Source organism: Tinamus guttatus, unplaced genomic scaffold (assembly GCF_059628265.1).
Source record: "Tinamus guttatus ecotype Peru unplaced genomic scaffold, ASM5962826v1 Tinamus_guttatus_pri_ptg000004l, whole genome shotgun sequence".
Lineage (NCBI taxonomy): Eukaryota > Metazoa > Chordata > Aves > Tinamiformes > Tinamidae > Tinamus > Tinamus guttatus.
Window position 1 is genome coordinate 1,124,844 of NW_028288538.1, and position 68,032 is coordinate 1,192,875.

Genomic DNA, 68,032 nt, shown 5'->3' on the forward strand with positions numbered 1-68,032 from the left:
CTCCCCAAAACACCCCTAGCTCTTCCTGACCACCCTCCTCACCTCGCACGCGCGACGCCCGGCGCCGCTCGTCCCAGCGCGCGATCCCGCGCGGGCGCCCCGCGATGGGAATGTCCGCGCGGAGCCGCTTCCCGCGGGCCCGTTTCATCCCGCGGTGAGTCACATCCGCGCCTCCGCCTGGCCCCTCCGCGCTCCCCCAGGCCCCGCATCATCTGCCGAGCAGCAGCCCCGGCTCCTTCCTGCTCGCTGATAAGAACCAGGAGCGCGGGCAGAGCCGCAGCCAGCCCAGCACAGCCAGCAGCCGCCTCGTTGCAACCCTGCGAGGCTTCCTGCAGGCCCCAGGGGAAAAAAAGATCCGTTTCCAACAGTTTCTGCAAGGCTGCGGGGCCGCAAACACCTTAGCGCGCTCCAGGATGGGTGATGCGGAATGGGCTCGCAGGAAGGAGATGCTCCAGGAGAGGTTTCCGGCGCTGGGGCGGCTCGTCCACGCGAGCCGTGGGCTCTTCTCGCGTCTCCATCCTATTTATAACCCAACTCAATTCTCTGCTCGTGCGCGTTTCCCTCCCGTGTGGGTGCTCGGGGGTGATGCCACCCGCTCGTGGCACCCAGTGACACCTCTGCCCCCACGCGGGAGCTTTTCCTGCCGCTCTGACCTGCCTGTGTGGGGATGTTGCACTGGAATTGGGCTACTGGGCATGATTTGTCCTGTTTTTATCTAAAGATGAAGGTTGTTTGCAAGGTTTGCAAGCCCTGTCCCTCGCTGGTGAGCTTAGCACTGCCATCTGGGTGGCCCCACGCTTGCTCCGTGCTGCAAAGGATGCCCGGGTCCCGCAGGGTTTGTCCCGCACGGTGCAAAGAGGGGCCAAAACCCTCTCGTGGCCAGAGCGGGTCGGCCACCAAGGGCCGTGACGTGGCCAGTTCAGGCCCTGCTCCTGGGCTGCCTTCAGCTGGCGCAGGGCTGTGGATGCTGCAGGAAATGGTTAAACAGGGAGCCTGGAGCTCTCTGCTGCTTCAGTGGGTGCGTAATCTGTGCTCATAGCTTTAGTTCATGCGTTATCTCTATCTGGGCAATAAACAGAGGAGTCTCCCACCTTACTACAAAGGCTGTTTCCTTGCAGCCTCAAGGCCTTTTCTCAATTTAGCGCTGAATAAATCTGCACCTGGAACCTGTTAGCAAGCACTACAAGCTACACATCCTGGGTTATACCTCATGCTTTAATATTGGTGGGTTTGCAGGTTTCTAACCTTTTCTAATCTCTGGGCAGTGCTTCTTTCCTTCATCCTCCCTTGCAGTCCCTGGAAGAGCTGGAAGCACTTTTTTTTCTTTCTTTCTTTCTTGCACAAATACAGATGCTTCTGTGCAGGTAGCAGGGCTCACACAGCATCACAGCATGGTACAAGATCCATCAGAAATAAATAACAAGTGCAGGAGGTGAAGGCTGCTCAGCAAAAAGATCCCAACAGGGGCTGCACGAGCTGCTTGCTGAGGACGGAGCCAGGAGAAGCGCCTCATCCCCAGCACCGTCCCCAGCAGGTCCAGCCCTGGAGCTCGCCTTGCTGCTCCCTAGGCCAGAGCTGCGACACCTCCAGCTGCGACGGGGCTCGTGTCCCCACCACGTCACTGCTGCACATCCATTAACTCGGCCCTGCGCTCCATGACCCTGCATGGCACACGTGCCACCCCGGCCGAGGGCTGTGCTTGGCCTCCAAACGGGACCGCGCTGGGGAAGCGGAGCCCCTCGACCTGCTCCGTGCGCGCTGCTGCCGTTGGGCTCGCGCCCCGCGCTGCCTGGCGAAGCGAACGCGCTCCGCGCTCCCACACGGATGCGATCACGGCACACGGTGCTGCATCCCACCACCAGCCCTGCATCCCACCACGCAGTGCTGCATCCCACCACGCAGTGCTGCATCCCACCACGCTGCCAGGATGCAGCGGCCCTGCAGCCTCCTGCCCTGGCACTCGCGGGGAGCATCGCTGCTTCCCCCCAGTGCACAAGGCTAAAGCATCCGCTCCTCTGCACGGCTGCAAACTGGGGGCAAATGAGCTGGGCTCCGGTGTGTGGTCCCCATGTGTCCCTGCAAGGCCTCCCCGGGCCCGGGAAGGAACCGAGCTCCATGGGACGTGGTGCTTGCTCCGGCCCGGCCTGGTCCCACGGCAGGAGGACACAGAGGGAGATGCTGAGTGGGGCCTCGGCGCTCCCGGCCGCCCCTCCAAGGGTTAAAAATGCAGCAGAGCCGGGAGCTGCCGAGGAGCCGCTCGGGGATGCGGGAAGAGACCGGGAGGAGCAGGGGGCAGGAGGCCGGTCCCGCCGCGGCCCCGCTGAGCCCCGACACGCTCGCGACACGTCGCGGGGCGCGGGCCGAGGCCGGCGGCAGCTCCTTACCTTGGTGACAGTCATGCAGGAGCGCGGGGAGCAGCGAGCGAGCCCTCCGGGAAGCGGCACTTGGGGGGGAGGGAGGGGATTCAAAAATCACAGTAAAATAAAGGCAACCCCCGCAGGAGCCCCCGGGGCCGGTACCGGAGCCGGTGCCGGAGCGGAGCCCGCGGGCCGCAGGCGGGCAGGGCCCGGCAGCAGGGGAGGGAGGAGGCGGGCGGGGACGGGAAGGGACGGGAAGGAGGGAGGGAGGCGGCGGGGGGAGAAGCGCCGCGCGGCTCCGAGCAGAAAAGGCTTTTTTTTTTCTTTCTTTCTTTTTTTTTCCTTTTTTTTTTTAACCCGTTGCGAGCCGATCCGCCCATTTCCGGGGACACCTGCTGCGCTCCCCCCTCGCCATCCCCGCGCTGCTCCAGCGCGGAGCCCTCGGGATAATCCCGGCTCGGAGGGACCGCGGCCGCGACCGCGGCACCGGGGCCGCTTCCTACCGCCGGTGCCGGCTCCGGTGTCGGCTCCGGTGCCGGCTCCGCAGCGCTCCCCTCCACCACCGGCTGCAGCAGCAAGTGCCGCTCTCCGCGCTGCGCCCGAGCCGGCTGCCCACGCGGGAGGAAATTCGGTGCTTTGCCCATTTTTTTCTTTTTCTTTTTTTTTCCTTCTCTCCCAGCTCTCCAACACAAGTGCCAGGGCTGCCGCAGGTTCCCCGCGTCGGGAACAGAGTGGCGGCACCAGCTGCTCTTCCTGCAGCTGTGCTTTGGATGCCAGCAAAAGTTTCCCAGGATTTTTAGCTAAGCCTCTATTAAAAAAAAAATCAATGAAACATCATATTGAACCTAAAAGGGGACTTTTTTCTCCTCTGTTAGTGTAGGTTGTGGCAAGTGATTTTGTTTTTAACCCAGGGAGATTTGGGGAGAAGTGAGCTGCCAACTCAGGCAAGCGCAACAGCTCGTGACTTGGGCACCATCAGGCCTGGACCAACACACTCAGTTCTGCCTGTTGTGATCAAATTGCACAGAAAAGCCCCAAAGGGGAGACCGTGGCACATGTGCCCCATGTCATGGGCCCTTGCATGCCTTTTCTAGGGAGGGTCTTGCACCTGCTGAGAAACAGAGGTTTTTTGTTGCTTTTTTTGAAGCTTCCCACACCGGAGCTGAGCGGCAAAGTTCACAAGTAGCGTTTTATTGCCTCCTGGGTACGGACAGGTGAAGGCGGCACGATACAAGTGCACGAAATTATCCATCCGTTAGACTTTACGCAAAATGAGTTTATTGCTGCTGCATTGAAAACACAGGAGGCCAAGCACCGAAAACGTTTCCCATTCCCCTTGAAGCCGAGTGCTCCGTCAGTAAACAAGGGATTTCCTCTTTGCAAGGGGATTACGCAGCCAGGAGTCTGAGGAAAGATTACTATGGGAATCATCGAAGGAGCAGGGGCTTAAGGTTCAGGTCCAGAAGCCATTTTATTGAGCATCAGACCAAACTTATATATTATCCGAGTATGTGAGCATACACTGTCCCCGTGCTGTCCACGCGCTTCCTCCAGCCAATTCCTTGGCTCTATTGCTATCTGGGTCCAATCCTGCTAACGGACAACAGGGAACCAACCAGAGATCGGTGCTCCCGGCCTGTGTTTTAAGTTTCTCTATCTGCTAATCTGTTTATTCCTAACTTTCACAGTTTCTCACTCCTATCTTTCCCCGTTCCCACAGCCTCCCACAGTTTCTCATGATTTCTCAGTTTCTCACAGATTACCACATTTTATTCCCATGCATTTTTCCTTTCCATGTGATATTGGTGCATCTGACAGCAAGCACATGCCCAGAGAGCTGCTGGATGTGGCTCTGCAACGCACTCAGTGGCTGGATCCGAGCTGGGAGGAAGGCTAATGAGTTTAATGCAGTTAATTGCATTAGGCAGCAGAGCGGGCTGCCCCGGGCTCCTGCATTGGCTAACGGTGACCCCGTTCCTGCAAACACCCCATTTTGCCCCATTTTGCTGCCGATGGCCCGGCACGGAGGATGCACTCAGAACTAGAAAGCACTTGTGACCCAAACCCTGCAGTGCCAAATGAGGAGAAAAGAGCCTTTTGTACCATTTTGCAGGAACTGTGGTGTATTTTATTGACCCAGTGGTGGAAACTCTGGGAACAGGAGGTCTTGGGGCAGGAACAGGGTGAGCTCCATGTCCGATCCCACTGGGAACGCGGGTGCCCAGAGCATTCCCAGCCACTGTGCCTCTTGCGTGATCAGCAGGAGCTGCTGGAGCTAATTAGCACCAATTAATTGATTGCAGCAATCCGGCGCATTGCCACCGGCCGTAGCAGCTGGAGATGGTTGGGCGCAGCGGAAAAGGCTTCCGGAGAACCACTGGCATCAGTGCAAAAGCAAGGATCCCCGCAGCTTTATCCTGCAGGAGCATCAGGAAAAGGGCCCAGACTCCTCACGGATGCAGCTCCAACCCCCTTGCAAGGGCTCTGGTGGACCGGGAAGGATCTGACCCTGCTTTGGTTTGGGCGGCAGCTCAGACTTTCCGGCATTCGGCTGCCTGGGGCTCCCTCTCACGGCTCTTCCCGGCCCTGCTCCTCATCAGGAAAGGTTTCCGCCTGGCACGGAGCAGCATCCTCCTCCTAATGCTGATTAATGGTGAAAGGGGCTGCAGCCGGGATCCTGGCGCGCTCCCCAGGGATGCTGCGGAGCCGGCGCTTGTCCGGAGCATCTGAGCAGCCCTGGCATTATCCACGTGCCAAGAGCTGGGCACAGAGGTGCCAATTCGGAGGGCAGGAATTGCAGGGCCTGGGAAGGAGCTCCTCCTTGGGAAGAGACACCCGTCCCCGTTCCCCAGATCCGTGCTCTTCTCTGCAGGACTCATGGCCCTAAAATGACAAGTGCGTGGTCCTGTGTGGGCAGAACCTGTTTGATTATCCTATTATTAATCCTGTGTGATTATTTGACTTCTAGGAAAAGACCCAGGGCCCTGGTTCCTTGCCCTGCTGAGAGCCCCTCGGCATCTCCGAGATGAGATTTGTTACCAGCTGAGCTAGCAAAGTGGCTGCAAATGAATTCTTTGTTTGTATGGGCTAAAATTGCATTAAAATAAATAATCTAGATTTTTTTTTGTGGCAAATATTTCCAGATTATCCACTGGCTTGCTGCCTGCTGGAGTTAATGTTGGTATTTCATACAGGATAGCTTACAGAGCAGCCGAGGCTGGAATTTCACCTGCATTGGTGCAAGTTCAGCCGCGATGACAGCTCGTGGATGGCAGGGCAGCCAGTGCCTGAGCAGCAGGTTAGGAGGACAGATTTTTGCAAATGTGCCCAGTCTGTTTCTGCCTCAGGATGAGTTTTCCCAAGTGGGCTTCCCCACTGGGAGCCCCCATGCACTTTTGCTGCTGCTTTCCCTGCATTTCAGCATCCCCCCCGGCCGCTCTGATTTGTGAAGCTGGGCTAAGTAGGGTGGAAAACACCCAGAGGGGTTTTCACTGCGCTTTTTCCATGGGCTTTCAGGCAGGGGGGATGCCCAGTTGCCCATTCCCGACATTCCCATCAGGGCCATTCCCTGCTCCCAGGAGCATCATGGCCTGATGGAGAGTTTGATGTCAATGGGGTGCAGATTTAAGCAAAGCCACCTCTCCCTCTGGGGAAAAGCACCCGCTGGGGCTGGAAGCGCTGGGATGCAGCATTGGAGCAGGAAGCAGCCGGGCTCGGAGGAGACAGCGCTGGATAAGAAGGTTTCCTATAGCTCACGTGTTGTTTGGCAGCGACATCTGAGCTGCATTTTAAAGGAAACCTGAACCGCGCGGCCCGGTTCAAGGGGTGGCCAGGAGCCGCACGGGGCGCGATGCCACCCAGGCCGCGCTGCAGCCCATCCGCGCGGCCTCAGGCCTGCTGCAGGGCGCAGCTGCCCCGGCAGCCCCGGCCGGCGGATCCGGAGGGGAGCGCTGCAGAGCGAACCGGAGCGGCTCCAGCGCCGGCAGCGCTCCCGCCGCTCCATCCCGGGGATCCGGGATCCCGGGAGCTGGGCCGGGAGCGGCGCAGCGGGTCGGGGGCTGAGCGCGGCGGGCAGCACCGGGCTGCGTTTTGGGGCCGCACGGCAGCGTTTTGGGGCCATACGGCTGCGTTTTGGGGCCGCACGGCAGCGTTTCGGGCCGCGCTTGCCCTCTAGTGCCCGGCCGCGGCGGGACGCGCTGGCGCTCGCTCCGGGGATGCTCCGGGCCACCGGGGTTTGTCCCGGCTCTGTCCCCCAGCGGGGCAGGACTGTCCCTCGCTTTGTTAACGCGGCTGGCGCTGCCTCTGCACGTGTTTAAAGATGGGAACTGTCTCGTTTCGTGCCCCAGGTGGGATCCCCGGGAGGAGGAGGAAACGCGCCGGGAAGAGCAAAGGTAGAAGCGATCCTGAGAGTGGCTTGTCCTCCCTGCAGGACAAGGTGGCCAAGGGCAGGAATCGGGCTATTGCTTTCAGCAGCCACCTGCAGTCGGGATGAGGGTCTGGAGCAGAGCACGGATGGGAACGGGTGGGAGATTCTGATGTCAGACGCCAGTTCCACACTCAGGGAATGGGATGCAGACAAGGCTCTTGGCCCTGCTGGGGCTGGCAGAGGGGATGGGATGGCATGGAAGAGCATGAGGTGGGATTGGGATGGGGAGGGGAGGTCATGGGATGGGATGGGACACAAGGCAGACGGGATGGGATGGGATACAGGGCAGATGGGATTGGATAGGATGGGACATGGGATAGGAAGGGACAGGACACACAGTGGATGGGACACAGGGGCAGTAAGGGATGGGACAGGATAAGATTGGACACATGGCAAATGGATGGGATAGGATGGGACATGGGATGGGAGGGGACAGGACACAGGGTGGATGGGACACAGGGCAGATGGGGATGGCACACAGGGTAGGAGGGAATGGGATGGGACTGGACAGGATGGGACAAGCCCAGGAGGGGACAGGATGGGACACAAGGCAGAGGGGACACCTGCCCATGGGGCTGGCCCAGGGCAGGGGCAGCGAAGCCTCGTGCAGCGACTACCAGCCCAGGCTCCCACCGGAGCCGCGCTGGGAGCACCGCTCCGTGCCAGAGCCGGCCCTGCAGTCACAAGGCCACAACCCTTTCCAAAGCTTTTTGCAAATATTTGGGAGCAAAACAAATAAAAGCAAACACAGCTTGGCTGGGAAAGCCACCGGGGGTCAAACAGGAGCTGCAGCAGCTGTTCCAATTTCCAGCAGCTTCACACTGAGGGGTTTTAAATGACAAGTGGGGAATTTGGGGCAGGAGGTGCCAGAGCAGGTGACTGCCCAAAACTCAGCAGTACGATGCCCTGCAGGTGCAACCTGCCTGCTCTCACCTCTGATTAATGGGATTTTAATTGCAAAAGAGACCCAGGTGAAAGGGGGCTGGGACCAACCACCACTTGCTGCAGAGAAGTTGCTGCTTGGGCTGGTGCTGATAACAGACCCAGGGCAGGGGCAGGATTTAGAGCCCCTCTAAAGGGGTGTTAGGAGCTACCATCTCATGGGTTATAATGTTCACTGAGAGGAAGAGCTCTTCTCCTGTGGATATAGCAGTAACACATCATACCTAGGAGCAAAGGAGATTGGATGCACAGGGTAAGTTGGTTTTCTTTGGTTGTTGTTCTTTTTTCCAAATGTGGTAAACTATGGGGAAAAAATGCTGAAGGAGTAATTTTACCCTTGAAAGGTCTCTTTGTGGTTGTTATAGCAGGATTTTGGGCTGGAGATCCTGGAATATTGACATGCCTGGAGCATCAGCAGGGGTTTCCTGATGGGAAGCAGCTCAGGGCAGGGGCTGGTGGCCTTGAAGGCAGCATGAGGCTTCATCGCTGCTTCCCAACAGGAGTCCATCAGGTTTTCTAGGAGTTTCCCAAACAGTGGCTTTATTTTTCTAAAGTGCTAAATACAGATCCCTGCCAAGCCGAGGATGGGGAACCGCATGGCAAAAGGCAGGGTCGGTGGTTCTGCAAGAACTGGCTTTCCTAGCAATTCCAGATCTTTTCCAAGAAAAGAAAGGGGTGGGGGGAAATAAGAGAATGTGCTGGCATGGAGATTTATAGCAGACGCTTAGGTCGCATTAATCCAGCACCTCTGCTGGCTACTCTTTACTTAAAAATCCAAATGCCAAATCCCTCCTCAGCAAAAGCTGAAAACTCTGTGCTAATTCCAGGCTGGAATCTGGGATGCTGGGTGAGGAGAGACCTCTTCGGTGGGAATGGGATGCTGTGCCTAGGAAAGGTGGGCACAGGATGCTGCCTGCTTTTAGCTCGCCATCCTTGCCACTTCATGTGTTAAAACTAAGAGCTGCTTGAAACTACTATAGGAAACCTGCAGGTGTTTCAAACTACTTTTTTTTTTTTTTTTTTTTTTTTAAAAAAAGGGGGAGTTTGGATGATCCCAAAGGGATGCAAAGCCACTTGCGTGTAGGATTGGGAGCACCAAGTGAATGTGGCAGGACAGGGGACTTGCACTTTATCCACCACAGGAGCACAAATGGGATAATGTTCCTAGCAGGAAGGGGCTGGAGCATGGCCTGCCAGCCAGAGCTCTCTCCAGATGGCTGGAATATGTTAAACTGATTTTAAAGAAGCCTTTTTTAAATAATTATTTTTATTTGAATGGGGGTTGTCTGGGAAGCACCAGCCCTGAATGCCCTTGGACCCAGGTGCACAGGGAGACGTGGATCCCGTTATGGGCTGCTGCTCCGTGTTTTTGCTGCTCCAAGGATGCATTTTGCAAAGGTCCAGAGGCTCCTTTGCTTATGGCAAAGTGCACTTCCTTAGCATGGGAAAAGTGCTGCGGGAAGCGGGTTGGGATCACTCGGGATTGGGCAGGATGGAGCGTCCAAGGAGGATGGACAGGTCCAAGTGATCCAATCTTTGTCCTGCTGCCAGGTCTGACCTTATCCTGACCCATTTTGGGGCAGTTTGAATTTCCCATCTCTGAGGAGCCGGGGTTCAGCGGTGCCTCGTCCTCCTCCAGGCTGGCACAAGAATTATGGCATCACTCTCTTTGAGAGAGAAGAAAACCCATGTTTTGGCCTCAACGTAGGGAATCACATCAGGGTGTTCTACCTTGCCATCCAGCTCTGCCAAGCAAACCTGGACACATCCAGGACCCTCCTGCCAGCTGGGTGCCCCCTCCTTACCATAGTGGGGAGAAAGCACCTCCAAAACGCTTCTATTTTCCCTTTGCTTTTCCCCCCTTTTCTTTATTTTCTTTGGTTTTTTTAATCTCTTCCTCTTTTCCCCATCCAAAACACTTTCACTTCAGAGTAGCTGCATAAGAGACTTTTTTTTTTTTTTTTCCCTTCAATGGGAAGATTTCCCAGGGGAAACTTTGTGTCCTTAGTGGAGGGGTGTTTAATTTTTCCTTGGCAAATGGAAAGTGCAGGCGATGGGGAGCGATGACTCCCACAGCAGAGCTTGCTGGCGACAGAGCCACTTGGAGGCTCCGGTGCTCCGAACGAGGCTGCAAACCTCCTGGCTTTGGAATAGCAAGGTGTCCATCCCATAGAGCACAAACTCACAAAATTTGGCTTCTTTCCATGCCCTGATTGCAGAGAACTGCTGCTTGGGCAAGCACTAGCCATCTGCACTAGCCGGGTGATATCCTGCTTGAAAGTTGGTGCAAATGATGCTGCTTTTTGTGGAAAAAAGAGCCCTTAGGTTCCTTGGATTCTTGTGCAGCGGCTCTTGGCTATGCTGGGAACGTGGAGTCTGGCCTGGGAGCGGAGCAGGAATCTGCTCCCCACAAGCTGCTCTGTCCCAGGGTCTGCTCCTAATCCCCGGTTTCACCATCTGGGTGGCGGGGATGTTTGCTGCCTCAAAGGAAGAAATAAGCAGAGAAAGACTAAATAATAATAATAAAAAAATGCTGCCTTAAGTAAACAAGAGAATTCCTCGATAGCGAGCGCACGGCTGAGGCTACCGCTCTGCAGACGTGGCCTCAGAAAGGCTGTTTGCACCAGGTTGTCCTGGGGGTGGGAGGCAGCATGAGCCCCTGTTGTGAGCTGTGGCCTCTCAGTATGCAAAATGCCTGAAATGCACCCAAAACGCCTGCTAATCCCCATGCCAGACAGGATGGGGACCTGCAGCCGAGAGCGATTCCTGCGTGGCTGCAAAATCCCCACATTGGCACTGACTGCCAGGGAGAGAGGAGCCAGGGGTCCCTCTGTGTGGGGAACGGCCCTAAAATGGGAATTTCCCCCCCCACAGAATCCTATGGAATCATATAAATCTCTGGAGCCCTGTGCCGCTGGCGGAGAGGAGCATTTTGGCTGGGGCCGGTAAATAAAGCTTGGACTAATTGAGTGCTGGGAGCTAAGGGCCAAGGCACTTCCAAACACAGCGCGGCTGCCAAATCACTATTTTCCGGAGGCTAAATTACTTTCCCCTTTCAAAAAACCAAATCAGACTCTCCTGTACCACTTTACCAGGGGAATTGCTCCTCCTTCAGTGTGTATTTTCCCCCTGTATTTTGCCCCTGGAATGGGTCAGTGATGGTGGATGCAGGGGTACACCTTCCCTATCCGTGCCCGAGACAAGGAAGCTGGTCCAGCTTTTCCCAGTGTCCTAGGTGCCCGGCATCGCTTTGGGAATGAGGAGCAGACCTGACCCTCCACCCTGAGACCTTCCTTGGTTATTTCTGGGCATTTTTGTTTGCAATCTGCTTCCCTGCGACGTCCCCGCTTTGACTCGTTTGGGTTTTAATACTCCCCGCGCCGGTCTTGTGCTGTTTAAAGATGCAACATTTCCTGGCTTGGTGTAAAAGTGATAATCTCTGGAAAAAGGATAGTTGTGGGTTGACATCAGCTGTTGTTTTGGACAACCGACTCTCCAGAGCTATTAGTTCACCGGGCTGCGCGGAGCCAGGCGCGACGCTCCGGCCGTCCCGCGCGCGGCTCCCAGCTGCTCCCTGCAAATCTCGCTGCTTTTTGCTCGAATTAGGGTTAAGCCAAGCTCAGGGCTGAGCCCAGGCTCTTCCCAAGCTGAAGATGGTTGCAGCAGGAGCTTTCCACAGCGTGGCCCAGCCGGAGCTGGCAGGGATGCAGCGAGGCTCCTGGATTGCCTTTAGCAAGCACGTGCCTGGGGCGAGCTTTGGAGCAGGGAATCTCGTGAGGACAAATCCACCTCCACGCACAGCCACTGGGGCAGCTTGCGCAGGCCCTTCATCTGCTTATATTCCTGAATTCGGGATTTTGTTTTCATTCCTTGCCTCTGTTTACATTCCTTGTATCCTAGGTTAATTCTTCCAAAACTCGAGCAGGAACAGCATCCAGTGCATTACACCCTTGGAAAGGTCAGGCACGAGGAAGCATCTGTGGGAGGAGACGGAGATGGGGAGGGGGGAAACAGGCACACGTGGGAAAATGTGCAGGGAGCTCCTGGGCCAGCCAGGAGGGGACCTGGGGTCAGGCCGGCGGCGTGAGCTCGTGTCCGTGCTCGGAGCCGTTGGGATGAGAGCCGGAGCCAGGAGCTGGCTCGGAAGCGCAGATGGGAGTTTAGAAAGTTGCTTTAGGGCCGATGTTTTTAAGAGGTGACTAAAAAGCTGCTTCTGCAGCAGGACCCGGTGCCGTGTGGGAGCCTTGTCCCTGGCTCTGTCCCCAAGTGTTATCATGGCACTTGAGGTGACAAGGGGCACAAGTGTCCTTCCTGCAGGATTATTTCAGCAGCGACACTTTTGGAGTGAAAAACGCTATTTTAACTTGCTGCTGCAGCACACTTCGGGGTTGGAGCCTGGCCCTTTGCAGCCCTGTATCCGTGTGCGGTCCCGGAGGAGCAGCTGGGGTTGTCCCAGCACCGGGATGCCGGCAGGGAAAGCCACACAAACCCCAGGAAAGGTCCTTCCAGCCCTATCGCTGCCCTTCCAGCTCCACAATAAGGAAAAGCAGCCCTGCTCCGTCTCTCCGCCAGCCCGGCAAAGCTCATGGCAAATCTTTTCCGAGGGCCCTTCCAGACATCTGAGCTCGGAGTGGGGATTGCTGGCTGTTTCCAGCCTGGCTGGTTTCTCCAGGAGCCGTTTGCAGCTCAGCAGCTCAGCTTTCCTCCAGCAGCTTTTGGGAAGGGGGCAAAACACTATTCTTTATTTTTTGTTTTCCCATCTATTACTTCCAAGAGGGAAAACATCCAATAGCTGCAAATCCTAAATCCCAGTGCAGATCCTCGGACCCTCAGGATAGATCCTTTGGGATCTCAGTGCCTCCTTTGTGGAGACCACTCCAGCCTGGGGCTCCTTTCCAGGGATCTTCACTGGTGGCTGTGTGGAGAAGAGGGAGCAAAACACATCCAGCCTCATGGCACCTCCTTAGCCATCAGCTCCCTTGGGATTTGCATCCCTCTTGGCTGCAATTTGTGTTTCCCAGACCTTGGTGGATGCAGGTCCCATGGGAGATGCTCCCGGGCACCCGTGCACAAAGCGCCTGGGATTAAAGGGGTCACGAAAGCACCTTTAGGGTCACGTTTGGCATCCATAAATAACACAAGGCTTTATGTTTTTCTTTGGAAAAAGCAGGGAGAGAGGTGCCAATGTGACCTCAAGTGAGGTCTGGAGGTGCTGGAGGCCTTGGGATGCAGCTCCTGCGTGAGCAGCCGCAGCATCCCGGCCCCGCTATTCCCATGGGAAGCAGCCTTGTGCTGGCACCCCATGGGATGGGGTCATGGGTGACCGCTCCAGCATTCCCAGCAGCCTAAGGCTGTCCGGAGGTCACTGGCCCCAAAATCCCGGCTGGTGGGAATGGCCAAAACCCATCCGGGGAAAACCATTGGGCTTTTCTTATGGCCACTTTGCTGCTCGCTATCCGATGGGGAACAGCTATCCCATGGGGAATACCATCCCGCAGGGCCCTTCCCGAAAGGGTGCCGGGGCCGAGCCCGTCCCCGCGCCATCCCCTCGGGCTGTACCTCCTCCGAACGCTCGTCCCTCCCACTCCCTCCCCGCCGCCGGCTTCTGCCAGGGAGCCGGGAAGGGCCGGAGCGGCGCGAGGGCTGCTCGGAGCGCGCGCTCCCCGTCCGGCTCGCCGCCTCCGGCGGATGCGCGGGGCCCATGGACGCCCGCCGCGGGCTCGCCGTCGCCTGGGCGCTCTGCCTGCTGCCAGGTAAGCGGCGATGTGTCCCCGCCGTCCCCTTCGCCTTGGGGAAGAGCCGTGGGAAGCAGCAGCCGGTGACGGGATTTGGGGGGCACGCTCGGTGCGGGGTTATAACCGGCTACGCGGAGGGTCCCCGTCGGTGCTCGTTGCTGCTTGGCTCGTGTTTGACATCCTCCTGCACGCTGCAAAGCGAGAAAAGCCCTTCTCCGGCAGAGCTCCGTGGCCACCGTAAGCATTTCTAAACATCCCCATGCGGGAGCACGCCAGCTTTTTTGGGATATTCCCCCTCCCCTTTCCCCACGGCACGGCCGCCGGATGAAGCCGGGCGAGCGGCGGCAGAGCTGCTGCCTCGGCTTAATGGGGACCATGTGTGGGAGCGCGGGGCGAGCGCGGGGGCCTCCCTGCTTACGTGGGCAGCTCGGGGGGACGTGGCAAATCCGCCTCCGCCCGGGCGCGCTCCGAGGGAAATCCCTCGCCGGCTCCCGGGCCATCCCCGGAGCGGCCGTCCCGGCCGGGCAGCATCGAGGGCTGCGGGCGCTGGTTGCCACGGCCGTTATTTCATCGTGTTCCTTAATGTCGTTAAATGTGGCCCCCACAGCCTATAAGCAGGAAAGTGGCTTATCCCTGCCCTAGGGGACCGAAATCCGGGATTTCGGAAGCACAAGGAGCTCCTGGAGCCGAGGCTCTGCGGCTGCCGGTTGCACATTTTGCGGTAGCCAGGAATGCTGCGGGACAGGGGCTGGCGATGACTGATTCCATATCCACCTCTGGCATTCCCGGGTTTCCAATGCAGCTGTGTCAGGGAGCAGAAAGCAGCGCGTTTCCCAATGCCCTGAGCCAAGTGCCCCAACCTGGAGAGGGGCTTGGTGCTTCCAGCACTTCCCGCGTGCCGGGGTCGGGAATGCCGGAGCAGGAGGGAAGCAGCAGCTCGTGTGCCCTGATCTGCTCCCTCCCAGCCGGCTCTGCCCCAGTACCCTCCACAGAGCTCAAAGGCTTTCGAGTTACGCCAAATATTTCAGCCCTGCAAAAGAGCAAAAATGTGCATCGCAGATGGGCTTCCGAGGAGCATCCGATGCCACCGGAGCCCGTGGGTTGTCAGCCTGTGCCTGGAGGTCTCAGTGCCAGCCCTGGCCCTGCATTTGCTCTTCCTCTCTCGAGCAATTCTATCCCAAGCCAGGGAAGTGCCCCTGGCCAGCAAAGCAGCTCGGTTTTGCAGAATAGTTATTGCACACAGCGATGCAATAACCCGGGCGCTGCTTTTCCAAAGCATCCTGAGGGATGCAGGGGGGACAGACACATTTGCAGCACCCCTGCAGCCCTGCAAAGGCCAAGGGCTGCAAGCTCCAGACCCCAGCACACCCCACTCCGGCAGGTCCCAACACCCAGGCTCTTGCAGAAAATAGTTATTTTTATTCCTTTGGCAGGAAAGGTAGCTTTTATTCCCAGTATTGTTTCCCAAATGTGTCCTTTTTTATTATTATTTTTCCCTTTCAATATTTGACCTGACAAGGATCAAAAGTTTGGACTGGGCAAAAACTCCAGTTCGGAATGGAGGTATTTGAGGCTTCCTGCTTTGGCAGCCTTGGGAGCAAAGCATGTGGCTTTGGGTCACTTATTTGTGACAGTGATGTCACCCCCGACAAGAAAACGGGACCAGGCTCTTTGCATTGCTAAATCTCCCTGCCAGCCTTTCAAAGGGCCCTGATTAATTTAATGTTTTTTAAATACTCCCAGATTTTTCCCCTCTGCCTCAAATGCACCCACATCTGCCTGCTTTCCCAAATGCCTCCCTCTCGTACGCGCATTCCCTGGATTTTGCCATCCATTGTTTCAAGCTTGCTTCCAGCTCGCTCCGTTTTTCCAGGCGCTCCGAGGTGGAGTGGGAGCCGGGAGCTGGAGCAAGCGCCCGGGGGAGCTTTCCCAGGAAAAGACTTCTTGGATGCAAAGCCTGGGATGTGCCACTGAGCGCAATTTGAGTCCCAAATCCCTTCTTTTCCCCCTGGACACTGCACTTCCAAAGCAATGCCGTTCCCTTGGGCATTCCCTTGCAGCCGGACTGTCAGTACCAGGAGTGATTTTTCCGGGAGATGAAGCTTGCAGGTTTGTGTCTTAGCTAGGAGTTGTGGGAAACACTGAAGCCATGTGTCAAAAAGAAATACATGACGTGTTATTTTTTACAGAATACATTAAAAAATCAAAGACAGTTCTCATGAACTCAGTTTTTAATATGTTACATAAGGTCAGCCTACCACAAAATAGTCTGGATCTGATCCCATGCATCTCTCTCTTTTTCCCTCCTTTTTCCTGCTTCCAGAATTTCTTTCCACAGGCTCCCACAGGTCCTCGCCTCGCTTGCCCTGCGCTCCTGCTTTAGGATGGCCACGTTGCGGGTTTGTGCTCTGCAAAAGCTCCCATCTCTTTCCAGCACTATAAAAACAATCCCCGTCCTGAACTTTTTGCCTGGGAAGCGGCATTCCCGGCTTCTCCTGATGACAACTCAGTTTTATACCCCTATAAATACCAAACGCGGTGCTTTGACGTGTCCTTTTCCTCTTCCAACCTCCTTCCATAACGCTGCCAGGATCTTTTATTTATACGGGAGCGAGATATCCCACAGCCACGGGCGAGGGGGAAGCCGGGATATCCCGGCTACTGCCTCCTGTTCCCTCTGCTTGGTGGAGTCTCCTGCACCTTCCCTGGCACTTGGGCTGTGCATGGCTAAATTTAAGGAGAAAACGATATCGTAAAAAGGAAGTGATGCTGCAGGGAGCACGTGGAGGGTTTGGATGCAGTGCTTCCCATATGGATGGGCTTCCCATACGGACGTGCATCGGGGTATTTTGGGGCATCCCAGCCCTGTGGGGTGTCTCTGAGCCCCTGTGGCTTTTCCATTCCGGAGGCTGGGAGAGCGGCCTCGGTGCAGCTCCGTTCCCAGAGGGAGCATGTGGCCGGAGGAGCTCGGATAAGGAAAACGCGGACCGTGAGCAGCGGTGCAGCAAGAAAGCTGCTCTCAGAGGGGTTTGCAGTGGGTGTTGGACTCCTCTGGGCAAAATATCTGCAATTTTGCAGCCCGGCGAGGCAAAATCAGCGGTGACTTTGCAGCCCCAGGCTCCTGTTCTCTCCAGCCTAGAGGGAAAAAAGTATTTATTTTTCCAGGAAACACCAGTGTACTGTTTGCCACGGTGTTGGCTTTGTGGTCACTCATGGGCTGCAGGAGGACGACGAGTCCCTTTCAGTGTCATCCCCTTGGTGCCCTGCCTGATGTGTCCCCGTTTTCCTCCTCTCTGCAGGGTTCAGTGATGCCTTCAATATTGACACCAAGAGGCCCAAAATCATCGCGGGCTCCAAGGACGCCTATTTCGGCTACACGGTGCAGCAGCACGACATCGGGGGCAAGAAGTGGTAAGTGACCTCCGTGCCCAGCTCCGAGCGGGACCTACGGCAACCCGGGCGAGATGCCGGGGGCTCCTCCTGCTCTCCCTGTGTGCCTATGGAAAACGGGTTTCACCAGGTGGGAAAAATCCCCTGCTTGTTGGAAAGCCCCATCCGCGCGTGCAGCCGGACCCGGGCAGGTGCCGGCAGCTTCGGTTTCACGCCGGCAGGTTCACAGCTCCCCAGGGTTGCGCCGGCTCCAAAACTCAGTGGAAATCCATTGGATTTTTGGGTCAAGGCCATTGCATTTTATGCAGTTTCCACCGGGAGCGGTGGTCTGCAGAAGCGATCAAATCTGCCTGTGTTTCAGCAATGCAAGGCCAAGCCTGGCTGGGTTTCGCTGGGGTTTTGGGTTTCACGGCAGACGTCCCGCTCCTCGTCAGGGACTGTGCACAGCTGGGAAAGGAGCTAAGTGGCCACTTGGCACTTGTCAGAGGAGACATTAACGTGCTCCTTGCAGAGCCTGGAGCATCGAGGGCAGCCCCAAAGCAAGCGAAATTCCCCCAAACACAGAGCAGCCTGGCCTGGGCTCCCCAGCCAGGCTAGAACAGCAAGCAGACGCTTACTGATACAGATAGATGTTTTGGAAATTCAAAACAAGGCTTGGATTTAGCCTCGGGTTCCCCAGCTCTCGTCCCGGCTGCCACGAGCATCCTGAGTCCCTGTTTCCCTTCTCTTTAACGCGTATTGGACCCTGGTTCCTGGTGCCGCGGCACACGGCGAGCGTCGCTGCTGGCTCCGTGCCCACGTGCTGCAAACCCACGAGCGTTACAAGGTTTTTCCGACTTGTACCATGTACTGAGCTGATTACGGAGGAGCCGCTGGTTGCGGTGAGGGCAGGGGGGTCATTAAATCAGTGATGGTAACGCTGCGCCCGCGAGCAGAGGACGTGGTTTGGGATTCGGCACCAGCAGCGATGCCGAGGGGATGTTTGCCGGCATTCCTGCAGGACCGGGTGTTGGGATGATGCTCCGCGCTCCTGGGGGGTCCCGTGTTTCATGGGAAGGCGCAGCCTTTCCCTGCATGTCTCCGGCTGCACGGCCGTGCTGAGCTCGGTGCTCCCAGGATCATGTGCAGCCTTCTTGGCTTCAGGGCAGGTGCTGAGCCTGATTTTGGGTCTCTTTTGCTTGCTTTTGGCCTCACTGTGCACTAATGGCAGGGAACAACCAGGGGACAGCCTTCCAGATCCCCCTTGGATGCTCCAAGCCCTGGCATCCATATGCTGGTGACCAGCTCTTCCAGTCCTTGGGATAAAGAGCTCATGGAAAGCCCATGCGAGCGGGAGCAGGCACTGCCAGCTCTTTGCTCGCTGCCTGTCAATAAGTGAAATGCTGAAACCCTCGTGGCTCAGGGGACAGGGACCTCGGGGGAGAACCTGCTAATCGGGCCCAAACTGCTGCCCTGTGACTCAGGCGCTCAGGACTGCGCGGCGGGAGGAATAACCACGCTCCCCGCTCCGCTGCAATTAGGGGTTTCGGGGATGTTTGGGGCTGTTTGCTCCAGAGGAAGGGCACAGTCAGCAGATCCTCCTTCTGATTCACCGTAGGTCAGTGCTGTGCCGGGAGTGAGCGAAACCCTGGATCAGGATTATAGGCACTGTGGCCACCCATGGGTGCTGGGGTGTCTTCACCGGGGGCATGGACAGCACTGCAAATGTGGGCAAGGTTTCCCCAGGAATCTTTTGGGACACTGGGGACACCAATGCCCCATGGTGGGGATGGAGCAAGCGCAGCTGGCAGTGATGTCCCCAACCCGCTTGCTGTGACAGCCCCAGACTCATTGCTTGGTGACCACACGAGGACACCGACCTTGGGCAGGTGCTGCCAGGCTGCGTCCACCAACTTAGCTGCTCCGGCTGGGTGGGTTTTGGTGCAGGAACCCAAATGCAAAGTGTCCTCCAACGCGTGCCCAGGGGAGGCACAGCAGGAGCTGCTGCACCGACATCCTCCCCGGGATGACGCCGCGTCACGCGCTCGGGTTTTATTTTGCGCTGCTCTGTGAAATACGAAATAGCTCGTACCAGGAATTGGTCCAAAACCCCAGAAATGTGATGGTATTTGACCTAGGACCTGCAAGAGACTCAGCTTCTGCAAAGGCAGCTGATGGCAGGGCTGCTTAAAGCTTGCAGTTCCCCGAAGCAGATAAGGAGCAGGAACGAAGTGTCTCTGCCTTCATGTTCCCGCCCACCTTTGCTTTTGGAGAACATGTTGTTTTCTTAAAAGATATTCCACTTTGTCCTGTAAGTGTGAAAAATCTCCCCTTGGAAGGGAGCAACACAAGGGACACGCGCGTTGCTGCAATGACCACTCGACTAGGGATGCTCTGCAGGGACCTCTCCACTTCTATTGCCGCAGAGGGAGGATTTTGCTCCTTTTGGGCAGGATGCTGAGTTTGGAGGCCACGGCTGGCTCCTCTTGGCCCTTCTCGCATCTTCCCTGCCAACATCAACCCAGACTTCACTGCAGCTTCCTCCTCTGCCTCTTCCTTCGCATGAAAAAAAGAGGAGGTTCTCGATGCAAAACCAGCGTAGGCGCGCACATAAGTACCACATGCATTCGCATAGGCAATTATATGGTATAAAATGTCTATTAAATATATGTACGTATTTTTTAGAAAAGCCACCATGACTCACTTTGGTTAAAGGATAAATGACCGAAGCAGCAAAACGTCTGCAGTTTAAACCCAAGGACGCAGGAGGAGAGCGGCAGCCCGGGAGAAACGGGAAGGGTGAGATGAAACCACAGCTTGTTGCTAAGGCAGAGCCAGGAAAGGCCTTGAAAACCCTCCCCGAAATGTCCTTGAGGAGCAAAGGAGCTCCGTGAGGCTAAATGGTTATCTCAGAAACGCAGCTCGTATAAGAGCGATTGCTATAAAAACAGGGAAAAACTCGTCCGCCAAGCACCAAATGTGGAATCTGAGCCCTTGGCACTCGCACTCCCGTCTGAGCCCTTTAATGCTGCTTTTGGCCAGCATAGGTGGTTTTAGAAGGATTTCAAAGCAGTGCACACACACACATATATATTTGTGTATGTATTGGCATATTCATGTGTGCACACAAGTTGGATGTGATATTCTGTAGTAGATACGTAGCTGTGACTATTTTCTCTTCTTTAGCAGAGGGAGCCAGACAGGGCTCTGAGTGCAGCCCTGGTAGTGGAAAATCTAGGAGGAAAGAATTTGGCGGGTTGAGCTCCAGGGGAAAAACTCTGGGATATGCATTGGGCTCGAGAAGCCCGTCGCTTCGTGGGGTCTCCCGGGCCGGTCGGTGACTTTCAGCACTTTTCTCAACACTTTTTCATTACGTTGGGGGTGCAATCGCAGCGCCCTCCAAATATGTGGATGGAAAAAGCGGTAACGAAGCCGCCGTGACGAGCAGCACAACTTTGCTTAGCAGCAATAGCGCAGGGCTGCTTTAATGCAGAGAGCTCCTGGTGCAGGCACCGAGGCCTGAATGTCTCAAAACACGGGGTGGCCTTGCCTGGAGCTGCTCTCTGCTCCAAGCTGCGCGTTGGCCCATGCAGAGGCTGGGGGATTGCACTAGTCTGGACCTGCTTGCAGCTGCAGATGGATTTGGTTGGACAAATCCATCTGCAAGGTTCCAAGGTGCACCCTGGATGTGATGCACCTCGTGCACGATGCACCCGCATATGCAATGCACCCCATATGTGATGCACGGGGATTGCTGCTGCAGCCTGCACTCGTTCTCCTCTTTGCCCTGCACCAACTTGCGTCTACAGATTGAAGACTTCCAGCTATGCAAAAAGCTGAATTCTTCCCAAGCTTGGGAAGAATTGGCTGCAGAAGGAGAACACTGGAAATAAACATCCATTAGCCTTCAGAAGCTGTAAAAATAACAAATATCGTATTCCCTGGCGGATGCAGGCGGGTCCCTCATGGACCCGGTACGGGAAGAGCTGCGATGCAGCCAGGACGTTTGCAGCCCAGGGAATGCGCGCGGCGGACGCGAAGCTCCGATTGTGCTGATCCAGGGTTGCAGGGCTTGCTCCTTCCCTGCATCCATGAGCCGCATCGTTGGCTGCAGCTTGGCTCGCTCCCGTGCGTGCTGCTGGATTTGCAGGCTGGGCCTGTGGCTGTGATTTCCATGGGCACTGGGAATGGCTCCATCCCGGCACCTCCGTCCCTTCCCGCTCGCTTTGCAAGCGCGCCGGGGCTCGCCCGGCAGGGAGCCCATCACCGTGCTGCAGGGCCTTCTGCTCCGGGCAGGATTTTGGGGGCCCATTCCCGGCCACTTGGGGACGGTCCTGGGCTGCTTCCCAGGTGCCACATCCAGCCTGGAGCTGGAGTCCTTCCCAACGGATGTGGCTTGGACATGTGCACCGGCTCCCGGCTCGGCTGCCACTTGGAGGTGCCAGGACCGGTGGCAGTGAGGCAACTTCCCAGCACGGTGCCACCGGGGCCCATAGGCTCTCCCGGTGCCTTCCAATCCCAAGGGCTTCCCAGGGATTTCCGGAAACCCCTGGAAGGACCCGGGAGCCTGAGGTGCCGCTGTGAAGGGCTGCACGGCCTCACTGACGGACACTGCTCCGATTTCCTGAAGCGCAAGGGGAAAAAATGACACCAGGAAAACGGGAGAGTATCATTACTGCTGACCACAGGATTCGGTGAGTTCCTCGGGCATGCTTTGCAATGCACCCGTCATATGCTATTTTAAGGAGAAATCCAGTAATTTTGCTTACTGCGAGGCCTCATTAATCAGGGTGGCTGCTGCGGGGCTCAGTGCTCCCGGATCCCTCGGGATCCGCCAGCTTCTGGGCCCTCCCTGAGCTCCCTCTAGGTATTTCTTTTTCACCATTGCCAACAGCAATAAAATCCCCATTTCCAGGCTCGTTCCTCTGCCATATTCAGTCCAACGAGGCGCGGACCCACTCGGAGTTTTCCACAGCTGAACTCTCCCTTTCCTGCGCCTCCTCCATCACTTCTCCATCCCGTCCCATCTTGAAGGCATTAGCGGCAGGGGGTTTGCCTTGCCACAGATTAACTGTTCCATGAGTTGGGAAGCCCGTGCCGTCCCTCCCGCTCCGCATGCCAGGCTCGCCCGGCCTCACACCTTCCTTCCCCTTCTCAGCTCCAGGTTTTGCGCATCCGAGCATCATATATAGGAGAAAAGTGCAAATTGGAAGCCAATAATACATAAGGGGCTTGTGGCAGAAATTTAAAACCTGGAGATAAAGAATATTTATGGAAGAAGCAAAACCACCGGGCTGATGCCCAAGATGGTCCAAGCAGGACTGTGAGTTTGGTGGGTGCAATGAAGCAAGTTGTTACTCCCAATTGGTGGGAAAACAGCTGTACTATGAGCCCATGCTCACCCCTTCCCTAAAAATCCTGCAATCCCGGTGCAGCTTCCCACATGATGCTCCAGGCCTCGCAGGTTTAAGCATCTCCAGCAGATTTGCCTTGGCAGCATCGCAGGTTATTCTGTGGGAAATGGCACAGTATTGAGGAAATGCATAGGAAGTTATTTGCATCCGCAGTGACTTCCCAGGCGCGAATCCCGGGATGCAGCGCGGATGTGACGGGTAGGGTTAAAGCCTCTGACGCTCCAGAGTTTTATACTGTGTTTTGAAGCGCAGCTGCTACCTGCAGTCGCTCCAAGCGCTGCAATAACAGCGCGTTCCTGCGGTGCTGCCCAAAACGCCAGCAGCAGCGCGCCGTGCACTCGGGTAACATTCACGTGAGGTGAAACCAGTTAAAACAATATGGAAAGAAACTGCATATTCTGCCACTGGATCCGACATGTTATTTTGCTGCCTGGTAGGAAACTCCCTGCGGTTTCCAGTGCCGACACTCGGGGCCAGGACATCAGGAATGGGAACAGACCTCGGTCTGAAACGCCCGAGGGCTGCAAAGCAGCAGCGTGGTCTCCGTTTCCCTTGTTCCAGAGTCAGCACGGATATTCCCCAAGCACTTCCACAAACACACTGCTTTATTTTTTCAAGCTTTTTTTCCAGGATAAAAGTTAAAAACACATCCTCAGGCATATTGCTACGCTGCTCTGAGCAGTCTGTGATTTGCTCCTTGAATTCCCTTTTTGGTCTTTGCTGTCCCCAGGAGGAGACATGGAAAGGAAGAGGGGAGCTTGTTTGCTTCTTATTTTGTCCATGCAAAATCGGTGCAGCTGGTGGCCTCGTGCAGGCGTCTGTCGTGCTGCGTCACGCAGGGCCCTTTCTCTGGAAAGAAAACACGTTTAAACCACAGTTTATAAATCCCAGCACTAGAAGAGGCTTGGGACCAACCTGCGGAGCGGGCCGGTGGCTCCGAGCAGCCCTTGAACTCTGGGGAACATCTGCACGCTCCCGCAGCTGGCACGTCACCTCTGCAGCAGCTGCAAAAAGCCTTTCCCTTGGCTGCCGAGTTTCCACGAGATTTCGACAACTTCATCTCATTCATCACTTCGGTTTAACCCGAAAGGGAAAACAATGTCATTGTCTTCAGGAGGCAAAAATGCAGTTTCCATGAGCTGCGCAATCCTGGCATTTATGGCGGCATCTGTAAATATTTGGGCTCGGAGCTCTGCCATCGGGCCGGGAGTTGGTGGCACGTGTTGTTTTGCAGCCTTTTGGAGAGATGCTGTGACTCCATCAATGCTGCCACCAGCCCCTGCACAGTGACCTGTGGTGCGTGGTACCACTCTGATTAGGTTTTGATAATCTTCAACCAGTGAGCAAGCCCATTTTATAGCAGTGCAATGAAAGAATTAGTGTTTAATGCCTTTGGAGAAATAGTGCTACAAAAATGACCATTTCTTGTCTAACCAGGAACATCTGTGCTGAGGACAGTTGCTTTTCCAGACGTTTTCTGGGGTGATGTAGCACAAAAGAGGTTCTGTTTACTTGGAGAGCTGGATGTGGAGGCTTGCTTCAGCTTGCCTCCTCCAGAAGAATTTTGAAAGCAAAATGCAGAGGAATAGATATATTTTGGGCTAACGCATTGGGAGCAGCAGTTGCCAGAAACCTGTGGTTCGGAGTATTTTTGAACTCGCCTGGAAGGAATGGTCGAATTCCTCAGGTCCTGCTCTCCTCCCTCTCGTCTGCTGATTTGTGCTATTCTTGTCAAGTCCACCAGAAAAAAGCAAGAAAAATATTCACAATGTCCCAGACACGTGCAGAGAGCAGCCCAGCTAATTGCCTGCACTCTGAGTAGGAGTCTGGGTATTTATCAGCTGATTAACTCTTATTTTTAAGTACAGCCAGATGCCAAACAGCCCCATCCTCTACTGAGGATGTTATCCTCATGCACCACTCTGGGCTCCTCATCCTCCAAGAAAAGCTCTAGGAAATCCTTTATTTGAGCTTCTTCATGGAGAAGATTCCCCTCAGGGCTTAGTATGAGTGAGGTCTCCTCGTTTTTGCTCCTAGTGTTGCTAAACAGGGAGTTTCTCTTTTCTAGCAGGGTTTCTAATGTGCATCCTCCAGCCCATCCTGATGTTAAAAGGTTCCTACCTTCAATAACGAGGAGGTAGGAGGTGGGTTCTCTCCAGCAACCAGAAATTGGGGATGCCATGGCCCCATAAGGAGACCTCGGAAGGATGCTGATGGCTTCAGCTCCTGTCCTGGACACCAGCCATTGGCTTCTCCCATTGAGCACGGTGACAACCCCTGCCGAGCCGCAGGCTGAGGATGCTGCCTCCAACGTGTCATTATCCATGTGGGAAGTGCTCAGGACATGCATCATTTGGCCTCACCTGTCACTGCTGGAAAGAGGGATGATGATCAACCTTGGTGGCCTCCAGCAGTAGGGAAATACACCCTTGGGCATGGAAGGGTGTTGAGGTGACCGTTTCTGTGGGATATGCCTATTTCAGGGAAGGAAGGGGTCTGTCATTGAGTCCTTCTGTGCCATTTAGGGACATAGCGCGTGCCCAAGGAGACCCTTATGGACACAGCTGTTTCTGTCCAAGTGCCTTGCCCATGCTCAGAGATATCCCTCAAATAGGGATGCCTCCCCTTCCCTTTCCTGCACGTTCTCCTGGCACTGGATACACTGGGCCTTTGTGGCTTGCGAGAAGCCATAACCGAAAGCATTTTGACCACTTCTTCGCGGGTTCCATTTTTTTTTCATGAAAAAACGGCTCTGGCAAGTGGTGTTGAGGTACAGCTGACAAGAGCCTCCTCTCCTCTCCCTCCTCCTCTCCCTCCTCCTCTCCCTTCTCCCTTCTCCTCTCCCTTCTCCCTTCTCCCTTCTCCTCTCCCTTCTCCCTTCTCCTCTCCCTTCTCCCTTCTCTCTTCTCTTCTCCTCTCCCTTCTCTCTTCTCTTCTCCTCTCACTTCTCTCTTCTCCTCTCCCTTCTCTCTTCTCTTCTCTTCTCTTCTCTTCTCTTCTCTTCTCTTCTCTTCTCTTCTCTTCTCTTCTCTTCTCTTCTCTTCTCTTCTCTTCTCTTCAGGCTGGTGGTGGGAGCCCCTTACGAAACCAACGGGCAGCAGAAGACGGGGGACGTCTACAAGTGCCCAGTGAACGGCAGCACCCACAGCAACTGCACCAAGCTCAATCTAGGTACCAACCGCGTGGGGTCAGGCTGCTGGACACGGGAGGGTGGCACTTTGGTGGCATGGGGAGCACATGGGCTTTCCCTGGGCTCTGAAGACCCCGTTGCTCTGACAGCCCAGGGGTAGCAGGTTTAGGAGGGATTTTTAGGTGTTCACCGCGCTCCTGGTGTTGGGCTTCAGGATACATCAAAAGTCAAGCAACTTGGGATAAAATAAAAATGTACTAGTACTTACTATGCTTTACTGTATATTTATGATAGCCTGACTTGTTTTGATTGATCAGGACTAGTCTTGAGCAGCATCGTCTGGGTTTTTGGGGAAAAGCAGCTGTGCAGTTGTCATTTTATTTTCTTTGTTATTAATGTGATGTATTCCGGGTTTCAAATCTGATAAGGCAGCAGGAGCTTTGGCTCGCTCAAAATATCCCTGAACTGAAAGTGAAAAAAAAAAAAAACGGGAGCCAAATCTATTTTTGTTCAAAACCATTCAGCTTTCATTTTTCTTTTATTTCTAATGGCAACACCAAAATCCTTTGAGGAAATAAATTTCTTCTGTGTGTAAATCTGAATTTTTCCAGGAAGGATTTTTTTTTCCCATTAGAAACAAATCTTGAATGAGAAGATCTACCCCCTGGGCACATAGGTTTTTTATTTTTAATTAGCTTCTCTGATTAACACAGTCTACTGAGAGCCTTTGAGTGAAGCCAGATGTGGAGCTGCCCCTGGGAGGTCAGGCACAGAGGTGGTATGAGATGCTGGTGGCCCCCCATCCTCACCTCCCCATAGCTCCTGGACCGGGGGGCCTGGCCCCCCTGCCCGGTGGGTCTGACCATGTAGGAATGTGGTTGGACCTCCAGCTGGGGCTGCAAGAGCTTCTGGGGATGATGGGTTGCGAGCAGACACCCTTCCAGCTGAATGGGAAGAAGCTCCTAATTGACTGGGAAGAAACTTCCTATTGAATGGGAAGAATCTTCCAGTTGAATGGGAAAAACCATCCAGTTGAATAGGAAGAAGCTTTGATGTTGAAATGACCTCAGGATGCTCATCGGGAGGCACAAGTGAGATGCAGGAAGGAGCTTGGGAGCTTTCCCCAAGCTGGAGAATTTTAGAAGAGGGCTGGTCCAGGGCTGCGCCCCCCAGGTCGGGATGCTGAGCATGGCCTGACCTCCCTCGCACTGTGGGTCCAGGTTTGCATTTGAGGGCTAAGCCTTCTCTTGGTTTAAACCTCAGCAAGGAACTTTCAAAGGTCTCAGACAAAAAAAAAAAAAATACTATAAAGTGACCAATTTCTTCCCCTGAGTTTTTTTTTTTTTTTCTCAGCCACCATGGGCTAAGCTGGTTTTGGTGTCCCGATGAAACCGTGCTAGAAGAACGGATGGAGCAGACAGTGTTTTTGTTAAAGCTAAAAGATGTTAATGTTAACCCAAATAAAAGGCTGCCCTGTGGGCCGTTCCCGGTTTTGGGATTTAGACAAGAGGAATGGAAGAAATGCACAGCTGTAAATCTGGGACTGAGTGTAAAAAGCTGCTAAAGAGGAGATGTGAGAGCCGCTCGGGTGTTATTTCCAAAGATTTACTACATAGGAAATGTAGCTTCCGACTTACTATTTCATCCCCTAGAAGGCTTGTTTCTCTTTGTTGATTATGGGATTTAGGGGAAACAAAAAAATCTTATCTTGACAGCAGCTTCAAAGGGCAGCTGGGCACAAGCACTGCAATGTAAACAGGGCTGAGCCATCCCTGGGCTTGCAGCTGGATCCCTGCCCGCTCCAGGGAGACTGGGGGAATGATGGATGTTGGATTTTCATAGTCGCCCAAAGCCCTGTGCTCGGTCCCGGCGCCGCTAACGGCCCTCTCCTCTCTGAAGGAAGAGTGACGCTTTCCAACGTCTCCGAGAGGAAGGACAACATGCGCCTGGGGCTGAGCCTGGCCACCAACCCCAAGGACAGCAGCTTCCTGGTAAGAAACAGGACTTTGCAATAGCTCTTCCTTGCCATGCAAGGAGCCAAGGCTTTTCCGTGAGTACAAATGCATAAAGTTATACAAAAACACGGGCACAAATGCATGAAAATGTTATACGCACACGCATACATGCCAAACCTCATTTGCTGCTCTTTAGCACCTCTGAAGCGACGGCTCCATAAGTGGCAGTTTTCAGACTGCCACTGATGCTCTGTTTTCCCCCGTTTTTATAGGCCTGCAGCCCTCTCTGGTCCCACGAGTGCGGGAGCTCTTACTACACCACAGGAATGTGCTCCAGGGTGAACTCCAACTTCAGATTCTCCAAGACCGTGGCTCCTGCTCTCCAGAGTATGAGAAACAATCTGCTTTGTAGCCTCTAACGCAAAGCTGGCTTTTGAAGTTAGAGAGTATTTTTCCTCTTCAATCGCTCCAGTGCCATTGAGGAAACAAAGCAACGACCGTATTTAGAAGGAGGCAAGATAGCAGAGGAAATTATTGCAGGAAAGCAATTCAAAGGGAGTTGCGTACGCGGACATCTGGTAAACATTTTCCTTTTGATTGACACCCCGGGAAGACAAAAAATACCTTATTCTTCCAAGAAGAGAAATAAAAGTATCCAGAATATTTTATCAGCACAGTTAGCAAGGCAAAATAGGGAAAGAATTCAGCCCCTGGCTGCACAACACAAAGAGCTCATTGACTGAAAGCTGAACCTCTTGGCCCAAATTTGTAAACGCGGGTGCATAAAGCCAGGGCCTGGTTTTATTCGGAGGTTTTAAATGAGCCTCCTGGTTTTGCTGAAGGTGCTGAGACATCGCAGGGGCTGGTCCTTGGAGAGGCCGGGCTCAAAGGGCTCTCACAGCCACAGCAGGGCCCCATGGCCACCAACCCCATCATCCTCACTGCAGGACAAGGAGGCAGCACCTGCCACTGGGCAGAGGTTTTGATGGGTTTTATGTATAACTTCCTTCCTTCCCACCCCAGCACGTGCTTCTTTTTAGCCCTCGCTGTGAAGGTTGCTGGTTCTTTGGGAGGCAGAAGGTTAACACGTGCCGTGCATCATGCATCACTCAGCGTGCTCTTCTTTCCGGGTCGTGGTCTTGAGTTCAAAGTGCTGTTTGAAGCCGCTCGTGTCGCCCCGCTGCCGACCGTGGGTTATCCCAACGTGCAACCGCATCTGCGTGGACCAGCCGCTCCACGGCTGCATCAGTGAGCCTGGGGACTGAGCTGTGTCTTTGCAAATCTCAACATCTTCTGGGTTCCTGCATCTTCTCAAAGTACCATTAGGAAAACAAAAGCAAGAAAGAGAGATGACATTGAATAATCTCCAGTCAGCTTCCTAGATCCTTTGCAGCTCTTTGTTTTGGGCTGGGTCCTAGGGTTCTCGATGGGGTTTTTGCTTAGACCATATGGGGATTTTAATGAGAACTTGCACACGTAAAGGCTGCACAGCAATGGGAAGAGAGGTCTCCTGCTGCATTAGGCCGGATGGAGGTCTGTATCTGAATCGGAGGAGATATCACCAGGTGGCCAAGTGTTATTCTTAGAGATTTTTTTATATTTTTTTTGTAGCAGAGAGGATGCATGTGGGTTCTTCCTGTCTTGTTGAAGCAAATACGACCTGAAGGTCTTTGTGAATGATTGAAATAAGATTTTTTTTTTATAAACAAGTCATAAGAGCAAGTACCTGACAGTAAGGAATCAGGCCGTAAATTTCTTCTTTGCAAGCATTGCCAAGGTCTTTCAGTAACCCACTGTGTATTTCTCACAGGATGCCAGACGTACATGGACATAATCATAGTTCTGGATGGATCAAACAGCATCTACCCTTGGGTTGAAGTTCAGCACTTCCTGATAAACATCTTGAAAAAATTTTATATTGGCCCCGGACAGATTCAAGTAAGCCCGTGCGCAACTTGTGCGCTTCTGTTCGCGCCTGCGCTTCTGCTGTGCTTCTCCGTGTCATGCACATTCCCCAAGCCTTTTTCAAAGTCACTTTGCTGCCAATTTGTTGTAGCTTGGCACCATGATTTTTCAAAATAAACTCCCAACACATGTATTTTAAAGCCAAGCCCGTGGAAATAATGCATGTCCCTAAATGAGCTATGGAGAAAGGAGCGACCCACACCCTGGCTGGGCCCAGGGAGGATGAAATCATGGGGAAATGCAGCAGTAAATCCCATACAGGCACGACTGGCTGCAGCTGTGAAGGTCTCCCCATCCTCCTCGTGTTGCCCGTCATAGGGTTATCCATTATCCGCTATCCATTATCTGTTATCCCTTTGTAATGCCCCTCTGCTCCCTAGGTCGGTGTTGTTCAGTATGGAGAAGACGTCGTCCACGAGTTTCACTTAAATGACTACAGGTCTGTAAAAGACGTGGTAGCGGCTGCCAGTCACATCGAGCAAAGAGGCGGCACCGAGACCCGGACAGCCTACGGCATAGAGTTCGCCCGGTAAAACCGCTCGCCTCGGCCTGCTTTCTGCTAACGGGTTTTAGATCATCCTCTGCTTTTGGTTTCCTTCCTCCCACCTTTCTGAGGTCTCAGCCCTCCCGAATGCCACCTTGCACATGCCCCAGCCTAGGGGCTCCGCTCGTCTTCACACCCACACTGAGTAATCGGGAGCTTGGAGCCCCAAACCACAGCTCCAGCTCCCCATTTTGGGGGGAAAAATGCCTGTTTCGTGCCAATTCCCACTGTAACCCCCAGGCAGAACCTGGCTGCTTTTCCTGGTGCAGATCTGGGGCATCGAGTTCAAACAGAGGATTCCCACCCAAAAGAAGCCAGGTCCCCCAGCAGAAAGGTCCCCTGTGGAGGTTCCACCAGAGCCCGGGGTCCCTTGGCTTCTCCTGGATGGGTGACGTGGGACCATGGGCACGGTCCATGCGGGATGGCGGGGGCCGCGGTGAGGGACCGCAGCCCGCCCGGCGGCTCTGAGCAGCCCGGGGCATCTCTTCACTTGCAGCTCGGAAGCGTTTCAGAAAGGTGGCCGGAAAGGGGCAAAGAGAGTAATGATTGTAATCACAGATGGAGAGTCGCACGACAGCCCAGACCTGGAGAAGGTGATCGAGGACAGCGAGAAGGACAACGTCACCCGCTATGCGGTGGCTGTAAGTAGAAGGGGGCCGGGCACCGGCCACCGGCTACCAAAGCACCTCAGTGGAGCCCCACGTCCATCCTTTAGTCCCTGGACACTCTGAGTGGCTTGGGAGCAACCTGCTATGGGAGTCACCAGCCAGGATTTCAGGGTCTTTGCCCAAGGACACCTAGGAGCCACTGCCTTCGTTTTCCTATCTGCTAACTAGGCCCTCACTGAGCGTGACACTGGGATATAACTTGTATAGAAGTCACATGTGACCCTCTGGATGAAGGATACCCCACCACGGGCAAGGCCACTTGAGTTATGGCAACTTAGTGACATGGTTTAGCTGATTACGGGTTTACAGTTGGACTTCATAATCTTGAAGATCTTTTCCAACCATAATGATTCTATGATTCTTGCTCCCCAATTTGCAAGTAATGGAGTAATTGGATGTCAGGCAGGGAAGGGAAGCGTAGGCAAGCAGAGATGTCTGGTTTGGGTGACCTGAAAGAGCTCTATGCAAAACAAAAACCCTCCCAAGACTTGTATTTTTATTCCAAACCTAGGTCTTGGGTTATTACAACAGAAGAGGAATCAACCCCGAAGCCTTTCTGAACGAAATCAAATTCATAGCGAGCGACCCAGACGACAAGCACTTCTTCAATGTCACGGACGAAGCAGCACTCAAGGACATTGTGGATGCGCTGGGCGAGAGGATATTTAGCTTGGAAGGTGAGCGACGCATTTTCCAGCACTCGGGGCAGGGATGGATCATTCACAGCTACTCCACATTACTCACGGCCGGGCTGCAGAGCATCCTTTGGAAAGGGCTGTTCAACTGGAGTTTCTCCACCATTCCTACTCCTTGCAGAGCAGAGAATCTTACTCTGAGCATCTTCCTTTTCCTACCTGTGTATGAGGATCAACCTTCTCTGAGCTCTTTGCAGCCCTCCAGGTGATGGAGCCTTCAGCCTCACTCCCTCACCTAACATCTGTGGCCGTCTTCATTGGCAGAGCTGTGATTTCTCTGTAATTTAGAACAAATATAGGATTTGGCTGTGGGTATTCTGGGAGGCAGCCACTGTCTTCTACCCACCCATCCAACCCCATTCAGATCCAGCCAAGTTATAAGCAGGCAGAATTTACTGCATGCCCAATGCCAGGGATGCCCTGGAGCACCAGGGATTATGCGATTAGCAGAAAAACATAGTGTTTTGCTTTGTTTTTAGCTTGTTAGCTGAAAGAAAAGATGAGGAAATATCATTGTTTTGTGTCAATCTCAGCAAAAGCGCTCTGCCAACACAACCCTTCTCCAGGACCTGGCTTTTGTTGGATTAAGTGTTTCTTTCTTGGTGACCAGTTTGCTCCTTCAAAGGAAATTTATGCAAGCTTCCTAGGAAAACTACATAGTGAAGCAAATGATCAGAACAAAAGATGAAGGGTTTTCACTTAAAATGCAACACCTTAGGGCTTTGACTTGTAAAATTTTGTTCAGATCAGATCGGGAATGCCCCACTGGTTCTGCCAGCGAGCTTGGTCCAAGCAGTTCAGTGGTTTTCTGGGGCAGAAAGTGTCACCTGAGAGACTTCACCCACCTGCAAAAATGAAGTAAAATCTCCAGAAACTAATTTCTGAGTGATTTTGCAATTCACAGTGTTTATTCAGTGGCTCAGGAGCAATGCAAGTCGGTACAATTGTGATTTGGGGGGAAACAGGCACATTTGCAGCAGCTGAGGCCTTTGGTGCTCCAGGCTGGGCAGAGGTGGCTCTTGGTCTCGCCCAAGTCCACCAAGCAGCCTGGCTCCTCCTGCAAAGCTTTCCAGCAAGTACAAATTTCTTTTTATTTTAGGCACCAACAACAAGAATGAAATCTCCTTTGGCCTGGAAATGTCCCAGACTGGATTTTCATCACATATTGTGGAAGTAAGACAGCAAATACACTTGTTCGGTTCCTATTCCTGTTTTTTTTTGTGGGCAGCTGACCCATGGAAAGGGGTGGGATGGTTTTAGCGTATGAGGTCAGGCTGTAAATGCAAGTGACAGTTTTAAGATGTGTTTAATTTGCGTGTTGATGATTAATCTGAGCCTTTTGTGCATCTCTAAGAAATAGTTTGTTTTTCCCAGAGAAAATATCTGCTAAAGCTTAGAAGCAGTATCCAGAATTTTTCCCTGTATTTTCTCTGCCACTCTTTGAGGGAAGTGGAACTATTAAATAACTTCCACATTCACGTCCAAGCCTGTACTGCGTAATGCTGAAGTAAGCACAAATCTTGCCTGGAGGTTAAATTTACCCTAACACAAATTCAGCAAAACTTCAGGCCCTTTCTGAGCCCAGCTGAGCTGCAGGGGACAGTCAGGGACCTTCATTTTAGGGTTGCTGATGGGCTCCGTGGGCCAGTGGGCCAGAGCTAAAAGTCAGCAGGGATTTTCTGCCCTACCTTACAAATGAAATAAAGTAAAGCACGGCTTGAAATATCAGAATGCATGCAAAGCAGGGGTGGAGCGGTTAAACCGGGACGGCATCTGCCACGGGCTGCAGGCTTGGCACAGGGTGGGAGGTGCTGCTGTGACCATTTTTTTTCTTTTTTTCCCCATTTGTGAGGTTCCTCCCTGTTTCTGTAAATGGCAAGTGTGGTTTCTGGGAGGGACTGCTCTGCTCTGCTGTTTTCCTCTTCCACTCTCTGTGTTGTCTGGTACTTATGTTGTCTAGGATTTGGGGTTTTACAAGACAGACAAGGGGAAACCGGTGCCTTTCCGAGCGCCCCGGTGCTGACTGCTCCTTTCCCCCCAGGACGGGATCTTGCTGGGGGCCGTGGGTGCCTACGACTGGAACGGAGCCGTCCTCAAGGAAACCAGCAGCGGGAAGGTCATTCCTCTGCGAGAGTCCTATCTCCAGGAGTTCCCAGAAGAGCTGAAAAACCACGGCGCTTACTTGGGTAAGCGAGCCAGAACAGGCTCCGTTTCCAGGGCAGAATTCATAATTTTACACTTAATAATAGGAAGCACAGAATATTTCACCACTGAGTCACTCTTGCCAGCGCTGGCACCAAGTGCCCGGTGCTCTCGGAGCTGCTGGCTCTGCGAGACCTGGGCTCCTGCTCGCCCCGACAGCAGAAGCGAGCACCTTGCCTGGGAGGGCTCCAAAGCCTACCCTGACACACAGCCCAGGAGCATTTAAATGCAGAAATAATTCAGGCATGAGCTCCGGCCTGTCCAGGTCAGCTACGGTACTTACTGGAATGGTTTAAAAAACACTGATGAAATTTCATGCCCGGAGAGGAAATACCTGCTGTGTTAATCCATTCCATGTGCAGCTCTTGGAGCCCCAGAGCAAGAGCAGCAACTCAGCTTCCAGCCTCTTCCCTGAGCTGCATGAGCCCAGCTTGTCCCTCTGCTCCTGGGAACACCAGGAGCCCCGGGACACACGGTTTTCCTCCAAGAAATAGTAGGGCTCGACTGAGAAAGCAGCAGAGCATCATCTCAGTTGGACTCTCAGTGCCTGGAGCGGGAACCGCTGCGGTTGTGCAAAGAAATGCTCACAACCATACGTGGGAGTTTGGTTTGATCCCGTCTTTGCTGTTGAGTCAAGGAGGAAAAACTGAACTATTCCGAAAAGCCCAGTGTGTCCTGCTGCAAAGCAGCCCTGCTGTCCCAGCTCCAGGCCTGGGTCTTCCTGAAGAGAAGGTTCTTAGGAGGAAAATGTCCTGCTTGAGGAGGTCAGCACCAGCGAAAAGGGATCTGTTAACCCCCGAGATACTCCAAATCCAAGTGGATATGGCCTTGAGCAGCGTGCGGCTTCGGAGGTGGCCCTGCTCTGAGCCTCCAGCACTTTAAGTAGCTTGTAAAACGGCTGTGAATGTGCAGGAGCCTGGGGTTAGCTGCAGGTTGACCGGCGGGGCTGTGTGGCCCCACACTTCAACTCCTATTTCAGCTACTACAGGCCACAGAGGCTGCCAAGCCTCACATGTGGACTGAGGTGTTGGTGATCCCTGTGCAGAAAACACCCCTTGAGGACAGGGAAAACGACTCCCTCAAGGTCTTTAGCTTAGGCAGTGCTGTTTGCATCAGGACTGTCGAGCAATTCTGTGTGGATTTATTGCCCCGTGAATTTTGACGTCAAACATCGTTGACGTTGCTCTGGACACGGCTCTTGGCAGGCTCATCCCAGAGCAATGCAGTAGGCACGACCTGGACGTGCTCCGTGTCACGGTTCGCCTAACTTCATGCAAGTTATAGGGCAACCCACTGGGCTTGCCCTCCGCGAAAGCAGGGTCTTGCTCATGGCTTACTAGCTGCACTGTCCCGTGCCAAAGCCCTCGTGGAGGAGCAGTAAGCTCAAAGCACTAGGTCCTAGCAGCTGGGTTGGCTTGGATGACTCTATCTTTGAAGAAATCTCCGTTTATAGCTTGCCGATCTGGGCTGCGGCCAGAGCTCTCTTAGCAGCTTGAAGTTAATGGAAAGCAGATGGAGAGGGAGGCTGGCAGCCGGCGGGATCAACCCCGCGCTCACGCTCGTCCCCGCCGCAGGTTACACCGTCTCCTCCGTGGTCTCGGCCACGGGCCAGCGGATCTACGTGGCCGGAGCACCCAGGTTCAACCACACCGGGAAGGTGATCATCTTCACCATGCACAACAACCGGAACCTCACCATCCACCAGGCGCTGAAGGGCGAGCAGGTTCGGGCTCTCCACGCTCTTCCTCTCCATGGCTGCTCTTCCATCTGCCATGGGTTGCACCCAACGGTTGCCCTAACCGCGTTCCCGCTCTTGCAGATCGGCTCCTACTACGGCAGCGAGATCAGCGCGGTGGACGTGAACGGCGACGGCGTCACAGATGCGCTGCTGGTCGGGGCCCCCATGTTCTTCAGCGAGGGCAGGGAACGGGGCAAGGTCTACGTCTACACCCTAAGAGAGGTGATTGCCCACTGTGCCAGCATGCCAGGACATGTGGGACTCCAATGCTTCCTCGTGTTGCGGACAGAGAATTTGCCCTTTTTTTGCCCCATATATGAAGGGGGAGACACGTGCTTCATGTGCGGCAGGTGCATTTTCACCCAGGAATGCTGGGTCTCCACCTGGCACCAATATGCCACTTTTTTTTCCCCAGAGTTTCTGGCTGGATGAAAGGCTCTATGGGCGGGAGGAGTTGGATTTTATTTATTTTGCAGGACTCTCATGGGTTGTGTCTGTTTGTTTGCCCTTTGGGGTTTCCTCAGCTCTCCAGGCTCGCTGCTAATGCTGTTTTTTGTTGTTGTTGTTGTTGTTTTTTGCCTTTTTCCCTTCGCTCTTTGGCCGTTCTTGCAGAACCGCTTTGTTTTCAGCGGGGCCCTAGATGACTTGCAGAGCTACCAGAACTCCCGCTTTGGCTCCTGCATCGCCGCCGTCTCCGACCTCAACCAGGACTCCTACAACGACGTCGTCGTGGGGGCGCCTCTGGAAGACGACCACCAAGGAGCCATCTACATCTTCCACGGCTTCGGAGAGACAGTCCTAAGGAAATACAAGCAGGTGCAATTCCCTGCGCTTGGCTTCTCCTCTTGCTGAGCTGTGGCCACCAACCAAGCCAAGGGGTGTTTGGCCACAAATTTCCACCGGCGTTGCTCACCATTGCCAGATGGGTTTTCTTGTGATGGGTCCAAGACAAAGCAAATGTTATTTCTGGAAAATTGGCTTGAAATTAGGGGTTCCCATGCATGCTATTCCTTGACCTCCCCAAATGCACTCCTGCATCACGTTCATGCAGATGCTTCCTGGGCTCGCTAGCGCAACGCAGACATGAGCTTGCCTTGCAGGCCAGCAGGGATGCTCCTGATGGAAACAAGGCTGGAGCTTTTTCTTTTCCCTTTTTTGCCTTTCAGAGGATAGCAGCTGTGGAGCTCGGACCGGGCCTGATGTATTTTGGATGCAGTATCCATGGACAGCTGGATCTGAACGACGATGGGCTCATAGACCTAGCGGTTGGCTCTCTGGGGAACGCCGTGCTGCTCTGGTTAGCTATATCTCATCTGGCACTGTGCCCTGCCCCAAGGTCACTGCCGTGTGTTGACGTTTCTTAAGATCAGTTTTGCCCTTAAAATCTGACCGGCCTCTCCACAATAACAACCCTCTGTCCCACGAGGTCGTGGGATTTCAGACGCTGTTTTACAACGCAGTGGAGACTTAGAGGGACGTCAGAGTCATTTTGCACCGAGTTTCATCATCACTTCCCCAGAAGTTTGAAGCCAGCTGATTTATTTGCTGTGATTTGCCCCAATTCCCTCTGTTCTTATTAAATAATATCGGAGGAGATGGTGCTGAGCTCGGAGGGTGGCCACACAGCTTGCAGTGGCCTGACCACAGCAAGCCATGGGCAACCTCAGCACGCGCCTCCCCTCGCCTTGCTCACCCTGCAGGTCCCGCAGCGTCGTCCAGATCAACGCCAGCATCCGCTTCGAGCCGCCCAAAATCAACATCTTCACCAAGGACTGCAAGCGGAACGGGAAGGAGGCCACCTGCATGTCAGCCTTCGTCTGCTTCACCGCCGTCTTCCTCTCTGCCCACTTCCAGACGGCCAGTGTGGGTAAGTGGCAGGAGGAAAACGGGTTTTGCTTATCCTGTAGGTCTCCAGTCCTGCTGTCGCTGAGGGCGATGAGCTAAGAGCTCGGTAATGAGCATCTTGGAGAGGGACAGTCCTGCACAAGTACCTGTGCTGATGCTGTCACCTGCCACCTCTCAGAGCAGCAGGGACCTCCATAAAGAGTCCTTTACACTCAGTGCTTGGGCCCGTTGGACAATCTTGAGCCATCCTTCCAGAAAAGGTGTCCCAAAGGCGCGTCCCGTTTCCCCTACAGTCTCTGCATGAAATGACTCCAGCTCCCACAGAAACACAGGGCTGATGAGCTTCGTCTCAGAGGACATCTGTGCACCATATGCATGCGAGCTTCCCTCGCATCCCAGAGAATCCTTACGAATTTATTGGCCAGCTCTGGTTTTAAGACGTTGCATAGTGCGGTGACCCTGAGTCTACCCGGAGGATGCCCGTGACTCAGCTGGAGCGAGAGGAAATGAAAGCAGCAGGCCCTCCGAAACGCCGCCGAAGGGGGGACAGAGGAAACCGGGTCCGAACCAAAGCCAAAGGAAACTTTCCCATTCCCCAGAGCAAGGATTTTGCCTTGTGCTACAGAGCACAGCTCCTGTAATTACAGGGCAAGAGGCTGAGGGATTCCCTGCGAGCTGGGGACACAGCCTGACTTCTTGTTTCTCATGTGTTTCGCATTGCGTTGATGCAGTTGGTGCAAAGTCCCTCCTGCTTCTGGCGTGGGATTTGTGCCTTTTTTTTGTCTCTCTTCGGCAGAACTGCAAGGTTCTTTCATCACTGAAGTGATTTCCCAGCAAAGGGGACCATGCACCAGGGTAGCAAAAGCTTCCTAACCAGTCCAAGCCATATATAGGAATATATAGGAAACAAATATTTAAATATTCTGTACAGGTTTTTTCAAGACACTGAGAAAAAAAAATGTCTTCAAAGCTCCTCCTTCAGCCGGAATGCAGATGCTTGAAGCAAAATCTGTTTAAAAAAATGCCAGCTTTTCCCTTTATAGTTTCTCTACTTTGCTTTGAGCCTGCATGCTGTGCATGGGCTCGCCTATGCAGATGCACATGAGCAATGCAGCACAGGCTTAACATCTTTCTTATTTATTTTAAGAACCTTTTGACTACTTTTTCCTCCTTAGCGTGCTCCATCCTGCAACAATTCCAAGGTAGCGGATCACTTCAGTCTCCCAAGCAGGGGATAGGGATTTGCGTGCCCGAAAGCGTCTTCTTGACCCGGTCTTGCCGCAGAGCAAGTGCTGAGATGCTTTCGGGCTCCGTGACGTGAGCTGCTCTCCCTTGCAGCGCTGAGGTTCAACGCTACCATCGACGAGCGCAGGTACACGCCGCGGGCCCACCTGGACGAGAGCGCCGAGCGGCACGCGCACAAGGCGCTCACGCTGCCCGCGGGCCGCGAGCGCTGCGACCGGCTCAGCTTCCACGTGCTGGTAGGTACCGGGGGCAGCGGCAGCATCCTCCTTGCCGCGGCCGAGGCGGGAAGCCCACGGGATGCAGCGGTGGGAACTGAGGCTGCCGGAGCGGGACCGCTCTTTGCAAAGGGGAACAGCCAGCGCAGCGGGATGCAGGCGGTGACGCTCGGTGGAGGCAACTCAAAGGCTTCCCGGGGCTGGAAATGAGGTCAGGATTAATCTCTGAGGCCAGATTTATTACGGCTGGGTTGGATGTGGCGAGGGGCAGGTCGTGGCCAAGGGAGCAGCTGGTCAGTCTCAGGGATGTGACTTCATCGCGCTCGCATTTTGCTCCTTTTTGCAAGCCGGGGCCGTGCCAGCGCTGCCCGCGGGGACGGCGCACTCGTGACTCTGTGCTCAGCCTCTCCCTCCCACACCAAATGCAGGGAAAGCTCCTATCCATTTGGAAGCAAACGCTTTCGTGTCCATCCCTGGGTGTGCTCTGTGCTCCTCCTGCCACCGGGTCCCCGTGCCCAGCTCGGGAGCCAGCGAAACCCTTGGCGTGGCGAGCGGCAGGGGCTGTCGCGCAGAGCTGGCCACAAGCGAGCATTCCCGGCGAATGAGCAGAATTCCTCGGAGGCCAGCGCGGGCTGCGCTTCCAGGCTGGCTTGGCCTCAAACCCCAGCCTGAACTGCCCTGAACTTCTGGGAAATTTGATTCCAAAGTTCGAGACGGAGCTTGTGATTTAGCCCGAGAAGCAGCTCGCTGCAGGGCATCTAGATGCGCTTGCTGCACGCACCAGGCTGACGTGTGGGAAGAGCTCACGCGGCTCTGGGGAAGGAGCAGCTTCACTGCTGGCCCTGGAGGTACCAGGTAGGCATCTCCAGGACGGCCTTGCAGCATCCTCTGGGAGCATCCGTCTTTCCGGAGCTGCATCTCCGGGATGGAGCATTGCTTGTGCTGTCAGACACAGGCAGTGTACGGCACCACCGTGCCTTCCCTGCCGCTGTCCCGGTGTCCGATTAGCAGGAAGGCTAAGATCTTTATGCATGGAGTTGACCAAACCACTAAGCTTTCATTTCTTAGCACCATCGAGCACCCCTGGGATGCTGCTGGACTTTGCTCTTGCATCCAGCTTCCCATCGTGAGCTGGAGTCCTGCCTTTTTGAAGGGTCTCTTTCATCTGCTGTAGGACACAGCTGACTACGTGAAGCCGGTGGCTTTTTCCATAGACTATGACCTGGTGAGCCCCGAAGACGGTCCCATGCTGGATGACGGGTGGCCGACCTCGCTCAAGGTCTCGGTACGTAGCCGTGTTGGTGGCTTGGAGGACATCATGGCTATGTTCCCCAGTGGCTGTGGAAATCGGGTGATTTCAGTGATCGTAGAGGATACCAGTGTTGGTCATTGGAATTAAAAAGGCAATTTGGTGGTCACCTTGCTTAGCAGATTTCAGAATGCAACATTTTCCTCCTCATCGTGGGGCTGTAATTCCCAAACTCCGCCACAACGCAACATGTTCCGTGCATGCTATTTATGTACAAGCCGCGTGGAGCGGGGCTGGACGCCGTGGGGCTTTTCCAGCACGCTCGGCAGGCCGAGGGTCGCTGCACGTGCCGCTTCTCTTTGGCTTGAGCACGGCCGAGCTGCTCTCGTCCCTCGCCCCAGGTGCCTTTCTGGAACGGCTGCAACGAAGACGAGCACTGCGTCCCCGACCTGGTCCTGGACGCCAGGAGCGACGTGCCAAGCGCCATGTGAGTCCATCAGCTGGGCAGAGCATCCAAAAAATCAGCTCAGGGACTGGTACCCACCAGCATGGGGGCTATAGAGGATCCTTCCCATACCCTGGGGTCGCTTTGCACCTTTTGCTTTTGCACTGGCATTAGTTGCATCCCCTCCAGCAAGCACACGCGTGCAAACTGGCGATGAGATCAACCATAACAAAGAGCAAAGTTTGGACTAGTGAATTGCAAGATCTTTGGTGCAGATCTAGTGTTTATTTCTTAGGGACTTATGAGAAGATCTTGAGCTTTGGTCCCTCCTAGCAGGGATACTTCGATCTCTGAAAAAATATCCTCGGGCTTGTGCACATCTCACCCCATCCCCACGGGTCTCCCCATGCTGAGCATGGACTAGCCAAAGCTCCTCGGCATTAGCAATTTAGTAATTCAGGCTAAATTACTAAATTTACTAAATTTAGTAATCTAGTAAATCTCAGCATTTAGTAATTGCAGAGCTTTTCAGTCTACATATTCAGTAGAATATGCACTGAATGATGAAATCTGGACTTCTGCTTGCGGGCTTTGTCTTTTGTTTTGGTTTTGTTTGTTTGTTTTATTTTGTTGTTGCTGCTGCTGTTGCTTTTCTACTCTCCCTCTGCTCTTAGCAAAGATTTGCCACCTCCCAAGGCCGCTGCTTGCTCCGTGCTTGGCACAGACTGGTGATTTCTCAGGGAATCCACCAAAAAACCGAAACTGAATGCCATGGTGATGAACCCCAGGGAGACACATCAGCAAATAGCAGGGGGGATAACTGCAAGGCCGGCTCAGCAATTCCAGCCTTAGCTCATGCAGCAGAAGGGATCGCTCAAAGTGCTTTCCCGTAAAAGTTATCTAAGCCAGGAGCTCCAGCCCCACGGATGGCAGCAGGCTCTGAACCCATGGCCAGCTCCGCTACCTGCAGCTTGCTCGTTTTCCATCATGCAGCTCTTATTGCTCCATGTCTCCTGCAAAGCTCCTGGTCCTGACGCTGAGACCCGGAGCACGGCCGGGTCTGCATGGTGCATGGGGCATCCTTTGACACCCAATCTGCACGATGCATCCTTTGGCGTGCGAGCTGCATGCTGCATCTTTTAGCACCCAAATTGCCTGCTGCATCCTTTGGCACCGGTCCCATGTGCACCCGGGCTTCTGGCTGAGCTCTGGCCTAAGTGCTTGACGGGAGCTGCAGGTAGTGAATTACTTATTTATCTTAGAGACAGGAGCTCCACGAGCAAATAGTGGGTGGCTGCTGTGGTCTCCTGGCATGCCAGGCCTCTAAGCCAGTTCCTCCCAAAGCTCCCGAGCTTTCCTGCCCGCATTAGCGCAGTTTGGATCACACCCAGCAAGAGAAACCAATACAGAGGTTATTTTGCTGAGGAATTTTTGGAAGCTGCTCATCAGAGCAGGCCCAGTTCTTTAAAACAGGGTCCTGTGCCCTTTGCAAGCTGAAAGCCCCTCCAAGCCCTAGGGATGATGCTCGGGGTGAGTGTCCCTTGGGCTCACCCGCTCGCCCCGCGCAGGGACTATTGCAGACGAGCGCTGCGGAGGCCGCCGGCCGAGTGCTCTGCTTACACGCTGTCCTTCGACACCTCCGTCTTCATCATCGAGAGCACCAGGAGGAGGGTGGCCGTGGAGGCGACGCTGGAGAACAGGGGCGAAAACGCCTACAGCACCGTGCTCAACATCTCCTTCTCCAGGAACCTCCAGTTCGCCAGCTTGATCCAGAGGGTAAAGACGCGCTCCAAGAGGCAGCGGACGCGGGATGGGGACGATCGTGGGGATGGGGATGGGATGGAGACAATTGTGGGTACAGGGATGAGATGGGGACAATCGTGGGGATGGGGATGGGATGGGGACAGTTGTGGGGATGGGGATGGGATGGAGACAATCGTGGGTACAGGGATGGGATGGGGACAGTCGTGGGTATGGCGATGGGATGGGGACAGTCATGGATACAGGGATGAGATGGGGACAATCGTGGGGATGGGGGTGGGAAGGGGACAGTCGTGGGTACAGGGATGGGATGGGGACAGTTGTGGGGGTGGGGATGGGATGGGGACAGTCGTGGGTACAGGGATGAGATGGGGACAGTTGTGGGTATGGCGATGGGATGGGGACAGTCGTGGATACAGGGATGAGATGGGGACAGTTGTGGGGGTGGGGATGGGATGGGGACAGTCGTGGGTACAGGGATGGGATGGGGACAGTCGTGGGTATGGCGATGGGATGGGGACAGTTGTGTCGAGGACCAAGTTGGGGTGATGAGGCTGGTGGTGGCTCCCTTGGCAGCCTGGAGGAGGGGACCAGCAGGTCCTGAAGGTGCTCGAGGTGGCATCGGGGAGGTTGCACGGTGCAAGGAGGCACCTTGCAGAGCAGCATGTGGCCCAGCTCCAATGTGAGGGCGCTTTTCCTTGGTTGAAGCAGCAGAGCGCGTCCCCCTTCTGCAAGGATCATAAAAAACAGCAAGGGCAATAAATCCTCACCCTGCAGGGAGGAAAAGCTTGGGGAGGGAGCAAGAAAAAACCTTCATATTTTCTATCCCAACTTTGCTTAGGGAGATCCATGGCCCAGTCGGATGCGAAAGCAGAGTTCTAAAACAGAGCCCAACGACTTCCTTAGACCTCATAATTTAGGTGTATTTATGGTGTTAGTTTCTAAGCATTTATGAGGTCCTCAGCTTGGAGACGCAGAAATATTTTACTTTTAAAAGCTTGCAATGAGGTCAAGCACGGAGGAAATTATTTCCTGTTTTATTTTCTTACCCTCCAATGTGGATGAAATTCTCCCATCCTATTTTTTTTTTTGCTCCTGTGGCTTAAAAATACTTGCTGTGTACAGCCAGATTCCTGTCAGGGAGGGATTTCTGCAGCCGAGTTATAACTCTTGAAAGTGTGGGCTGATATTGGGAGCGCGACCATCGCTCCGTGCCGGCCGTCCCCTGGCTCTTTTGGGGCCCCAGGGACGGGTCCAGCCTGGAGGAGACCAGAAATCTTCCCAGGAGACAGTTTTATGCACAGACACAGCTGCATTTTGGGACCGTGCTCCGCTTTTCTGCAATCACAGGCATCCTGCGGGTGGGGATGCTCCTTCCTGCACTGATATTTCCCTTATAAAAACCTGCTCGTGTGTCAGTGGCTGCTGCTGCCTATAAATAAGCAATTTGGCTACAAAAGGGGATGGAAGGTTGTGCAGAGCCAAATACCAGTCCCTTTTTTTTGTGCTTTGCAGTGGGCTACAAGTTTCCCCAGCCCAGCTGGAAACTCGCTGCAGAAATAACTGTCAGGACAAGGAAATTAAATATTGCTCCTTAGCTGATGACTATGTAGAATAATATCTTGTGATATTTCTTGATACTTTCCTGTGACTCCTGCTTGGAGAAAGATGTTCTTCATTACGATTGCTGTGCCAAGAATAATCAGTTTTATTGGGTCTTCTTCATTCGTCGCTCTCATTAAGTTTCTAAACGGGATTTCAATTGGTGTGCTTGAGGCTGCTTGCTAGAAATGCTCCTTTCTGGGAATGGCCCTAGGAAAGGCCCCAGAAATCAAGGAATCAGGGCCCTAGAAATAAGCCGCATGGGAAAGATTTGTCACCTGCAGCAAAGATGGGTTTTTTGCCCCTTGTTTCAGGACGACAGCGACGTCAACATCGAGTGCATGACCGATGAGAAGCTCCCCAACACGAAGGTGTGCAACGTGAGCTACCCCTTCTTCCGAGCCAAGGCCAAGGTAAAGCCCTTTCCTCCCGCAGGGCTGGGCTGCAGTGGGGCTGGAATAGGATTTTTAAACATATTTGAAATGTCTTCCCTTTTTTCCATCTTTTGCAAGAAGTTGCCATCTTTTGCAAGAAGTGTTAGGAGGCCTTGGAGGGCTGAGATGTTTCCTTAAAGCTGCCTTGAATTCTAGGAGACCTTCAGGCTGCCAAATCAAAACCAGCTCCTCCGAGTCAAGGAATTTGACGCTAACCCTTCAGAGCACTTTAATGTCAGCTCTGCGCCGCTGCCGGGACTTATGGCCAGGCTTGCCTTGCAGAATAAGTCCCCGTGCACTGTAGGGGACACTCCTGTTTTCCTTGCTCCTGTTTTCCTTGCTCTGCTTGGAGCCTCCTCCAGACCTGCCCGAGCCCCCTCGGGTCCCCTGCACCGGCCGGGCTTGCAGGGTTTTGCAGACTTGGCATAAAGCCCAGCTCAATTAGTGCCATTTTTTAAATGCCAGCGGAACCGTTTTGGCTCCGGAGCACCGGGTGGTGGGCAAACGTCGCTGGTGGTGTTAATGCAAGCAGGGGAAAGCAGGAGACTGTCACATGCGGCTGCATTGGGACCTCGGCCTCCTCTCACACCTAATATCGACTGATGCAGAATAGACCAGGGAAACCCGAGCCTCCCTCCAGTGGGGAATAGAGAATCCTGCCCCAAAAGTGCTTGCTCCAGAGCCTGGGACACTTGGATTAGCAGCTCCTCGGGCTGGTGCAGGAGCTGGACCAGCACCGCTGGCATTTGCAAGACCCAAGTGTGACCCCAAGCTGAAGCCCAGTTGCAGCTGCAACTTCCTGACCTCCAAAATCCAGATTGTTTTTCCCCCTTTCCTTTTCAATTTGCATTTCTCTAACTTGCCAAACACAAACCCCAACACCTCCCTTCCTAAATACCACCCTAAACACCGCAGGGAAGCGGTGTGATACAAGCGAGCAGCTCGGGATCAAACCTTTCCTAGGCACAAACCCATATATCAGCCTGAAGCCTCTGCTTGTCAGAAGCTTGAAAATGACGGATGCGCTCCGGGCTCCTCTCTAGAGGATCAAGCTCCCAAAAAAGCCGCCTCGGATGCTTGTGGCTGCAGACAAAAGCGGAGCAGCCCGATTCCCCATGATCTACAAGGGCTGGGAATGCATCTGCATGGCATCAGGTAGCCCAGGTCCTGCCAAAACAAAGACAAGCTGGAAATGGAAATTTGGCTCGAGAGCAGCAGGAGCTTTAATATTATAATCAGCTGTGCAGCCCCAGACAGTTTGAGGTCATTGCCACGGCACTCGCAGATGTGACATTTATCACATTTTATTGCTGTTGGCCTCCCTGGCCTCCCCTGCCAGCCGACCCGCTCGCTGCGAGAGCCCAGGGGTTTTTGCTCTTAACGGGGCTGCTTTTGCTCTCCGGCTTAAAAACTGAAAATGCAACGTGCTGGTGGAGGAGACACCCTGCTGCTTTTCTTCCCCCACATCCCTGTTTTTTTCCCATCACATTCCATGGCACTGCCTGGTTGCGAGGGCAGAGCACGCTCTTTTTTTCCCTATTTTTCTCCCCAACCCGTTCTTCATCTCCGCAGGTGGCGTTTCGCCTGGATTTTGAGTTCAGCAAGTCGGTTTTCCTTCAGAGCATGGAGATCTCCCTGTCTGCCACCAGGTTAACGGCTGCATCTTCCCTCCGCTCCCTTTCCGCTGCATCCTGCTGCTTTTGCCGCTTGTTCCTGCCCACTGCAGCCCGAGCCCTTTCCCTGGAGCAAATCTGGGGACAACGGAGCGGCTGCTGCTCCCTTTGGCCTTGCTGCGATCCGGGTTTTCCAGCTCCGATAGCTGCATGTTTAGGGAAGCAGCCTGGCTCCAGAGGTGTCCAGAGGGAATCGCTGCGTGGAAACTAGATGGCCTTGGGTTACTGCAGAGTAGGCAGCAATGAATTTGGAAGCCAGGCTATGTTTATTTATCTACATTTACACTTTTTCTGCAAATACAGAAAGACTGCTCTGCAGCCACCAGCCGCTGGTGCTGGATGGGAAGTGCTTCAGTCTCAGCTCTCTTATTTAGCCCCTTCCCAGCAAAAAAAGTCTCCTAACACCCTTGCAAAACCCTCCTCACCAGGGAATTTGCCCTGCTTGCCTGCAAATGCTGTTCTGCATTTTTTGCCCTTTTTCCCAAACTTTTTGCGGCGGGGGCTGAGCTCACCCCGCTGCCGCTCGCTTGCAGTGACAGCGAGGAGGACGAGAGCACCACGGAGGACAACGTCGCCCTCCTCAAGTACAACCTCAAGTACGAAGCCGACCTGCTCTTCACCAGGTCGGTGCTGGTGCCGGTCCAGGGGGTCCCGGGATGGGGACAATAGAGACAGGGTGGCCCTGGGGGCCCAAAGGGAGCACCAAGGGTTTGGGGTGTCTTCTTGGGGCGTCCCAAGGGGACAGGCTCATCCTCTGCTTTCTACCTGCCTGCAATTGATGGAGGGGGAGGTTGCTCTGCTTTGAGGAACATCTGAATTGACCTGCTCAGAAAAGGAAGAAAAATAACAAAAAAACCCATGTTTGGGTCTCCTGGGAGCACAGAGGGAGGAAGCCCTGTGGGGCGCGTGGGTTTTTCCAGCCGTGCACAGAGCAGTGCCAGCGCTTCCCATTGGGATGCCCACAGGTCGGATGCTCCTGGCTCCTTCCCCTCCTCTCCAGCTGCAACATGTAAATGGGATTCCCTTAATTAGCCCTACACATGACATTAAACAAGGCCTTGGGTGTCTCTAATGCATGAAAGATGGGAGAAAAATTATGTAATGGAGGGGAGTAAGGAGAAAATGCTCCTGTTTTCCCCATTAATTCCCCGGGCTGGCGCTCCATCAGCGCCGCTGAAACTCGCTGCGCTCTCCCATGGCAGGACATCAAGCCTGGGCTACTACGAGATCAAGGCCAACAGCTCCCTGGAGCGCTACGGCCCCGGCCCGCCCTTCCACTGCACCTTCAAGGTAAGGGGGACACGGGGGACACGGGGACGGGCGGCGCGGGGGGACCGCGCGACGCTCAGCGTCCCCCGCCGCTCCAGCTGCAGAACTTGGGCTTCTTCCCCGTGGACGGCGTCACCGTCAAGTTCACGGTGCCCGTGGCCACGCGGGCCGGGAACCGCCTGCTGCTGCTCACGGACTTCGCGGCCGAGCAGGTAGGAAGGGGCTGCCGGGGGCGGCTCCTCTCCCTGTGCAATTCCCACACCTGCGCGGATGAGGGGATGGATGGAAGGACGGGCGGATGGATGCATGGATGGATACTCCTCTCCTAGCCTTGGTGCTGGCCACTGTCCTGGGGTTTCTGCTCTCGCTTGGCAGCACACATGGAAAACGGGAGCAGATGGGGATTGGTCCTGGGCACTCGCAGAGCTCCCGCTGGCACTTAGGGAATTCCAAAGGGCTGGGAGAGAATCGGGTGTTGGGGGCTGGGCCGAGGGGTCCTCCAGCCCCACCGGCTCCCAGAGAAGCTCTGGGCAGCCAGGCTGAGCCCCCCGCTTCCCCCCAAGGAAAACGCGACCTGCAACGTGTGGGGAAACAGCACGGACTATCGGCGGGCACCGGCCGAGGAGGACCTGACCCGGACCCCCCACCTGGTACCGGCGGCAGGACCCGATCCTGGCGGGGGGCACAACTGGGAACACGGCTGCGGGGGACACGCAGGTGGCAGGGGGACACAGCTGGTGGGGGGATGCGCATCTGGCAGGGGTCACACAGCTGGCCGGGATGCACAGCTGGAGAATGCAAGGGCAAGCAATAGCCCCAGGCCCACGGAATCCTGTTCCCCCCAGTAATCTCCAAATAGGGAGCAGGGGGGCAGGACGGGTGTCCCCAGGTGCCCCCCAGCCTGCACTCCCTCCACTGGCTTCTCCAGGGGCTCATAGGGCACCAGCCTGACCCAAAACAGCTCCTGCCACCGCGAGGGCCTCTGGGGCCGGTGCCAAACGAGGGGGGAGCAAACGCCAGGCCCGAGGGGCAGCCCAAAGTGCAGCTGCAGCCCCAGCGCGGCCCCGCTCCCGCGCCGAGGCTTCCATCCCAGCCCAATCCCTGCGGCTCCCTTTGGATGCGGAGCTTTCCCTCCGCCGGGACGCCGGGGCCGGCTCCGTCCAACGGCGCCTGCCCCCGTGCAGAACCACAGCAACGCCGACGTCGTGGCCATCGACTGCAGCGTGAGGCTGGCGCCCAACGAGGAGCTGCTCTTCCAGCTGCGTGGCCACCTCTGGATGAAGTCCCTGAAGGCAGTAAGTGCCCCCAGAGCGGCCACGCAGCCCCCGGAGCCACCCGCGCGGTGCAGACGCCTCCGCGTTGCCCCCCTGCCCCATCCCGAGCCCGTCACGGGGTCCGGGCTGGGGCTCAGGGCGGCCCTGCGGGTCCTTGTCCCCGCTCTGTGCAGCTCAAGTTCAAGTCGCTGAAGCTGACGACGACGGCGGCGCTGCAGCGGCGCTTCCGCAGCCCCTTCGTGTTCCGCGAGGACGATCCCAGCCGCCAGGTGAGCCGCTCCGGGGCAGGGGTGGAGAGACCCGGGCACGGAGGAGAGGCTGTGGTGCCCCCGCGCTGCAGATCCCCAGCAGCGGTGCCCAAACTGCTCGAAACAGAGCGATTCCCTGGGATCCATCCCCATGGGCAGAGCCCCTCGACCAGCAGGGAAGAGCCGGAGCGGCCGCAGGAGGGACCCTCCTGGCTCTGCAGAGCCCGGAGCCGCTCAGAGCAGCTTTGGCCATGCAGAATCCAGCAGCACCCGGGTTCAGCAGTGAAAACCCGAGCAAGCCGACGGGCTGGGAATCCTCTCCGTGTCCCCAGAGCACTCCCATCCCCACCATGGGGCCATCCCTATCATGGGACCATTCCCACCACTGCAGCATCCCCTGCATCCTCCTCCCTGCACCATCCCCACCCTGGCACCATTCCCTGCATCCCCACCAAGACCCAGTGTCCCCAGTGTCCCCATGGCCCCAGCAGCTCCCCAGGACGGACGGGGAGGTTTTCACTCCCTTTTCCTTGCAGATAACCTTTGAAATCTCCAAGCCGGAGGAGTCGCAGATCCCCATCTGGATCATCCTGGGCAGCACGTTAGGAGGCCTCCTGCTCCTGGCACTCCTGGTGCTGGCGCTCTGGAAGGTGAGCGGATTCCTCCAGGCACCTCCCATACGGTTTTCCAGCATTCTTTGCATTCTGCACCATCTCAGGGAAGTATTAAATATAAACCCGTTTCATTAACGCGCGCTGAATGCTTCACTATCCCAAACACCTCTGTAAGGAACCGAGCTTCTCCGACCTCCTCCGAGTTTCCCATTTATCACTCCATAGGGCCGAGGTGCCCCTCGGAAGTGACGCGGGGTTTTTCTCTTGTCTTTGCCCGCTGCAGCTGGGGTTTTTCAAAAGCGGCAGCCGCAAGCGGGACGCGGAGCAGGAGGCGAGCGCCAAGGTGTTGGAGTGACGCGCGCGGAGCTCGTCCCTTCCCCGGAGCCGCCGCAGCGCGGAGCAGCGCCCGGCCGGCCGCGCGGCCAGGAGCGCGCCAAAAAAACCAAAGCAAACGAAAAAAATCCCCCCAAATGTAGAAATAAAACAAATAAGGCAGTCGGGCGGCCCTACGCCATGGAACCCACGCGGCAAAAACCTCCTTCCACCCGGTTTTCAAGCCGCGCACGGAGCGCGCAGCCCAAGGACCGGGCAAGCAAATTGCACCCCAGATCCCGGTCCCGGCTGCTCCTGTTCCCTAATCCAGGGATGGGAAGCGCCCGCAGGGCCGACCGGTGGGAACGGAGCCGCTGGCCCCGGGCGCGAAGCGGAGCCGCTGAGCGGGGCGGCCGAACGGAGATTTCTAATTTGCCTTCTCTCCACTGCACTGAATACAGACGACGATAGCAAATTGAAGCACCTTAATGCAAATCTCCAGTGTCCAGCTGTATATACTTATTTGAAGAATACTTACCTGTCTGAACAGAAAAAAAAAAGTCAAAAAACATTTTTTTTTTAAATCAAAAAGCAGTTTGAAGAGTTTCCTACAAACTGAGGGGTTTCAGAGCATGTGTCCAGCAAGACCCTGCACGTGTATTATAATTGTACATACTGGGAGTAATGCAAACGCCGACGGTCAGTGCTGTTCGACAAAAATCTTTCTTTTTGCGTAACAGAATTATTTATGCTAATATTAATTTTATGAACGAGAAGAAAGCATATGTCCACCTGATGTGTAATGACTTTGTTAAATACTGTCTTAGCATTTTTTAAGGATTAAAAATACAGTATTTTAAAAGTGCACAGCTTCCAACAGGGTTCTGTGTTCACCTCTTCTGCCCGTTTATCCCTAAGCGGATGGTTCACGTCCCCGCGAGGCAAGGACCGGACTCACACTTGCCTTTGCATGCGATTATTTTGCTATAGGAGCCTTCTGGGGAATGATGCCTGAGTCATTTCTTTAGGGGGCCGTGTCCTCGCAGGCTCAACCTCAAGCTGTGCTTGTGCAAGGGGCAATTGAATAAATATAGGGGGGCGGGAGGGTTAAAAAAAAAAATCAATTTTTTTCATTGCTAACAGCAGCAGTTTGAGTGGAAATTATTAATGTCACCATTTCCAGCTGTCTTCCCATCCTGGTGGGGGTGCTCTCGGGCCACATAGACTGCTTTGCAACAACATTTTGGGGTGGTTTAGGTGGGATTTGCTCCTGGGGAAGCGGCACTGTGCAGCCCAAGGGCTCAGACTTTGCAGCTTTGTTTTCTCCCTCTTTGACCACTTTTCACAGTGGCCCTGAAAGCAAACGAGCAGGGTGCACGTATTTAATTTCCCCCAAAACCAGCAATTACTTTGCAAGGGTCGCCTGAAAGGGTCTCAGCGTTTGGTGCTGTGAAAAGGGGACCTTTTCTTCCCTGCTAGGTTGCCAGCTGCGCTTCTCCTCCCGCCCCGGCCTTTAAATAACCAAAAAAAGCACATTCCCAAGGTCAGGAATTGCTAGGGCCAGATCTCCTTGCTGGATGCTGCTCCACAGGCTCCTTCACCGCACCAGGAAAAGGGGGTTTCACAGCACAAATTGCCCAAGACTCAAATCAAGACTCACAGCAGTGACCGCTCAAAAAAAAACGACCAGGAAAGTGCGATGCAGACATGAGATTATATAACATAAACTAGGTGTTTTTATTAAAAATACTCCCAGGTAGTTTTTTCCCTGTAGATATTAGAGTCAACACTGTGCGCGCTCAGCTGTAGAAACATCCCGTGTTTGACCAACAGAACAGGAGCAAGTGGATGGAGCAAGGAATAAAAGTCACTGTTTGCACATCAGCAGTATTAAATAAAGCAAGAAAGGGAGGAAAAAGGAACCGAAAGGGCACCCTTAGGGTGCCAGGGCAGCTCTCCCGGCGCAGCCGTGGCCGGGAAGGTCAGGGCAGCCACTGGGCTCCACAAAGGTGTTTGTTAGTAAAGAGGTTATTAAATAATTCCCCCAAATTCACGTGCACCCTTGCAGATTTTAATGCTTGAGATGCACATTCCTACCCGTTGTGTAGGTGCGAAGCGGAGAGCACAACTTGCAAGGCCCTTTGCAGCCCCTGCTGCAAAAAAGTTTGCAAAAAATTGGCAAAATAAATACACACACAGAACAGGTTTTGCAGGGACAATCATTTGGTGAGGAGGGTATTAGGAGACTTTTTTTTTTTTTTTTTTTTTTCCTCTCTGGATTGGGGGTGGGCGTCACATCCAGCAAGAAGCCCCCAGGAAAAGCAGGAGCAAAAAAAAAAAAAAAAAAAAAAAAAAAAAAAAAACCTTGGAAAATCCACAAAGCCAAAGGCAGGTGAGGAGCAGAGCAAGGAGCTGCAGGCCTTTTCTTACTTAAAAAAAAAAAAAAAAAAGTAGAATTTGGGGAGGAGGCGCTTCCTTTCCCTTATTATTCGCTAGAAATATTTCAAACATGCATGTTTGTTCCAAGAACAGCTTTATGCAGGTATTTGACAGAAACACAGCATGGATTATTCCATAGGTCAGAAACAGATCCTGAGAAATGCAGTGCAAGGAACTACTGCTCCAATCCATCACACAGCAGCGGGTAATTGTTTCCATAAGAGCAATTGCAAATCCCCTTATCTATCTAGTGCTACCTACATAACAACTAGTCACTCACTAGCCATCCCGTTAGCCATCTCCCTCCCTTTTGGCCACGCTCCTGTGTCAAGGGGATTCAGAACCCCTTGGTTCTCGGTTTTAGCCATGTGCACACACATGGGAAAAGCGTCAGCGAGGCATCGGAGGGCTGTTTGGTGCACGGGATGACGGATGTTTTCCCCCCTGGAACACGTGCACGTGGATTCACGTGCGGTTAATAGTAACTGAAGGGCAGTTACGAGCAGCGCGAGCGAGGAAAATCCATCCATGTGCTGGGATCCGGAGCTGATCGAGCCGTGATGGACACGGCGCCAGGTTCAGAGCAGCGACCGGCTCCCGGCCGGGCTCAGCGCCCCCATTTTTTGCTTTTTTCCCCCCACTGTGGTTGAGTTCCAGAGGGACCCCCGGGCTCGGCGCTCCCAGCTCAACGTGTGTCGGGATGCGGGAGGAAGACACGGAGGAAAAGAGCCAACAGGGCCCTACAACCCTCCTGCCCGCGGGACAACAGCCGCTGGGTGCGGGAAGGCCCCAGGTGGCTCAATTTGGCTTTACCGTTTTCCCACCGTTCAGCCTCACTTCGATTCTGCTTTTTTAAATTGACGCCGTAGTCCGACCTACCTCGGATACAAAGAGCGGAGACATCGGCCGTTTCAGGTGCTATTTTTCATCCTGGCAGAGCAAAGGTTGCAGTTTAGGAGGTGTTTCTAAAGCTTCTCCCTCACAGAGACGCCCCACGCAGCACCCGCAAATACAGCAGCGCTGCCCTGCTTGAAACTAGGCAAGAACTAGAGTTACAACCTAACTCCACATTCAACGTTTATTTATTTGTAATACAAATAGAAACGTGTGCCCAAATCTTGCCTTAAAGTTCTACTCCGATTGTTTAAAAAATCCTACAGGACATTCTTTCATCTTCTGACAGATAAAAAGCTGCATTTAAAATGAACAGTTTTCAGTAGCCTGTCAAAACAAATGACATTTTACTGCTGGAGTATCTGTAACTTCTACCAAGGAGAAGCACGTTCTCAAGCAACAGTTTTATTATACAATCAGTTGCTTATCAGAGAAGATGTTACGATAGGACAATTTTTTAAAAATCAGTTTTAATAGAGATCATCATGAGGAAAGGAGTAAAAATCATGGAAAAAAAAATTCCCAAGTCCAATTGCGGGAGGCACAGACTCCATGCTCGTGGCAAACCCCGTTTCAAGCAGTCCCACGCTCCGAAGGAAGACTCTCTTTGGCGACAGACTACTCCATTAGGAAGATACAGCACTTGCAATCCGAGAGTGCAGTTTTACATCGTGTTAAAAAGGTGCATGTTCATCAAAATAATAAAAAACAAGTTAAACGCATTTTTGAAATGTTGGGACACACACAAACACAAATACCCTACAAGTTTTCTAGGTATCCATGCACGATCTTTATATATGAGCAACTTTTAGCTACGTTAACTAAGAAACCATAATTCTGGATGGTGTAGATCACTGGGCAAGCTCCTTTTTGAGAGGCTGCTCGATACTTACTGCAGTATTGCAAGCAAAGAGCTCGATAATCCAACTGCTCTTAGATGAACACACCCAATGTTGAACTGAAACCTGTATTTCCTAACAGAGCACTCCACACTGCTGTAGTTGTTAACTGCGGTTCAGATTTTAAATTTTTTATTTTTTTAATTAAAATGTTACCAGCATTTTCAGCATTAACTAAAAGGCATAAAAAGAGACTGTGAGGTATGAGAGCAACAGGCTGCTCTGTGAATTGAGACTTCACTTTTAGCCAACTACCACATCGTTCCCAATTTTTTTGTTTTTTTTCCTCACCTCATTCCAAGAAGATTTAACACTTGCAAGGTTCCTGTATCCATGGCACGGTGACACGGCCTTTCAGAGGTGCCTCCGTAAATAACTACTTAAAGCACTTGACTGCAAATGGTAGATGAAAATGTATATTTGAAATGAAATACTTTGCACCAATTACATTCGTATTCCTTTTCATTTTGTCCATAAAACAAGAGATAACAAAGCAATTTTTTTAATCAAAAAAAAAAGACCAAAAAATCTCAAACATCAGATTTGATTACAGGAAAATTACGTGGCTTTTCCCTCCTCCCGCCAAGACTTGCCCAAGAACTGAAGACCGAATGCAAAGGAACCAAACAAAGAATGGAGCAAAACAATCTCTGTACACACATGTATTCCGTGGGCTGCAGTGGACGTCTTCGCGGAATAGCACCACCGTGAAAGATTTTACATCTCCTAGTGAAACTTCACAAACTCTTCCAGAGTTCTGGGTATCTGGTTTTGGTAGCTGATGTTATAGATCCGCACGGCTCGGGCAGCCAGGCACTTGAGACTCAGCTTCATTTGAGTTTTCAGGAGTATTTCGGACACCCCCGTGGTACTCTTATCCAGAGGCGTCTTCTTATGCTTGTTGGTCATGTCCGTGTGCGCGCCGGCCTCCACCAGGCTGATGATGATGGAGTGCAGCGTGAGGAAGTCGCTGATGGGCCGGTGGTACTGCACGATGATGTGCAGCGGGCTGTTGCCCTCGCCGTCCACGGCGTTGACGTCGGCCCCGCAGTCCAGCAGCAGCTTGGTGACGAGCGCGTTGGGGAAGCTGCACACGTCGTTGGTGTGGAAGTCGTCCACCGGCGTGCTCGAGTTGACGGCGTGGTGCAGCAGGCTGGAGCCGTCCCGCGTGCGGGGGTCCAGGTGGATCAGGTTGTAGATCTGCTTGTTGATGCGCGACTGATCCTCCTCGCTGCACTGCGTCTTGGTGGAGATGCAGACTAGGTAGAGGAAGGTGAAAATATTGCATTCGTAGTTGTCCATGGCTGTGTGGATGTCAGCGTCCTGCGTGGTTTTGATCCTGGACATTCCTTGCTCTATCTCCAGGACGCTGCACCTCAGCACGCTCTCGATGTCCCTGGCCTTCACGGGCTCATTCAGGTGTATCATCTGCGAGAACACTTGGGCAAACCTCAGGAGGTCCTTGTGAGTGTTCCTGTTGCCCTTCTGCCTCAAATGCAAGGCATGGAGCCACAGCTTGATGCACTGTTCAAACTCCATGTTATCTGCATAAACAGCCCCGCGGTAAATTATGGGGTGAGAAACGTCGATATTGTCCGAGCCCAGAATCCTTTCCCGCACAATGAGGCCCTCCATGTGCAGGGCATCCCTGTCCTGCCGGATAGACTCTAATTCCTGAGGAGTTCTGCATTCAGTCCTGCTTCCATAAGCTTCAATCTGTGGAAGAACTTCTTTCTCAATTATATTCTCGCTGTCCCGGTACCTCTCCAGCATTGCTAAATATAAATAGTGATAAGTCTTCATAATGTCGTAATTTTCCCGGTCGTTCGCAAACGAGGCCCCCAGCAGCTCCAGCGCCTCGATGCGGCTGCGGCGGTCGCAGTCGGCGTGCGCCAGCAGCAGCTCCACCACGTCGGCCTTGCAGCTCTCGGCCGCCACTTTGAGCGGCGTCATGCCGTGCCCGTTGACCATCATCGCCGCCTTCCAGCGCACCAGCTCCCGCACGATCTCCAGGTGGCCGGCCTCGGCGGCGAAGTGCAGCGCCGTGGCCCCGCAGTGCGCCTTGGCATTGGGGTCGGCGCGCTGCTCCAGCAGGTACCGCACCACGTCCGTGTGGCCTTTGTAGGCCGCGATCATCAGGCACGTGTTGTCGTACTTGTTGGCGATGCTGATGTTGGCGTTGTTCTCTACCAGGTACTTGACGATGTCCAGGCGGCCGTCGAAGCACGCGGCCCGCAGGGGAGTGGAGTTGGTCACCGTCGTGTGATTCACGTTGGCCCCGTGGCTGACGAGCAGCTTGACGACCTCGAAGTGGCCGGCTCCTGCCGCGCACCACAGAGCTGTGGCTCCATCAATGACAAAGCTGGAATGCAAAGGCAGAAACACGTGGTTAAGGTGCTGCTCTTTAAGGACGGCCAAGCAGCAGGCAAAGCAGCACGCACCTAGTCATTAAGGACGCCTCATGGCCACCCTGCTTTTGTACCCAAGGGAAATTACTGGAATGTCAAGGGAAAAGAATGAGACCCATCACGTGCATGGACCTCCTGAAGGAGGAAACGCCGGGGGCTGAGATTCCAAAGCAGCCCTGGGTTTAGCCACATCTTCCACGCGAAATTCCCGAGCCGCTTTGGAGATCCCACCTCACGCTCCAGCCCCGCGCGGACCCAGGCCTGGGAAGAAGGGCTATTACCAGCACTTTGGCCCCCACATGAGAAACGGGCACCTAAGAGGGAAACCTTAAAGTCCACATATTGACAAAAGGAGAATAAAGCGCAGGTGTGAGCAGAGCTGGACAACCCCCGGCTTTGGCAGCACTGAGGGCTTAAGGAATTCGTATCCTGTCACTCACTCTCTGTCCCTGCGCTGCAATCTGCCACCCCTTGCGTGTGGCAGTGTCTGTGAGACCACACTGCGAGGCAGAGCAGCAATCCGGTTAAAAAGGAAAAAAAGCTTTTAAAAAGCAGAGGTTATTTTAAGCAGTTTTGTTTCAGAGATCTGTTTTGCATTACGGCTCTGCTGGCAGCTTGCTGGCGCTCACAAGTGAGGGGACAGATAACTTGAGCAGAGGGCTCGCCGCTTTCATGGAGCCGTTTCCTGACACATAACTACAAAGATAAAGGCTGATGCTCTTCCCACTCCACCACGTCTTTGAAGCAGCGCTTGAACGCAGAAACAGGCGGCGCTCGCAAACGCCCAGAGCACATCCCAAACCCCAGGGGAAGGACAAGGATTTTATTTCCACGTGTCCACGTGGTCACGTTTTCCAGAGTTAAAGTATTGTAACACACCAAGTTAATTTTAGCGGTGATTTTTATCACTGCCAGGAAAAGTTTTGTGGCTTTTCACAACTCCAGCACCTCTGGACGGCACTTCAGAAGCCGAGTAAAGTCTCTGGAATGCAGAAATGTCTACAGAACAGATGTGGCTACCTTTACTCACAGTCATAAGTTCTTTATTTCACAAATCACCACACTAAAGCCCTTTTACATTAAAACACGGGCAGAGATTTCAGCGTCGGGACCTAAGATTTGTTAAGAACATAATTTATGGGTGTGCTACAGGTGTAAACATCCACAAGGCCAACGTTGGGACGCCAAATAGGTGGCTTCTCTGTGTCATGAGTGACGAGAGGAATGAAAATAACCCCTTTGTGGCATGTGGGGACACGTGAGCCGGGGACTCCTCACCGAGGCGTCCGCGCCAGGGAATAGGTGATAACACAGGGCGCTCATTGTGCCCGCAACAAAACTCCCTTTGATCCCTGCCAGGCAGCGGATCGGCGCCCGGCAGGAGAAGAGAAAAGAATCAGCAGCAACGCGGGGCCCGTGTAGTATTTTTGGCCAGCAGAGGCTCTTCATCTATCTAAAACCCGGGCAGATCCCCTTGCGCTCGGCATTTCCAACTTGGGGAACGGAGCTTTTCCTTGGACACAGAGAGCTGCTGCACACGCTGGCAGTGGGGACCTCTTCATAAATCTGATCTGACACCACAGCACCTCGATACAGCACAGAATCCGGTGTTTTTCCAAGGACAGGAGCGTGCCCACCACATCCCGGCGGGAAGGGGACATTCCCTTCCTCCTGCCACCTCACACGGGCACCCCCAGCCTTTACCACCCCACATGTCACTCGGGGCCACCCTGCCCATGGTTTCCGTGGTGAAGGAAGGGGCGGTTTCTGTGCTAATCCATGTATTTTTCTAGGAAAAGGCGCTTGGGAGCGCGCAGAGGACTCGCACTCACCCTGTGCTCCCCGGCCTCGGGAAGGGGACACAACCTGTGACACAGGGCACCGGGTGATGTCACAGAGCGGCCCATTTTGGGGGAGAAACAGCCATGGACGGGGTGTTACCCTCTCTGTAACTCCCAACGGTGGCATTTTGGAAGGGTAAAGGCACCTGAAGCTCTTATGGTACCATCAGTGGTGATGTGTGAGGTGCCTGCATGGCACTATCATTAGGAAAGGAATCATCCAGGTTGGAAAAGACCTCCAAGGCCACCGAGTCCAACCGCCAGCCCCTCAACACCTGCTACACGGTGTCCCCGAGTGCCTCATCCACACGTTCATTGAACACTACCAGGGACAGCGATGCCACCGCTTCCCCGGGCCTCTCCCAACGCTTCCCGTGCAGAACGCATCCCACCTCCCAATGCTTCCCATGCGGGAACTCATCCCATCTCCCAACACTTCCCAAGCGGAACTCATCACACCTCCCAACGCTTCCCATTCGTAACTTATCCCACCTCCCAACGCTTCCCATTCGGAACTCATCCCACCTCTCAACGCTTCCCATGCGGAAACTCATCCCACCTCCCAACGCTTCCCATGCAGAAACTCATCCCACCTCCCAACACTTCCCATTCGGAACTCATCCCACCTCCCAATGCTTCCCATGTGGGAACTCATCCCATCTCTCAACGCTTCCCATGTGGGAACTCATCCCATCTCCCAGTGCTTCCCATGAGGGAACTCATCCCATCTCCCAACGCTTCCATGCAGGAACTCATCCCACCTCCCAGTGCTTCCCATGTGGGAACTCATCCCATCTCTCAACGCTTCCCATGCGGGAACTCATCCCACCTCCCAGTGCTTCCCATGTGGGAACTCATCCCACCTCCCAACGCTTCCATGCAGAAACTCATCCCACCTCCCAACACTTCCTATTTGGAACTTATCCCACCTCCCAACACTTCCCATGCAGAACTCATGCCACCTCCCAACGGGACGTACCCGTCGAAGCGCACAGTGCCCGTCTGCTGCGTGTGCACGCGGTAGTGCTCGAGGAGCAGCCGCACCACCTTGGCGTGCCCGTTGCGCGCCGCGATGATGAGCGGCGTGGAGCGCTGCCCGCCGTGCTGGCTCACGTAGCCCAGCAGGTACTTGATGTCGCTCTCGGAGCGGTTCAGCAGCAGCGCGGCCAGCGTCAGCACGCGGCCCTCGCTCGCCGCCTTGTACACGTAGCCCGCCAAGCCCTCCATGGCGGCCTCGCGCCGCCCGCGCGCCGCCGCCGCCGCGGCGGCCTCTCCTTCCTCCGTCCTGCCTCGCACATGCGGCCGCCCCCCGGGCCCGCCGGCCGCGCGGGGCGGCCCCGGCGCCGCCTCAGCCGCCCGCGCGGGACATGGCCGGGCGCGCGCGGCCCGAGGCGGGACGCGAACCCGCGGACACGGCGCGGCCGGGCGGGGGGCGCCGCTACGGGTGGCCGCGAGGGACGCGCCGCGCGCACGGGCGGCCCCGCGCCGCGACCGCCCCCCCGCCGCCGCCGCCGCCGCCGCCGCCACGGCCGCCGAGTCCGGAAGCGGAGGCGGAAGCATGGGGTGCGCCGCGCCCGCCGGCCCCGGGAAACTGCGGCAGCGCAGGGACGTTCCTCCCCGTGGTTCCTCCCCGCCGTTCCTCTCCCGTTACCCTCGGCGTCTCCTCCGCGCCTGGTGGCGCTTGAACTTTTGTTCCCTCTGGGGGCGTTGAAGCGTCTCCTGCATTTCTTTATTGTGAGGGTGACAAAGCCCTGGCACAGGCTGCCCAAGGAGGCTGTGGAGGCTCCTTCTCTGGAGATCTTCCAACCCACAGGGATGCCGCGTGCTCCGGGTGTCCCTGTTGGAGCAGGGGGTTGCACTGGGTGATCCCTAGAGGTCCCTTCCAGCCTCAACCATTCTAAGGTTCTGTGATTTCGCGCTCAGCCCTGCTGCCTTGTTTCGACTGAACTTCGTGCTTAAAACGGCAATGGGTGTCTGCCTCCCTGTTGCCTCGTGGCCTTTTTCTACCTCGGAGGCTCTTAGCGAAGATGTGAGGACTCACCAGCCGAGGAAGCGCAGAGCCAACGGCTTCAAGCCCTTAAGCACCAAACACTCTCCTTCTCCCCTTCTGCTGCTTCGAAAATAGCAAAGATGAGTAAAGCGCGTGTGCTCTGCCGGGAGGGTGAACAAAAGCGGCTAGAGCAGAGGGGCAGCACTGCCAGCAGCAAGATAGTGGGTTGGGGGCCATTTCTCCCCAGTTCGGACAAGCTCAGCGCTGCTCTCTCGAACCGCTCGCCCTGCAGAAAGCCTGGATCCTTCTGGGCGCTCTTTCTGCCTTTTTGCCCTTTTTTTTTTTTTCTTTTTTGGCTACAGAGCTGTAGTTTCTATAAGCCGCAGCTCGGCCTCATCCAAAGCCCCTCCCGAGGGCTCGCCGGGTTTACTTGTTCTTTATTGTAATTATATTTATTAAAGCGAACCGGGGTGTGATGAGCCACCAGGCCTCAGCCGCCGGGGCGGGCGAGCTGTTGCCATGGCGACTGGCCCGCGCAGCCGCAGTGAGGCGGCGGGACCCCGGCGGAGGAGGCTGTTGTCACGGCAACAGACTCGCGCAGGCGCGTTGATCCTGGGCAGGGGGCTGTTGCCACGGCGACAGTGCTGCGCAGCCGCAGTGAGGCGGAGGGTGGGTGTTGCCGAGGCGACAGTTCCGCGCAGGCGCATTGGGATACAGTCCCGGAAGGCCGTTGCTACAGTGACAGGTCCGCGCAGGCGCATTAGCCCCTGGGCGGAGGGAGGGGGCTGTTGCCACGGCGACGGCCCCGCGCAGGCGCGCTGGGGCGGCGGCGCCGGGGCGGGGCGCGGGCGGAGCCGCGGCGGGCGGGGACGGGGCGGCCCGGGCGGGGCTGGGCCGGGCCGGGCCGAGCCGGGCCAGGCCGAACCGGGCCGGGCCGAACCGGGCCGGGCTCATGCAGGGAGCGGCGCGGCGGCGGCCGCACGCGGCGACGGCGGCCCCGGGCACCCCGCAGCCCGCCGGGCCGCTCTACCAGGGCAGGTGAGCGGCTGGGGGGGCGGGAAAGGGGCGCCCCTCGTGCGGAGTCCCCGCGATCTCCGGCCTGTCCTGGTGGTTCCGGTGCGGCCCGGGTGCCGCAGCCTTGTCCTGGTCCCCGCCGCCAGCCTCATCGAGGCCCCTCGGTTTCTCCTGCCTCCCGTGGCTCCATCCAGGCTCCCAGCGCCTTGTCCAGGATGTCCTGGTCCTTTCAACCCGCCCAGCTCTTCCCAGTGTTACAGCCTGCCTCTGGCTTCCACCACCTTGTCCAAGATGTCCCGGCTGTTCCAGAGCTCCCTCATCTGTCCTGGGTACCGAGGCCTTATCCAGGTCCTCCTGGTTGTCCAGGTACCACCGCCTTGTCCAGAATGTCCCAGCTCATCAGGACCCCCACCACCCCCTTTTATCCCAGTTACCCTGGATTACTTGGAGAAATCCAGCCCACTTGGGATTCCCTTGCCCTCTCCAGGGATTACAACTTCTCCAGGAGCATCCAGGATGCCCCAGCCTCTTCCACATCCCCCTGCTCACCCACCCTTCCCAGGCCTTTCCCTAGAGCCCCAGCTTGACTGGGATTTCTCAGCTCTGCTGCTTGTCCAGGTTTCCCTTCACTCATCCCGGATGCCCCATTGGCTCATCCTGGCTCTTCCCGGGTGCCCGGATAGCGCCCTGCAGCCGCGTCCTTCCCCTCACAGCACCACGTTGGAGCACTTTGAGGCACAGCCGGGATAAACGGGCTGTTTTCCTGGAGGGAGACGCAGGTTTGACGGTGCTGGAACATTGTTTGGTGTTTGGAGCTGTTCTGCAGAGGAGATGGGTCGCCAGCCGGCAAGGTGAACGCGCAGCCGGAGCATCCCTGTGCTCGAGGGATGCATTTAGCATCCACCACAAATGTGGGGGAGTTTAATTTTGCTTTATCATGCAAAAGTTTAAAATAGTTGTGCCAAATTCAACACTTGATGCTTTTCATTCTGCTTTTGTGCTCGCTTTGCAGCCGCTGACAGCGTTTTTACAGGGATGTGCCAGTTTTGGTTAACGATGCTTTGCCTCGCCGTACTGCGTCCTCCTCTGGCTGGAGTCTCAGCTTTGTTGTTACTCCACAGATCTCACACCAAGAAACTCCAGGAAAAGCCAGAAAAGAGCCAGGAAAGCGCAGGGACCCACCACGACTTGTGTCCCCTGCCTTTCCATACATCTCTGGTGTTGAACCTCAGATGTTGGTCCCATTTCTCCGTGCTTCATTTGCTGCCTGAGTTTCTGCTTCTCTAGGCACCATCTGCTCAGAGCAAGACTGTCCTTTCCCGAGATCCCTTGAAACCTGCTCTCTCCCCTCGACTTACACAATTCCTGGGGGATTGGCTGAGGAGGGGAGACCATGCAGCAGTACAAAACTGTAGTCACCAACTGTGCTAGACTGCAGCAGGGTGATGGTTTTGACTTTGTTTTCAGACATGGAGCAGTCAAGAGCGAAGACACCTTCAAGACTTCTCCCTTTCATTTTGATCTGTGGTTCTACTTCACTCTGCAGAACTGGGTGCTGGACTTTGGGCGTCCCATTGCGATGGTGAGTGGCAGAGGCAGCCCCTACCCGTTGCACTTGTTTAGGACATAGAATGCCAGAGTTGTGACAGTTTTATTTGTTCATGACATAAAGACTAACTAGAGAGGTTTATGCTGTTCTCCTCCATGCCCTGCTTGTAGGTCTGGAGTTTAGGAGCTGCTGAGACTCTCCAGCTACTGCAGGGCAGGACAGAAGTGTCTTTGCCTTCCAAATTTGTTTCTGGTAGCACTACAAGAACAAAAGACTGAGATCTAAACAACATTGTACAGTGAGTGCCTCTCTCCAAACTATGTTTTAGCTATATGCACTGCAAGAAGAGTTCATCAGCTTTGTTAGTAACTGCCATGTCAGGCCAGGTCAGCCAGATGACCATTAACTCAAACCATAACCGTGAGGAAACAGCAGCCCAAAACCAAGGGCTCTCTCTTCACCACCTTTCAGGCAGTTGCTGGGGCCTCCGGATGTTTTAAAAGTAAAACACAGCAGTTGCTCGTGAGTTGCTCATTTGAAAGTAAAACACAGTAGTTGCTCATGAGAATCTGCTTCTTTCCTCTCTCCTCAGATTATTCTACCTTTGGAGTGGTTTCCTCTGAACAAACCAAGCGCTGGAGACTATTTCCACATGGCTTACAATGTTATCACCCCGTTTCTTCTGCTAAAGGTAAGCCTCAAAGCACATATTTCAGTTTTGAAAGATTAGCTCTAAAACCAGGGCACATCGCACAGTTTTCTGAAGGACGAGAATTTCTCTAACAAATGTTAGCTAGAAATTCCTGCAAATGAGCCAGTCCTACTGCAGGTTACCGTTCCTCAAGGTACCTTCTCCTAAAGAGCAAGGCAGCGACCATCTCTCCACCCTTCTGCACACTGACAAAAATGTTTTCAGCAATTTTTACACAGCAGCCACTCCTAGGCCACAGAAAGATGATTTCATTTCATTTCTCTCTCTCATTTTAGGCATTTTGTATATCATAAACTAGCAGGAGTGCTGACTGGTTTCTCTGCCTCTCTTTTATGAAGAAGTGAAGCAAACATGGTCGGACCGTGACCATGTCGAGTCAGCCCCCAGCCTTTAACAGAAGCACAAATTCCAGGAAAAGGCTGCAGAAATTTAAGCCCAGAAGAAAAAAAAAATCCCTTTGCTTAATAATCATATTTCTTGCATATACAAAGCAGATTATTTCCCACAGTAACCCCAGCTTCAGGGGAGTTCTGAGTCCTTCACCCTGACTAAACTAAAGCATGTTGTTAAGATGACATCCATCCCTGATTTAAACTGTAGTAGATTTTCTGAATTGTTCACTGCTTAATTATACTTGCTCTTTGACATTAGAATTATATCTTTAGCCTGAGTTTATCTAGCTTCAGCTGCCAGCCCCTGGATCAGCTAAACCATTTACAAGGTTAAAGACTGTTGTATCATTAGAAAACTTCTTATATTAAATATTTAGCAACCACAAGATATAAGAAAGCAATTATAAATATATTTTAACCTTCATTAGCTAGAAATTGAGTTATGTCCTGAAATGTAAATCATTCTCTCTCTTCTGAGTCTGAGAGTTTCTAAATGCTATTATGGCCAAAAAAAGGAATGTTCAGTATCTGTTATTTTGGGGGATTTGTAGTGTCTGAAGCTCTCAGATCTGCCACAGTCTGACACAACTGGTTTCTACAGGTTCGCTGCTCGTCAGGTTAAAATTTGATGCCTTTGGCTTCCTTGGCTGCAGAGCATGAAGGAGTGCCCCCCCACACACAAAAAGGAAGTTATTTGTTTTTCAGGATACCTGTTTCTTACCCAGTGTCCTCCCAGAGGAAGTGTCCGACCTTTTCCTCGTGTCAGACGAGCTTTCCCGAGCCTTTTATCCTCCTCGCCAGTCCGTGACTCCCCTGACATTCGTACATCAGTTGCGGAGAAAGGGAAAATTGAGCTTCAAAATTAAATACAAATAAGGAGCTTTTCGGTGCGTGTAGAGACCATCTAGGAGGGGCTGCAAAGCTGATTTGGCAGCGGGGAGATGGAAGGGCAAACGGTGCCTCTGCTGATCCTCCCACGGGGCAGGAGTGACGCATTCCCTTTGGCCCCAAGGCCGGATTAGCATTTCCTGGGAATGCTCTAGCTTTGGCAAGTGGCACTTCAAACAAGCAGGACCCACCCAGACCTAAGCAGACTGCCCTGGGGGATGCTCCATCATTAACCTTGACTGCTGATACTCCTCCAGTTCTCTCGCCAACCTGTTTTGTTGGTAAATAGATTTTTTCCTATATATTTGTTTGATTTAAATGAAGCTTCATCTTTAGAAGCAAATGCACAGAGAAGAGAGAGTCAAATTCTGTTAGGAAGGCGGGAGGGAAAGGTTCAAAAAGAGACATTTGAGAAACATCTAGCAGAGAATTCTCCATGAGCAAATGTCACTTAACCAAAGGAGTTAGGGGCATTGTGCTCTCAGCTGGAGTGATGCTAAAGGTTCTTTTCACCACTGGAGGGCACAGAGAGGCTTTCAAATAGATTTAGCAAAGGAACTACAGAAAGCAGCTGCTTTATTGTTCCTAATTAATCATGTTTTTGATCATAACCGGTGAATAAATTGCTTTGAGTGCTGTGTTAGAAACACTGCATGACTGAGTCTGGGTACTGACTCCAAGGGGTGGTTTTTGCTGAGGGGTTTAACAAGGCCACCAAGTCCATTTTCGCCATGGCCCAGAGGGGCAGGAGGGCTCAGCCAGACCCGACAGCCCCGTGGGCTGGAGGAAGAGGGTCGGAGATGTGTGTGGGGTCAAAACTGCAACAAGGGCAGCACCTTCTCCTCGGCTCCACTCACACTGACTTCTCCACGATGGGCTCTGTTCATTTCCCAGCAACTCAGATCCGCTATAGCACTGTAACCTCCAGTATTTTGCTTGGTTTTTGATGATTTTTTGCTAGCCATAATTAAGTTGGAGGGGGCAGACCTGCTTGCAGCATCATGCTTCTCATACCTCCTCAGCGCTCCACGTGTCTCTGTGCTTTCAGCTCATTGAGAGGTCCCCGAAGACCCTGCCGAGGTCCATGGTGTACGTCAGCATCATCGTGTTTGTCATGGGAGCCAGCATCCACTTGGTCGGAGACTCCGTGAACCATCGCTTGATTTTCAGTGGCTACCAGCACCATCTGTCTGTGAGAGAGAACCCAATCATCAAAAACTTGAAGCCAGAGACACTGGTAAAGAGGCTGTGCTTTATACAAGCACTTAAAAAATATTGTTTGTTCTTCTTTAATAGTATACTGTTGCTGTGTCATTTTTAATCCGTTTCGTTGCATTTCAGATTGATTCCTTTGAGCTGCTCTACTACTACGATGAATATTTAGGTCATTCAATGTGGTAAGCATTTTGCAGTGGATCTAGTGGCCTCAGAATGGGACACGAGGAAAGGCAGATCTGCTTATATCTTAATATGTGGGGAAAAAACAAAACACAGCAGATGAGATAGGGTTAGAAGTAATGTTCTTAGAGCTGGCGGGATTACAGGGGATTTCTCCCTTTGAAAACCGCCTCTTTCCGTGATTTTTTTTCCATCCCTGTCACCCTCACTGATGTTTCTAGGACGTGCAGTTCAGGAGGTGCTGCGAACTGAGGGGCAGCCCATGTCTCCCCTCCATTTAGTGGCCTCTTTTATGGGATGCCCGGAGCAAGAGACAGTTCATAACACAAAAATGGTGCTGGCTGCTCCAGCACCACCAAGAAGAGGCCTCCACGGTCCCATGTCCTGCATGAGCCAGGTGGGGCTCCTGTCCCCGGCCGATGTGTTGGGCACCCCCATGTGTTGGGCACCCCCATGTGTTGGGCACCCCCGTGTCCCTCCACGGGCTGCCCGGGCCCTCCTGGCTCCCACGGTGACAGAGCAGCCCCGTGGAGGACACGTCCCGCATCCCGGCCAGGCTGGGATCGCGGCTCTGCCCATGTGGAGGACCCCAGGGAGGGACCGTCCGGCCCTTCATCTCCTGCTCGATCCCCTGGGCTCTCATGGATGCACAAAGTCCTTCTCCCCTCAGGCTGCTCCAGTTCCTCAGGAACGACAAAGCAAGCAAATTCCATCCTTAAAAAGAAAAAGAAAAAAAAAAAAAGCAGGGGCAGAACTCTTATTTTGTTTAAGTCCTGGTCCACGTCCTGCTTTCCTGTGGTTTGGCTTTCAACACACACAAGGCACCTCAGCAGCCTTTTGAGCCTGGGAGCGCAGCAGATGCCGTTGTTGGACTGCTCGGACGCGGTGTTTGAGCTCAGCCAACTCCGGCTCCTCCTGCGGGAGCCCCCGGAGCCCCGGTGTGTTGAGCAGCACCCGGCAAAGCGCTGGAAGCCGAGGGCTGCTCTGTGGTGAAATAACAGTTACCACAAGGATCTCGGTTCCCTCTCTGCTTCCGAGGCCGTAACATAGACCAAAGGGATCAACACCTGCAGACACCCGGCCAGGCCTTGATCCAGCTGGGAACGCTCCAGGACGGAGCACCCCGCTTCCCGCTCACGCCCCTCACGGCAGCTGTGTTTCCCTTCACAGGTACATCCCTTTCTTTCTGATCCTGTTCATATATTTCACCGGCTGCTTCACTCCTGTTGAAGAGGAGAGCAGGATGCCCCTGGCCGCGTTGCTGCTGATGGGGCCGAGCAGCCTTTATTACTGGTAAGTGCCCCGTGCCCGTCGCATCCTGGGCACCGCGCGGGCGGCTCTGCAGAGCGCAGCCAGGAGCCCTCTCCTCACCACAGTGCAATTTGCTGCCGCTTAAACCACATCAGATCTGAAATGTGCAGCCTCCTGAGCCTAATCCAGCCGCCTGGGCCTGAGCTCAGCTGGGCCGGCTCGGGCTTCCCCTGCTGCTTTGTCACCCACCCTGTCCCCCGCTGGCTGTTGACGTGGGAGCAGGTAGGTTCTCTGGGACAGGGGAGCCTCAACCCTGCTGGCAAAGACCCCGCGAGTCACAAGGGAGGACACGGCGCGGAGGAGCCGTCCCTGCTCATCCAAGGGAAGTTCATCTGTGAGCAACAGCCCTCTCCATCCCGCACAGCCTTCCTGGCATGCACCATCACCCAGACCCACCTGGTGAACAGCCACGGCTCTGGTTTTCCTCCACATTCCAGGAATCCCAATGCAGGGGCTCTCATCTCCAGAGCTCGGGCCCGTGGCCTCTGCAGTGTTTGCCCTCTGTCCCCTCTGCTCTTGGCTCAGCAGCCCGTGCTCGTTGCAGGTTTCGGGGCTCCCCCACAGCTCGTCCCCCTCCACCCAGCTCATTCCTGGGCTCCTCAGCCCTCTGGAGCTTTTGTGGAGCCCGTTTGTGTGACGCTCCTAGGCTGCCTCTTCGGCTCACCCTGCGGGTCCAAATAGCCTTTTGAGAGAGGTCTTATTTATTTCCCATTTTCATTAGCTTCGTCTTCCCAAATGGTTTCCCTGATGGCAGCCAAACAACTTGTCATTCATCTTCAGAGACAATGTTCTCCTGCCTGTGGCGTCACCCCCTGCTGAGACTGTTTTTATACAGTAAATTAATTCCTGATAGTCGGAATCATCAGGATGATTTGGTCAGTTCCCAGTTACCCCCTTGCACTTCCTTTAAACACATCAGCCTGAAACCCCGCAGTTTGTGCTGGCAATTTCAGCCCAAGCGAGCGGAATTG

The 68,032-nt window shown here is 54.3% G+C and overlaps 4 protein-coding genes across 4 annotated transcripts in view; 2 read left to right on the forward strand and 2 right to left on the reverse strand.

The window, feature by feature from the left end:
* Positions 1-2,528, reverse strand: part of CORO2B (coronin 2B) — a 17,475-nt gene extending 14,947 nt beyond the window's left edge. Inside the window, exon 1 of the mRNA XM_088532705.1 lies at positions 2,385-2,528. Coding sequence (XP_088388831.1) covers positions 2,385-2,399 — 15 coding nt within the window. The 5' untranslated portion in view covers positions 2,400-2,528. The remainder of the gene's footprint in view (positions 1-2,384) is intronic.
* Positions 2,529-13,407: 10,879 nt separating this feature from the next.
* On the forward strand, positions 13,408-49,369 carry ITGA11 (integrin subunit alpha 11). The gene is made up of 30 exons (XM_088532886.1): positions 13,408-13,478; positions 16,760-16,871; positions 25,305-25,414; positions 27,273-27,364; positions 27,601-27,715; positions 29,139-29,266; positions 29,674-29,822; positions 30,334-30,478; positions 31,017-31,182; positions 32,300-32,373; positions 33,242-33,386; positions 34,977-35,125; positions 35,222-35,362; positions 35,753-35,956; positions 36,307-36,437; positions 36,841-37,007; positions 38,324-38,466; positions 39,620-39,730; positions 40,096-40,181; positions 41,708-41,915; positions 43,817-43,915; positions 45,509-45,585; positions 46,143-46,232; positions 46,812-46,899; positions 46,977-47,090; positions 47,442-47,528; positions 48,063-48,173; positions 48,326-48,421; positions 48,937-49,050; positions 49,298-49,369. The coding sequence occupies exons 1-30, from the start codon at positions 13,427-13,429 to the stop codon at positions 49,367-49,369; spliced, it is 3,576 nt and encodes a 1,191-aa protein (XP_088389012.1). The 5' UTR covers positions 13,408-13,426.
* Positions 49,370-52,829: 3,460 nt separating this feature from the next.
* Positions 52,830-59,070, reverse strand: FEM1B (fem-1 homolog B). Its single transcript, XM_088533623.1, has 2 exons — positions 58,787-59,070; positions 52,830-55,920 (listed from the first exon to the last, which is right to left on the reverse strand). Exons 1-2 carry the CDS (start codon positions 59,032-59,034, stop codon positions 54,285-54,287), a joined length of 1,884 nt encoding a protein of 627 aa, XP_088389749.1. The 5' UTR covers positions 59,035-59,070; the 3' UTR covers positions 52,830-54,284.
* Positions 59,071-60,727: 1,657 nt separating this feature from the next.
* The window catches only part of CLN6 (CLN6 transmembrane ER protein), an 8,807-nt gene continuing 1,502 nt past the window's right edge, over positions 60,728-68,032 (forward strand). Inside the window, exons 1-6 of the mRNA XM_088533725.1 lie at positions 60,728-60,835; positions 62,279-62,393; positions 62,953-63,051; positions 65,401-65,589; positions 65,694-65,749; positions 66,921-67,043. Of these exons, the coding sequence (XP_088389851.1) occupies positions 60,750-60,835; positions 62,279-62,393; positions 62,953-63,051; positions 65,401-65,589; positions 65,694-65,749; positions 66,921-67,043 (668 nt within the window). The 5' untranslated portion in view covers positions 60,728-60,749. The remainder of the gene's footprint in view (positions 60,836-62,278; positions 62,394-62,952; positions 63,052-65,400; positions 65,590-65,693; positions 65,750-66,920; positions 67,044-68,032) is intronic.

Coding starts and splice junctions, on each gene's coding strand:
- ITGA11 (XM_088532886.1), top strand. CDS start 13,427: ATGGACGCCCGCCGCGGGCTCGCCGTCGCCTGGGCGCTCTGCCTGCTG. Junction 25,415..27,272: donor CTGCACCAAGCTCAATCTAG/GTACCAACCGCG, acceptor TCCTCTCTGAAG/GAAGAGTGACGCTTTCCAAC. Junction 40,182..41,707: donor AGCGACGTGCCAAGCGCCAT/GTGAGTCCATCA, acceptor CGCCCCGCGCAG/GGACTATTGCAGACGAGCGC.
- FEM1B (XM_088533623.1), bottom strand. CDS start 59,034: ATGGAGGGCTTGGCGGGCTACGTGTACAAGGCGGCGAGCGAGGGCCGC. Junction 55,921..58,786: donor GGCACTGTGCGCTTCGACGG/GTACGTCCCGTT, acceptor TTTGCATTCCAG/CTTTGTCATTGATGGAGCCA.